Source organism: Jaculus jaculus, chromosome 8 (assembly GCF_020740685.1).
Source record: "Jaculus jaculus isolate mJacJac1 chromosome 8, mJacJac1.mat.Y.cur, whole genome shotgun sequence".
In the NCBI taxonomy this organism is placed as follows: domain Eukaryota; kingdom Metazoa; phylum Chordata; class Mammalia; order Rodentia; family Dipodidae; genus Jaculus; species Jaculus jaculus.
This window is the reverse complement of record NC_059109.1, coordinates 134,490,543-134,562,631: the sequence shown is the minus strand read 5'-3', so window position 1 is coordinate 134,562,631 and position 72,089 is coordinate 134,490,543. Positions and strand designations below refer to the sequence as shown.

The following is a 72,089-nucleotide window of genomic DNA, read 5'->3' as shown; positions in this document are numbered from 1 at the left end:
GTTGCTCTAGGTGGGGCTCTTGGAAGTGGGACATGATGCCCTGTTCCAGATGCACTAGAGCAACATGCGGCGGAGATGTTGACTCTTAGCTGAGCTTTCACTGGGCGCTATGGTTCCTGCCTCTGGCTCTGCTGAACTGGTAAGAACCAACCTGGACAAGGAAAGAAGCCAGAACTCCACTGAGCAAGGACATAAAAATACAGCTTTCCATGGAAATCAGTATGGATGGTCCTCAAAATACTAAAAAGAGAACTCTCACATGATCCAGCTATGCAACTTTTGGGAATATGCCCAGAAGACCCCAGGTCAGTGAACAACAGAGATACCCACACGTCCTTGTCCTCTGCAGAACTGTTCACAACAGTCACATGATGGCATTAGCCTAGATGCTCACCAGCAGGTGAGTGGACAAAGACAGTGTGTTACACACATACAAGGGAGCTGTGTTCAGCCATACAAGAAAATGATACTGTGTCATTTATAGGAAAGTAGTTGGAACTGGAGATATCATGTTAAGTGAAGTAAGCCAGACGAAAAAAGACAAATCTTGGGCTGGAGAAATGGTCCAGTGGGTAAGGTGCTTGCCTCCAAAGCTTAAGGACCCTGGTTTGATTCCCCATATGCACATACAAGGTGGTATATGCACCTGGAGTTTGTTTACAGTGGCTAGGGGCCCGGGCACACCAATAGTCTCTCTATCAGTCTCTCTCTCGTAAATAAATAGATAGGGCTGAACAAGTGGCTTAGTGATTAAGTGCTTGCCCGTGGAGCCTAAGGACCCTTGTTTAAGGCTCAATTCCCCAGTACCCATGTAAGCCAGATGCACATGGTGGCACATACATCTGGAGTTTGTTTGCAGTGGCTGGAGCTGATTGAGCATATATTATGGAGTAATATCAGAACTCTCCTACAGCTCCCAGGAGAGGCAGCAATTAAAATTTGTTACATAGGGCTGGGGAGATGGCTCAGTGAGTAAAGTGCTTGCCATACAAGCATGAGGATCTGAGTTCAGATCCCCCAAATCCATGTAAAAGCCAAATGTGGTGGCATGCCCCTGTAATCCCAGGGCTGGGGAGGTGGAGACAGGGGTATCCCTGGGGTTCACTGAAAAGCTAGTCTAGCTAAATCATTGAGTTCCAGGTTTAGTGAAAGACCATGTCAGAAAATTTAAAGTACAGAGTGACTGAGGAAGACATTTGACACTGACCTGTGACCTCCCCATGCAGGCACCCACATGTGCACCTGCACCTGCATGCAGATGAACCCATATACATATGAATGCATATACACACAAGTACACAAGCACACATGCACAATTAGCTAATAGCTTAATTGCAATTGTGAGAAATTTACCAAAGGAAACGTTCCGGAGGTTATGAATGGATATGAGAGAGAATCCTGCCTTACATTAAATTATTAACTTCAGTGTCTTTGAAGAAGGGGATTGGAGTTGAACTTGTTTACATCGGCCATTAAGAAATGAGCACACAGGGCTGGAGAGATGGCTTGGTGGTAAAGGTGTTTGCCTACAAAGTCGAAGGATCCTGGTTTGGTTTCCCAGGACCCACGTTAGCCAGATGCACAAGGGGGCACAAGCATCTGGAGTTCATTTGCAATGGCTGGAGGCCCTGGCACGCCCATTCTCTCTCTCTCTGCCTCTTTTTCTCTCTGTCACTCTCAAATAAAAAAAAAAGGAAAACAACAACAACAACGAGAATAGAGTTTTATTCACTGGAATACTTATAGCACCCCAATGCCAAGAGAAGGCTCACATGAAACAAGAAATTCAACAAACGTGTGTTCAGTAAATGAAGGTGCTTCTCTGCCTGTACAACTCTCTCTGGGCGACAGAGGTTGAGTGTCTGCATCCAGGCGTCTGAGGCCCCATCTATGTGGGAACGTTTCAATGCCACAAGCCACTAAGCAGTCTGTGTATCACTTGCTTCAGCTCAACTATTAGTCCTTCAGAGAAAGGTCCAAAGCATCTCGTATATGGTCACACACAAACTCGAATGGCTGTCCTTACTTTTCTTCCTCTCTGTACCTGCTAAAATCTACTTTGTCCCCAACAGAGTCAGCTCCAACACTCTCTCCTCCATGAAGGATAAGATCAGGGGCTGTTTGTCAAACCATGACCCTTGGTCTCAAACCGGTGTAAATAAAACTTCATTGGCACACAGTCATGTCTGTTCATTTCTTGTCTGTGACTAATTTCAGGAGGCAAGAGCAGGATGAGTAGATTTGTGTCACAATGCCTTGATTGTGACAGACACTGCATGGGCAGAAATGCTAGAAATATTAACTATTTGACTATTTTCAGAAAAAAAAAACAATGCAAACATGGGTGGAATAGTGGTTAGTGTCTGGAGCGTGGACCCAGGGTGGATGAGTTATTGCAGTCTCAGCTTCTTTTTCCTTACCTGGAAGATGGAGAGACTAACAGTACTTACTTAATAGGGCTAAGATGATTGAAATCCAAGGTGCGACTAAACCACATGGTGCCAGGCTTGGTATGCAGTGGGTAATGAGACAGTTTCAGTTAATGTTACAATTATTATTATTGTTTTTTGGAGATATGGTTTACACTAGCCCAGGCTGACCTGGAATTCACTGTGTAGTCTCAGGCTGGGCTTGAACTCATGGTGATCCTCCCATCTCTGCCTGGCATGTGCCACCACGCCGAGCCAATATTACAATTTTTAATGCTAATACTGATTTGTTAGAAGGTCCTAATGCTGGATCTCCAAATTTTAGAGGAGTTGTTGTATTGGTTTCTTATCTGACAGTTTATTTTTCTTCTGGTGGAAAAAAAAAATTACATGATTTAGGAAAGTACGTCAAGCATAGCCCTCTTGAATCGATTTTTTTTCAAGGAGTGCTACATATATTACCTGCCTCCTCACCTGTGTGTGTTTTTCCTTCTCTGTTTTTCTTGAAACACAAGATTAAAAAAAAAAAGAGGAAAAGGAAAAATGTCTTGTTTGTGCTCTCAAGAAAGGCTATATCAAATTCCTAGTGTGTTAACTAAAGAACCTGAAAGTCTCCCAAAGAACGGTGCAGAGAGGCGGGGGCGGACGGGTGTCGTCCTGCTGTGGGGCCATGCTGGCTTGGGCTAAATAGCCTTCCTGTCTAGGTCTTGCTCCTGATCAAACATAGCTTTATGAAGAGATCTGTTTTGACAAATCTTATTTAGAAGCAAAAAGAAAACCCCAAACCTCAAATAGCATTTGAGATGAGCAAGATGATTGTTGTCAGTGTTCAGCCTGCTTCTCTGTGGCCAGGAGTCCAGTCCCCGAAGCCTCCACTCCACAGTGCCTTCTCCTTGGCCATTCTACCTCAGCTCCTGAGCACCAGAACTCTGCTCGCTGGAGCGGCGATAATAGGAGCTGCTTCACTGTTTAACGAGGATGAGAGATTTTGGATATGTAGTAGCTGGCGTGGCATCAGTCTGTGGAATGTATAACAACATTATTTCTCATTGTTATGGGAGCTGACAAAATTATTTCTGACTCCTCTTTGTGTACCAGCACATGGATTATGTACAGGTGACCTTGTTCCAGAAATGAGCTAGGGAAGTTGAACGGAACACTCAGGTTTCATTCCTCCACAGTCGCCAGCAGCTGGAGATGGACGCCCCAAAGTTTCCACTGAAGGAACCTCAAAACACCTGAGATCCTGAGAGTGGAGGTCAAGGACGGTGATCTCCTGATATGTGGCATTCTTTCTTGTTGCTGTGAACAAATACCTGACCAGAAGCAACTTACGGGAGGAAAGAGTTTCACTCGGCGTACAGTTTTGATGGGAAGTTTCATGGTGGGGAAGACATAGTGGCAGGAATGGGGAGTCAGTTCATCACGTGATCACAGGGTCAGGCTGGAAGCAGCGAGGGATCAATGCTGCTCAACTTTATTTATTTATTTTGAGGTAGTGTCTTGCTCTAGAATAGGGCTGACCTGGAATTCACAATGTAATCTCAGGGTAGCCTTGAGCGCATAGCAATCCTCCTACCTCTTCCTGAATGCTGGGATTAAAGGCACCATGCCTGGTTTAGCAGTCAACGTTTTATCCGGCCCAGGTCCCCTGACCGTGGAGCGGCGCTGCCCATAGTTAAGAGTGGTGTGTGCGTGCGTGGAGGAGGGGTCTTCCCACCTCAGCTAACCCCATGAAGATAATCCTTCAGGCATGACCAGAAGCTAACCTCATCTGGATGATCTCTCAGAGGTGTTTCCCGGTTCTGTCAGGTTGATGATCAATATAAACCATGGCACACGAGAATCTTGGCAGGGTGTGTGTGTGAAACTACATTCTAATTCAGAATGGCAAACAGTCTTCTGAAAATATTAAGTCCCACATCCCAAAGACCAGACCATGACATTCATCTTACCTTGCTTCCACCTTCCAGCCACATCCTCTCTTTTCTCTTTTTAAAATTTTATTTTTGACAGCTTCGTACATGCATATAATAACGTATTTTGACCATTTTCAGCCCCACTATACTCTAATCCCACTTCCAGTCAGCCTCTTCTTCTCCCCAGCTCTCAGCCCCTTTCCCACTTGCTGTCTTCGTCTTCCCTTTTCTCCTGTCACTTCCTGTGTTCAGTCACATCAGGGCCAGAGCTGAGCCCGGAGGTGACTTTGGTCACTGTCTGCGCCCTGTGCTGGGGGTGCTCTTCCCACAATGCTGGAATGCACAGGGAAAGCCACTCCTCTCTCTTTTTGAGGTAGGGTCTCACTCTAGCCCAGGTTGACTGGAATTCACTACATAGTCTCAGGGTGGCTTTGAACTCACAGTGATCCTCCTACCTCTGCCTCCTGAGTGCTGGGATTAAAGGGAGAGTCACCATGCCAGGATAATTCCTCTTTTTTAAAAATGATTTTCTTGGGGCTGGAGAGATTGCTTAGTGGTTAAGGCATTTGTCTGAAAAACCAAAGGATCCTGGTTCGATTCTCCAGGACCCACATAAGTCAGATGCACAAGGGGTTGCATGCATCTGGAGTTCATTTGCAGTGGCGGGAGGCCTCTTTCTCTATATCAAGTAAATAAATAAATAAATAAAATATATTTTTTAAAAAAGATTTTCTTCCTTCCTTCCTTCCTTCCTTCCTTCCTTCCTTCCTTCCTTTCTTTCTTTCTTTCTTTCTTTCTTTCTTTCTTTCAGAGAGAGATAATGAGGCAGACACAGAGAATGAGAGAGAAAGGGCACGCCAGGGCCACTAGCCACTGTGAATGAACTCCAGATGCATGTGCCACCTTGTGCACTAGGTCTATGTGGGTACTGGGGAATTGAACCTGGGTCCTTAGGCTTTGTAGGCAAGTACCTTAACCTCTAAGCCACCTCTCAAGCCCATTTCTCTCTCTCTCTCTCTTTTTTTTATCATGTGTGGGGTGCTTGCATGTGTGTGTGTGTGTGTGTGTGTGTGTGTGAGAGAGAGAGAGAGAGAGAGAGGCACATGTGTGACGGGGTATATGCTCATGCGTGTGCATGTCGAGGCCCCTGTCACTCTCAATCTTGCTAATTGAGACAGGATCTCTCAGTGAACCCAGAGCTTACTGACTCTGCTAGTGTAGCCAGTCAGCTTGAGCTGAGATCTGCCCATCCTTTGTGTCCTGAGTGCTGGAGTTACAGGTGTGGAGCACGATGCCCGGCGTTTACATGGGTGCTGGGGCTCTGAACTCACGTCCTCATGCTTGTCCTACAAGCATTTTACTAACTGGGCCATCTCTCCAGCCCAGGAGTGCTTGGAAGAATGTCCATTCACTTTTGTTCTCCATGGAATATAAGCTACTGGGGGAGGTGGTCACTGGGGTCCAAGTTACTTTTGGTTTTCAGGAAGCATTTTTTGATCAAAGAAAGATGATTTCTTCACTGGTACTTGGTATTGGGTCCTGGTTGCTAAAGCCCAGTTGGTATTGTGGTAATCCATGTGATTGCTCATGGTCACTCTCAAAAAGACACTCATCCGACATTTATCATACCAATAACTGTGGGCTAACTCCACAATGCATGACCCATTTACATCAACAAGGAGGGTCCAATGGGAGGGGGTAGATCATAGATGAGCCTAAACAATGGTACCAAACTGCCTGTATTTGCTGAAAAGAAAACTAATAAATTAAATTAAAAAAAAGACACTCCTCCCTAACTCATCCCTTTGCTTATTTTTGTAAAATGTATGCATATATGAGTTCCTCCTTCATTCACATCTTCATGCTACTCAAATATGTACTGAGAGGGCTGGAGTTAGGGCTTATAAGTGTGAGGACCAGAGTTTGGACCACCAACACCCACATAAATTCCAGATAGGTGTGGCAGCCCATCTGTAATCCCAATGCCCAGGGTAAGCTGGCTAGCTAGACTATTTTAATTGGGAAGCTCTTGGTTAATGTGATTCCCTGTCTCAATAATTAAGGTGGAGAGCGATCATGGAAGATGCCCACCCTCTGGCCTCCACATGCATAGACCCATGCGCCCATAATCATGAACTCACAGACACACGTGCATGCCCATCACACACACACACACACAAGAACAAACATGTAGTGAACATGTTCACTTCAGCAGGGCCTGGCTTCAGATGCATTCAGAGCAGGGTTGGAGCTCAACAGTAAACTTTTTTACGGCTTGGTGCTCAGCTTGGTGAATGTTACCGTGAGTGTCCTGGATTGGGTCCCGAGTCAGTTCCTTAGAGTCCAGCTTCTGCCTCAGAGGATGGAACATTGATACTTATGCTGACCAGGTCTATGCAGATACCATCCCAAAAGGCAAGAATCAAATCAGAAATGGTTCTAGAGCAAGTGTATATTTACCCCGCAAACAATGAGCCTCAATCTTTACCTTATTTAAGGAAGGGCTTGCTGCCAATAAGCTATTGATTTAACACTTCCTTTTGGGAGGGGGGCTCTGTAGACATGGCAAAGCTGTTAAGGCACTTGACTGCAAGGCCTAATGACCTGGGCTTGATTCCCCAGCACCTACACAGAGCAAGACGTGTAGGGTGGTGCATGCATTTGGAGTCCGTTTGCAGTGGCTGGAGGCCTTGGCACACCCATTCTCTCTTCTATATCTCTATGCTTGCAAATAAATAAATAAATACATAAATAAAACAAATACATATTAAAAATCTCCTTTTTTATGGGACAACGCAAAGCCTAGAAGACACAGTTGAGACTCAGAGCTTTGGAGTCAGGCAGAAACAATCAAATCCTATCCCCACTACTTCCTTATGAGCCATTGCCAAAGAGCTTTAGAACCTTGAACATGGCTTAAATGCTACCTGAGCCTTTTTTAAAAAAAAATAATTTATGTATGAGAGAGAGAGAGAAGAGAGAGAGAGAGAGAGAGAGAGAGAGAGAATAGGTGTGCCAGGGCCTCCAGTCACTGGAAATAAATTCCAGGTGAATGCGCCCCCTTGTTTAAGCTTAAGTTTATTTACTTCCTTCTGTTTCTCAACTAGTTAATAATTTTACTGTAACAAATTGGAAGACAGTAATTTAAAAGTCCCCTAGGCATATCTTCTCTGTGCTAATCCTCCCTCAATTCCTTTATATTGTTCTTTCCTTTGACTCAGTTTTAAGCTCTGCACTTGGTAGGTGTTGGACCACAGCACTCCATTCAGCTGGAGAGCTCTGGAATGAGTGAGGTTGATAATTCTGGAGCCACTAAAGATAATTTGCAAGTCAGAAAATCCAATTACAGATAATTAGGAGTCAACTGAAGCTTCTCTAAAAAGTGGCTTGGTATTATTGCCTTATGGCCACGAGCAACCAAAATTAATTTGAAAGAACTTGCTACTAATTTTAATAATGATTTAGAAGTTTCTTTTTTAAAATATTTTTTATTGACAACTTCCATAATTGTAAACAATATCCCATGGTAGTTTCCTCCCTCCCCCCTTACTTTCCCCTTTGAAACTCCACTCTCTATCATATCCCCTCCCCCTCTCAATCAGTCTCTCTTTTATTTTGATGTCATGATCTTTTCCTCCTATTATGATGGTCTTGTGTAGGTAGTGTCAGGCACTGTGAGGTCATGGATATCCAGGCCATTTTGTGTCTGAAGGAGCATGTTTCTTTCCACCATGCAGTCAACATCGGTGTCCTCAGACCAGAAACTGCAGATGTCAGCCTGTGTCCTCGTAGCGATGGGTACCTTGTTTGGAACTGTGTTGGCATTTCTCTCTGGTCTTCATATGGCTTTTCAACTCTCTGTGTCTGCACAGGAGTTCATGGGATGCATGAGACATAGAAAACTTGAACTGTGACTCATGGCTCACCCTCATTTCTGTTTCTTTCCGCCCATGCAAAATTTGAAAATACAAATAGCTTTTTATTGCTGTGAAATTATATATTACATACATAGAAGACTTTGAAAATACACAAAAATTAGAAATTAACTTTAATTCATACCTCGGAGATGATCACAATTAGCTTCTCAGGGTTGGTCAGTTTGTCTTTTATTTGTGTACTTATTATCTCCTGCCATGTTTATAAACATAAACCAACCATGCATTCTTCCCTGTAATGAGACATTTATCATCTAACAACCTTTCCACCAGCAGTAAGCATAGGATGTTCTCATTATTCTGATTGGCTGCTGAGTGCATGTGACTGGATACTCCTATCATGAGTTCAAAATCATTGCACCCTTGTCTCTTGCTCTCAGCACTGCTGTGATGGTCACTTTCACCACAGCTTTGGCCAGCTCTGTGCAAACATCATTCAACCAGGCAATAATGGTTCTAGGGCTGGAGAGATGGCTTAACCGTTAGGGTGTTTGCCTGCAAAGCCAAAGGTTTCTGGTTCATGGGCAGATTCAGGTTAGGAGCCACAGATGAGTGAGAACATGTGACCATTATCTTTCTTTCTTTTTTTGTTTATTTTATTTATTTATTTATTTGAGAGTGACAGAGAAAGAGGCAGAATATATATATATATATATATATATATATACACATATACATATACATATACATATACATATACATACATACATACATACATACATACATACATACATATATATATATATATATATATATGTATATATATATATATATATATATATATATATATATATATATATATATATATAGAGAGAGAGAGAGAGAGAGAGAGAGAGAGAGAGAGGCAGGCCTCCAGCCACTGCAAATGAACTCCAGACAAGTTTGCCCCCTTGTGCATCTGGCTTATGTGGGTCCTGGGGAATCAAGCCTCAAACTGGGGTCCTTAGGCTTCACAGGCATTGCTTGACTGCTAAACCATCTCTCCAGCCTGACCATTATCTTTCTGTGATTGGGTGAATTCTCCAAGAATGATCTGTTTCAAGTTTGATGATTTTCCTTCAAATTTCAATGTGTCATTTTTCCGTACTTCTGTATAGAATTCCCTCCTGTATATATACCACATCTTAGGTATCCATTTGTCCCCAGGACCCATGTAAGCCAGATGCACAAGGGGGCACATGCATCTGGGGTTCCTTTGCAGTGGCTGGAGGCTCTGGCATGCCTATTCTCTCTTTGCCTCTTTCTCTCTCTCAAATAAATAAATAAAAATAAAGTTAAAGAAAAGAAATGGTTCTAGAACAAGTGGGTATGCACAGGCAAACAACAAGCCTCAATCTTTGCTTCATTTCATACATAAAAATTAAAGTGAAATATCAGAGACCCAGTAGCAGTATGCAATTTCCATGAATATAAGAAAACCTTTTTGTTTTGTACTATTGACATTGGGTTAGGAAATTGTGTTAGAAGGGACACAAAAATGAGGAACTATCCAAGAAATAATTAATAAATTGGACTTTGCCCAAATTAAAAACTTCTCATATCAAAAGACACTATCAGAATAAAAAAAAATGGTATGTCACAAAGTGGAAGAATGTTTCTGAAACATGTGTTTGATAAAGAACTTGCATTTGTACTATATCAAGGAATCTTATTGTTGCACCTGTCTGCTCATTGCTGGGAAAAACACCTGACCAGGAGCAGCTTATGGGAAGAAAGCATTTACTTCAGGCATACAGATTCCAGGGGAGCTCCATCATGGTGAAGAAAGCTGCTCACTTCATTTATCCTCAGCAGAGGAAAAGAGAATAGCGAGAGTTCAAGCTGTCGCAGAACACACCGTAGGGGTGGACTAGGGACCCACTCCCAGTATTACGCCTCCTTCAGCAGGTGTCATATTCAGATGTAGGTAATGAAATCTGGGATCGGCAGCTCTCTCGAGCTGGGACTTACTTTCTCCTTTTAATTCCTCTTTCAATTTACCCCTTATATAGCTTGATATGCACTGATGCTATTAAATGAATAATCTATAGTTAATACATATCTGGCTCTTATGCTGTTGGTTTTCCTCTTCAAGATTAAAATGTATACCTTAGAGCTTGAATATTTAAATACTAAGATAAAGAGACATTTCCAACCTCTTTTCCCCCAGGTCACACACTCAACCATTTTGACTAGAGAAAAGGCATTGTCTCAGGTCCCTAACATTTGGCACCTTAGGAGCTAGGTAACTTTAAAGAATGCATGTGGAGTGGTTCGCAGTGTTTACGTGAGTAATCACAAATGTCCACTTAGGGAAAGAGAGAAGTCCCTAGGGATATTCATTTGCTTCTGGACAAAAAACCAAAACCAAAACCAAAACTCAAAAAACCCTTTCCTGCGGGGCGTGGTGGTGCTCGCCTTTAATCCCAGCACTCGGGGAGGCAGAAGTAGGAGGATCGCCGAGAGCTCAAGGCCACCCTGAGACGACATAGTGAATTCCAGGTCACTTCGGGCTAGAGTGGGACCCTACCTCAAAACAAAAAAACCATCTTTCCTCACCAGCAGTGGTGCATTGTCTGGCACTCCAAGGCTCTCAAAGAGCCAGGAAGCCCACTTGTCCACCCCCTTTTTGAAGCTGCTGCTGGGCACAGTAGACATAGGAGTGAGGGAACGGTAGCTGCTGCCAAGCCGTGTCTGGAATGGCTAGGGGAGCGCCGTGCAATAACCTCACACCTCCCCGTGAACTGAGGGGCCATCTCCCCATGCTTACTGTGCACCAAGAGATTGGTGCATATCATGTGATTTACTCTTTACAATACTCCCATCATTGAGGACATAGTAACACCTCCACTTTTCAGAAACCGAGGCTCAGGAGATCAAACAACGTGCCCAGTGTTACATGGCTTACCTGGGAAGCGTTGACCCTGGGCCTGCTGGTTCTGTGTCTGGGTTCTGAGTTACGGGTTTCTCAGCCTCCCCATGAGCTGGCCCTGCAGAACCTGACACACTATCAGACAGGATTTATACCACCAGGGTTGGGGAAGAATTGGGCTTCCAGAGCCAACAATCAGAGTGGCAGTCAGGTAATTAACTTGTCTTCTGTGAAGGAGCTTTGGTCATGGGGAAGTCTTCAAGTGGGGCACGAAAAGGCACTTGGCAAATTGCAAAAGGAAATAACGCTTCAGAATGAAAAATTGATGCACATTTATCAAGAGCGGGGTAATGCAAGAGTGGGCGCCATCCTTTTGGGGCCATCGCTGACACCCATTCCAGAGAGTTATGGGGATGATGAAAATGTTTGCATTCCCCAGTGCTAGTCTTCCATGAAAGCAGATATGATTCCCCCCGTCCTTGCATTACCCAGGCCCCAGATGGGCCCCTTTTTTGTTGTATCTTAGTATTTGGTTTTGGTTACTGTTTTAATCATGCTGAAATGTGTCATGTCACTATTAATTAATGGGCAACGACAAGCTTCTGAAATGATTTCTTTGAGATCAATCTGAACTCAAGAGTCATGTTTCACAGTGGGATCATCAAAGAGGAGTTCGTGGCTTCACTCAGCTCCATCCTCTGAGAGTGGAGATGGATCGGGACGCAGCACTAGACTTTGTGGGCACAGGGGTTCTGAAACAAAGGGGGGGGGGATTCCTGGCTGGCGAACACAAGGAAAGCGCAGGCCTCCCTGTTTGCGTCATCCGAATGTCAGATATGCAGATGGAGGGATCTTCACTTCTTTCTCCATCTCCTCCTGGGCTCATGTGCTCCGACCCATTGTGAGGGAGCTAAGTTCAATCACTGGGAGGCCATCAGGTAGTAACAAGAGTGGAAGAAAAGCTCTATGTTTAGGTAAAAGCCAGCCTCCCTGTTAAGTCTCAACAGAGCTGGAAGACCATGCATGCACACTTTGGTTAAAGGAAGTCAAATTTTGGGTTTCATAACAAAAAACGAAATTAAACTCTTTTGCCATTAGTTAAACCAAACACCCAACAACCTATATATATATACATTTTAATCTAGGACCTTTGCTGAATTTAGCTTTCTTCTTAAATTATTTATTTATTTATTTATTTATTTATTTATTTATTTGAGAGCGACAGACACAGAGAGAAAGACAGACAGAGGGAGAGAGAGAGAATGGGCGCACCAGGGCTTCCAGCCTCTGCAAATGAACTCCAGACGCGTGCGCCCCCTTGTGCATCTGGCTAACGTGGGACCTGGGGAACCGAGCCTCGAACCGGGGTCCTTAGGCTTCACAGGCAAGCGCTTAACTGCTAAGCCATCTCTCCAGCCCAAATTTAGCTTTCTTCTTTACATCGCTGAATTCCTAAGTACTCACTGAATGTTGGCTACACAGCCCACTTGCCACTCTATGTTTTACAAAATTCCTACCCAGGATTTCAGAGGCTGACCGGAGGCTCCCCATTTGATTGCAGTAATTGCATCAAAATTTTCAATGATGGGGCTGGAGAGATGGCTTAGTGGTTAAGGCACATGCCTGCAAAGCCTATGGACCCAGGTTCCATTCTACAGGTCCCACCATAAGCCAGATGGACATGGTGGCTCATGTGTCAGGAGTTCGTTTGTAGTGGCTAGAGACCCTGGTGCGCCCACTCTCTGTCTCTCTCTCCTCCACCCATCTCTTGTCTCTAACAAAGAAATAATAACATAAAAAGCTCTAAAAACATTCTTTTTTCAATGATTTTTTTTTTTTTTTGAGGTAGGGTCTCACTCTATCCCAGGCTGACCTGGAATTCACTATGTCATCTCAGGGTAGCCTCAAACTCATGGCGATTCTCCTACCTCTCCCTCCCAAGTGCTGGGATTAAAAGTGTGTGTCACCATGCCCAGCTGTCATTATCTTTTGATCACAGTAGCTTTTGGCTGACTATTCCCAATGCCAAGAGCTAACACAGAAGGCCACGTCTAAGAACTCCATCATTCTGGCCAGGTGTGGTGGGCTAGAGTGAGACCCTACCTCAAAAAACCAAAAAAAAAAAAAAAAGATAATGATAAATTAAAGTCTACATACAGACGCATATCTTGGAAAATCCACTGATATATTTATACAAATTGGATGGAAGAGATTAAAATTTTACTTTTGCTTGTGCATGTGTGTGTGTAATGTGGGATTTGTGTCTGTGTGTGTACATGTGTCCTTGGGAGCACTCACCTGTGGTGGTCAGAGTAGATTGGGAGTCCTGCTCCTTTGCTTTTGAGCTGGAGTCTCTTACTGATGTCAGAGCTTACTTGTGTTTCTGTTTTTTGTGAGCCCAGTTGATTCCCTGGTTTCTACTCTCCTTTGTATGCCAGGGTTACAGGAACCTGTGGTGACAGCTGTTTACTTGGGATCTTGAGATTCACACTCAGCCCGCTCAGGCCCTCATGTTGATGCATGGAGTGCACATAACTGCTGAGCCATCTCTGCAGTACTAATTTCTAGTGTTTTTCAACCTTTTTCTTGTCCTTAAGAGGGAAATAAGTCTTGCTTGGAACACGCCCCCTCCCCACCCCGCCCATCTCTTTCTTTATTGAGCAGAATCTGAGTAATAGCAAAGAAAACAAATGTAGTGAGTGACATAAGAGAAGCCTAGGGAGGCAAAGATAGTGGTAGGGAAGTCTGGCAGCCAAGTCACTCAGAATGGTAGCTCTCCATGTGATGGCAGTGAGAGACATAAATGGATCCAGGCAGTTTACAAACTTGCCGTATATGAGTCACATCCAAAGTTTTATGAAGATTCATAAGGCTGGATGAAGGCTCAAATTTTTATTGGCTACATGGTTTTCTGTGCTGTTGCTATTTCCCCCCCTTTTTTTTCGAGGTAGGGTCTCACTCTAGTTCAGGCTGACCTGGAATTCACTATGTGGTCTTAGGGTGACCTCGAACTCATGGTGATCCTCCTACCTCTGCTTCCCGATTAAAGACGTGCGCCACCACACCTGGCTTGTTGTTATTTTTGATAGATAACAATGCCTGCTAAAACCACTTGAGTTTCTGGTTAGATCCGAGTATCCATCCATCTATCCATGCTGGTTTGACTATAAAATGTCTGCATGTGTTTGGATACTCGATCCCCATTTGGAGGTACTGTTTGGGAAGTTGTAGATCCTTTGGCAGATAGAGTTTTGCTGGAGGAAGTGAGTCTCTGCCCAGGGGTGGAGTGTCATAGTTCAGTCCCACTTGCCACACTCAGCTCTCCCTCTCTACTTCCTCCTTGCTGATACAAAGCTGAAACATCCATCTGTCTGCTCTTGCCATACTTTCTCCCTTTCATGAAACTTCCCTCAAAAGCCAAAAATAAACCATTTCCTTCCATATGCTACTCCTGGTCAGGTGTTTTGAGAAAGTTACTGCTATACTACCGACCCACCCACTCATGCAGTCATCCATCCATGCATCCATCCATCCATTTACCAGTCCATCAGTCCATCCACCCATCTATCTACCCACCCACCCATTTGCCCAGTCATTCCCCACCTGATCACCTGACCATCTAACAATCTGTCCATCCATCCATCCATCCATCATCCCTTGGCTTATTGAGTATTTTCTGCTTCTTTTATTTTTTGTTTGTTTTTCGGTGTACAGTCTCACTCTGGTCCAGGCTGACCTGGAATTAACTATGTAGCCTCAGGGTGGCCTACAACTCCCGGCGATCCTCCTACCTCTGCCTCCCAAGTTCTGGGATTAAAGGCGTGTGCCACCATGCCCGGCAATTTTCTGCATCTTTTATGTAAACTATTTAGATATCTTGGATCCGTAGACATGCCTTTTATAGTTATCAATTTTGTGATCTTGAGTGATAGCCTGTTTTTCTACTATCCCCTCTATATGCTCCTGACCTATTGCTAATTGGACTTCTGATATAGAGACAAAATCATTTCAGTTCCAATTCCCAAATCATAGAGTCACATGTGAAATTTGTGGCCATGAAAGTAGCATGCACCGGGAGAGTCTACTGTGGCCATATAACTCCTGCTTTAAGTTTCCTGTGCAGAGGGTCGGGTGTGACTGTGTAATCCACCCTCTGAGGCTCCGGTGCACAGCTCTTTGCAAAATCCAGTCTTAGTTGCCATCTATGGAGCCCAGGGAATGGTGGGAAAGCCAGTGACAAGTCTGGGCCTGGGTCAGACTGGATGAGCTCCAAGGTCACTTCCAATGTGAAAATGTCACAGCACTTTAGCATGTAAGGACTTTTACAGCTAAAATGACTTTTTGAAATTAATTGAAAGAACAGTGAGAGGTTTAGCATAGTAGCTCTGTCTGCCAGCTCAGCTTCTGACATCGGACATCTGCGATGCACTTGACCCTTTTGTAGAACCTGCTTTTGTATTTATAGATCTCATGATGATTCGTGTTTCTGCTGATATTTCATTCATAGAGCCAGGATGGCAGATGTTTGGTGGTGGGGGGAGTTGAACTTTTTTTCATCACTGTGGACAGCAAGGACATTTCTCTGTTGCACAAGCATTCCACATTCTTTTGGCTCAACTTGATGCCAGATGGCAACAACAGAAGAAAGGGTTGCGTCACCGTGGCGCTTTGAAGAAAGGGCTGCGTCACCGTGGCGCTTTCAAGGACAGAGCAGAAATATAGAAAACTGTTGACATGCACCACAGTCATTCTGAGGCCAACTTAAAGCAAAATTCAGGCTGTCAGTTGCATTTATCCTGTTTGTTAAGAATTAATATTATGGAGTTGGAGAGATTGCTTAGTGGTTAAGGTGCTTGAGTACGAAGCTTAATGACCCAGGTTTGACTCCCCAGAACCCACCAGGTCGGGCATGCATCTGGAATTTGTTTGCAGTGGCTAGAGGCCCTGCCATGCCCATTCCCTCTCTCTGTATCTTTCTGTCATAAATAAAAAATAAAAAAATAAAATATTTAAAAAAAATTAATGTCACATGTTAACTTACGTTGTTTAATGGTTTGTGGATAATCTGTCATATGCCACTTGAGTCACTGACTTCAGTTTTTTTTTTTTTTTAATGTTAGGATAATGCTGCTAATCTTATAGAAGGATGGAGCTGACCAAGTTACTGACCGAATGATCTTCAAAGCATTCAGCACTGTATTTGGTCCCTGGCGCAAGCTCACCTGCAAGGGTAGTGTGGTGGTTGAATCAGGTGTCCCCCACAAACTCATGTGTTTTGAGTGCTTGGTCCTTAGCTGATGGTAATTTGGGAGGTGGAGCCTTGCTAGAGGAGGTGTGTGGTTGTTGGTGGGTTTTGGGGTGTCATAGCCAGCTCCCTCTTGCCAGAGCTCAGCTCTCCTACTGCTGTTTCCATCTGCTGTGGCAGAGGTGGTGCCCAGCCTCTGCCCATGCCCTGCTTTCCCTGTCATCACGAGGCTTCCCCTTGAGACAGTAAGCCAAAGTAAATCCTTCCCTCCCACCAGCTGCTTTTGCCAGTCTTTTTTTCCAACAGTGAGAAGGTAACCACAACAGGTAGAGATGATATAATGGCCAACATTTTGTGCTGTGGCTTACATATGACTTGGGGTCAGGTTCTAACTTTGCTACTTACTAGCTGAATAACTTTCTGGAAGTCATGTCATCTCACCAAACCTTTATCTCTTTGTTGGGCAAAAGGATAATTGAGTTTTACAGGGTTGGGAGGCTGAATCAGAGGGTGAAGTGGCCAGTAGGGGAGGGCAGGTGTTCAGTAAATGACAGCTGTTTTTTTCAGAGCAAGCATCAAACCACCTGAGGACACCAGGGAGCCTAGAACGTGTCATGAAATGTTATGAGGGGTACCTCATGGGTAAGTCTGACTATAGGGATGTTAGCTGAGAGGTCGCCAGTGCCTAGTGCTGTGTGAAAGCAGATGGGAAGGTGATCAAGATCATTCCTCCCCTTGAGTAGTCTGTAGAGTTGTAAGAACTATGAATCTGACAATGGTCTACTTTAACTATATATATATATATATATATATATATATATATATATATATATATATATATATATATATGTATACACACACACACACACACACACACACACACCCTTGAGTTTACAGGCTTAACAAGCCAGAGGTACTAACAGCTGCCATTTAGAGTCCTTTGTCCAGAGTGGAAATTTGCAGGCGGTGAAGTGACTTGGTGCATGCCAGCGTCTGTAGATAAAAGCCTCCAGATGTCGATAAAAACCTCCTGTGTTCAGAAAGCAGAAGCAGAACCAAGACCAACCATACATAAAATAAGCTAAGGAAACTTAGGGTGGGGGTAAATTAAAACCCCAGGAAGATTGTACCACCCCAGTGTGAGAACTATGAAAGACATTCTGCTTTTTAGGTAAGACAGGAAACTCTTCTCTAGAAAACATCATTTAGTGGAAAAGCCCCTCCTGAGTCAACAGCCCTTGAAGCCAAAGCTTAGCCATTTGCATATGATTATGAGACCGAAACTCTGACTAAACAGAGTAATGCTCATGATCCCGCCTTAGGATAAAGATCCAGTGGATGACCCAGTGTCCATGCCAGCTTGTCTGGACTTTTTCTGGTTATGTACCCTCTGCAGAAGTGACACTGCCTTGCCAATGCACTCTGGATGCTGTAGTCATTTTAACACTCCAGAATTATGTCTGACAGATAGATCCAAACAACAGATCTGAGCGGACAGAGCCAGGAGATGGCTCAACAGGCAAGAGAACTTGCCACACAAGCATGAGGACCTGAGCATGCATGTCGAGCTGGGTGTGGGCATGCATACCTGTAACCCTAGTCCTGTAGGGAGGGGAGACAAGAGGAGCCCAGGAGCTCACTGGTCAGCCAGTCTGGCCAAAAACAGCAGCTCCAGATTCAGTGAGCGACTTTGCCTCAAGGAAACAATAGAAGAGAGATACAGGAGCACACCTGAAATTCTCCCCTGGACTCCATATACATGTGCATGTGGAGTGTGCATGTGCATACACGTGTGCATACACCACACACATACCACACTGTCCATCCACACACCACACACACACACACACACACACACACACACACACACACACACAACTAAGCTGACAAATGGGCCTTGTCACTTGTACATCTTGAGTGTGCAATCAGGGTTATTCCTCATGGTGAAGAGGGTCCATGTCCGTCTTGCCCTTCCTCCCCTAGTTCTCAGCTCTCCAGAGGCACTGGCCTTCTTTTAGATCCTTTCCTGGGGAAATCACAGGCTCATTTTGGCCAGTTGAGGTCTTTGTTCTCATGGGAGTGGCTTTGGTGTCATGGTTACAAAACGCCTGGCAGGAACAATGTAAGAGAGGAAAGGTCTATTTGTCCCCTGGTTTCTGAGGATGGACTCATCCTGGAGGGGAAGCCATGGCTTCGGGAGTGGCTCTGTCGTTGGCAACAGGAGCGTGTGGGGAAGCCCCCACATGGTGGCAGGGCAGGGGAGGCCTTGGCCAGAACCAGGAGTGGATGTTACCTTCAATGGCCTTTCCCTAGTGACCTACTTCTACCAGACAGACCCCATAGCCTAGACTCCACAAAATCCCCAAATAGTGTCACAAGCTGGGGACACGAGGGCTTGACACATGAGATTGTGGATGACATTCAGCATAACAGTTGCGCTTTTTGTTATATTCTTAGTAAACTGGTTGTCAATACTTTAAATGCATTGAGCATATTTTAACATAAAAATCTCAAATTCTAACATCATTTGAATTGGGTTTGTTGCATCAATTTCTCTGCTTTCTGGAACATTCAACCATGCTCCAGTTCCCACCTGGCACTAATTCCAAGTGTCACCTGTCTGATATTCCAGCTTCTCTATCAGCAATGGCTCATGCCATCCTCACCGCAGAACACCTCACCCTGTCCTCTTTGCCTGGTTAACCACCCCTGTTCTTCTCATCCCAGCTCAAATCACACACCTTCCTGGAAGCCTCAGTTGAATGGCTTGGTCCCACAATTTCCCTTGGCACATTGTCCTTCCACAGTGCACCCACAAGAAGGGCTGGAGGAAGAAGTCCCCTTGCGATTGCCTTCTCATTGCTGAGACAGACGCCTGACCAAAAGCAGCTGTGGGAGGAATGGGTTTGTTTTTGGCTTACGGTCTTGAGGGGAAGCTCCATGATGGAGGGCAAAGTATATGAGCAGAGGCTGGACATCACGTCTGCCACAGCAGGTGGAGACAGTAGCCAGAGAATGAGCCAAACCTACACTGGAAAGCTGCAAGCTAATCCACCGGCATCACACCTCCCCCAGCAAGGCCCCACCTCCCAAACTGTCACCAGCTGGGGATCGAGCATTGTGAACCCCTGAGTTTGGGGGGGGGGCATCTGACTTAAACCACAAGTACCATACTGTTTTAATATTTCCAGAAACAGCAAATAGAGGCTGGAGAGATGGTCAAAGTGCTCACAGAGCGAGCCTGACCACCGGAGTCCCAGAACCCGCGTGAAGACACAGGCACACAAGCAGCACAGCGCATCTATCTGTAATCCCAGTGTGCCTGTGACGGTGGGAGGCAGAGGCAGGAGGAGCCCAAGGCAGGTGAGTCAGCTAGCCTGGCATTTGGTCTCAAACAAAGTGGGAGGCAAAGACAGATACCCCGAGGTTGTCCCCTAACCACCACATGTGCACACTCACACATATGCCACACACACACACACACACACACACACACACACACACACACACCATACTGACCCCTTAGAGACGCACACTCCTTTAGTGTCTGTACCAAGAGGACCCTCTGTATCTGGGCTCTGTCCTGACTGTCTACAGCTTATTTCCAACATAAACACAGCATATTTAGTCTACTTGCTTAATCATTTGACTCATACCCTTCTCCCCCACTGGGCTGAAAGCTGCAGCTCACCATTGCACCTTCTGAGCCCAGCACATGACCAGGCTCACTGGAAGCGCTTCATGAGACTTACTAAAGGATGAAAAGTTAACTGTTTGGGTTATACTCACCACTCGAGAAAATGCTACACGCAACTGGCAAAGTTGATTTAGAAACAGAGAGCTTTTGAATATTTATGCTCTTCCTGAGAAGATGGGAGGTATGAAGGCCAATTCCTGCTTTCTCCTCCGGAGGAAATTAGAAATTAGGAGGAGGATTTGCACCCTTGGATCAATAGACAGCAGAATTTCAGCTGCATAACCTTAAAACCCAAGCAATTAACTGTGTTTGAAAAGGTCAGGAATAGTTATGTGTGGCTCCTCTGACAAGCCGAGCTGTCCAACACAACTCCGTTGAAATTAGGAGTATCGTTGGCAGTGTCAATCAGAACCTTGCTTTTGATGCCATCCTGCTGGGGAGGTGTACGCTCCCAGGCTGCTGGGGGGCGGGGCGGGCGGGGTTTTCTCTGCCAGTCCGAGTGTAGCGCGGCAAGCTCCGTGTGGTGGTGTAAGCCTGTGATTCCAGCGCTTGGGGTGTGGAGCTGGGTGGGTCAAGGTCAACCTGGGGTCCGCGATGCCCCGTATCAAGCAAAAACAAAAGCAGAAGTGAGTAAATGTAGCATGGAATTCTGGCCACTGCTACCTGAGAGTGTGAGTATGACTGTACGAGTAGCTAATAGTTTCTAGAGGCTTCTTTGTACATGAGTGTTAGACGTTGTGCTACCTGTTGGACCCATGTCATTAATATTCCTATTGCAGGCAGAGGAAACTGAGGTGCGGGGGTGAGGGGTGTCTAACCACACAGCTAACATTTTTGCAGTTTGAGAAGTCCTTGTAATAGACAGTGGTTCCAGGGGGAAAGCTGGTCCATTTCACACCTTCTGATCATGGCAGCCCCTCACATCCTGGTGTCCCTCTCACTGACTTACTGGATGTCATGTGACATTTTCATTTCTGAGACTGAATGCGCTTCAGGTCTGCCGAAGCTGCTTATGGGGAGGGAGACTGGGAGAGGAGGTGGCGCAGACCGAAGCCAGCACTCAGACTTGCAGGCTTAATTTCCTACACATGCATGGCTTTGAGGTGAGGTCACCCCTGTGTAGCCAGTCTGGGCTAAAAAGACATTTGAAAGGAGCCTGGGAGAGCTGGGCAGGGGGAGGTGGGGGAGGAATGGTGCAAGCCTCCATGAGTGTCCATTGCCATTCTAACAAAAACGCCATGGGCGGGGCGGAGGGACTAAACAACAGGCATTTACTGCTCAGAGTTCTAGAAGGCGGGACCTCCAAGGTCAAGGCCATGATAGCCACTGGCTGGTGAGGGCTTGCTGCTCCAGTCCGCAGACAGTGGTCTTCTCCCTGTGTACCCATGTGATCAAAGGAAGTAAGGGGTCACCATGGAGCCTTTTCTAAAGCACACCTGTCCCGTTCATGCTGGCCCACCCTCACTGACCCCACTGCCTCTCAAAGGTTCTGCTTCTGGCTTGGCGGAGACACCATTCCTTCCTGTTGGAACTATATTCCAGCACAATCCTAACTGTTCTCCTACCTTTGTCCCAACCCCGGCCTGGACAACAGTCCTTCAACGTCAGTTAGGTAGCAATGGTCCTCTGTTTAAGCCGAGTGCCTCACCATCTCCTTCAGAGTCAGAGCGAGTTCTCACTCCGGGTCTTCCTGCTGTTTCACTGATCACCTCCTCACTTCCTCCCCCACTGGTCACCTACACTGGCTTCCTCCTTCATCCTCAGAGACCTTTGCTTCCTGGATCCTGCTCTTGAGCACATTCCTCCTTTGGGATAGACAAGTGGGCTTTGCGATGGTTAAACTCATTTTGTTTTAAAATATATTATTTATTTGCAAAGAGAGAGAGAGAAAGAGAGAGAGACAATAGGCATGCGGGGCCTCTAGCCACTGCAAATTAACTCCATATGCATGTGCCACATTGTGCATATGACTTATGTGGGTACTGGGGGAATTGAACCTGGGTCATTAGGTTTTAAAGGCAAGCACTTTAACCACTGAGCAATCTCTAATGCCCCTGTGATGGTTGAATTCTATTTTCAACTTGGTGGGATTAGGAGTTAAGTGAGAGACTTGCCTGGTGGGTGAGTTTGTGAGGGCATAATAAGCCAGAAAGGATTAGCTTCTCCCAGAATGGACAGCTCTTCCACTGGTGGACATTTATAATAGTTACCTTCTTGTTGCTGGGACAAAACACCTGACCATAAGTAGCTTATAGAAGCAACGTTTTTTATGTTTTTAAATATTTTATTTATTTATTTATTTGAGAGAGGGAAGGAGGGGGAGAGGGAGAGAGAGAGAGAGAGAGAGAGAGAGAGAGAGAGAGAGAGACAGAGAAAGAGAGAGAGAATGGGCACAGCAGGGCGTCTAGCCACTGTAAACAAACTCCAGATGCATGCGCCACCTTGTGCAACTGGCTTACATGGGTCCTGGAGAATCAAAACCAGGTCCTTTGGCTTTGCAGGCAAGCGCCTTAATAACTAAGTCATCTCTCCATCCCAGGTTTTTTTTTTTTAACTTTTTTTTTTTTTTTTTGATTTTTCAAGATAGGGTCTCTAGTCCAGGCTGATCTGGAATTCACTATGGAGTCCCAGGGTAGCCTCTAACTCACAGCAATCCTCCTACCTCTGCCTCCCGAGTGCCAGGATTAAAGGCGTGCGCCACCACACCAGGCTCCAGGTTTTTTTTTGTTGTTGTTAAAGATTTATTTTTATTTATTTAGTTATTAGAGACAGAGAGGGAGAGAGAGATAGAGAGAGAATGGGTGTGCCAGGGCCTCTAGCCACTACAAACAAACTCCAGATGCATGCGCCTCCATTTGCATCTGGCTTATGAGAGACCTGGAGAATCGAACCTGGCTCCTGAGGCTTCTCAGGCATGCACCTTAACCACTAAGCCATCTCTCCAGCCCCAGGTTTTTTTTTTTTTTGCTTGTAGTTCAGAGAGGAAGTTTCATCATGGCGGGGGTGGGAGGGGGATGGCAGAAGCAGGCAGCTAGATGTCATACCTCCTCATCAGCAGGCAGGAAGGAGACAGTGAGCGAGCAAACGCTGACGAGTGGGACTGGATTATAAATCCAGAGTCCACTGCAGTGACTCCACCAGCAAGGCTCCACCCCGCAGCAGCTGCACCAGCTGGGGCTCAGGAGGAGGCTTAACCACGAGCACATGAGGCTGCGGGGATGCTTGTTACTCAAACCACCACTACTGTGCATAAGGAAGCTCCGGGGAAGCGTAGCGCCTTCTGTGCTGCTTGCTGGACAGTGCATGTTCCCGGTTGCTGCTGTCCTCCATGGACACTGGAGCCCAGCTTCACCAGCCTTCAAATGGGGACTGAAGATCAGCGTCTCTCCAGGAATCCTCCAGGATTTTGATACCAGACTGCGATTGCTGAGGCACCCAGCCTCATTGACTAAGTAGCTACCAGGTTCTCAGACTCTGTAGCCTGCAGACGGCCATCACGGGCTGTCCAGCCTGTAGCTAGTCTAATAAGCCCCCGCTGCAATACATACTCATTCTATTGGCTCTGTTCCCCTGGAGCACCCTGACTAATACGACTTATGTCCTCATTCATGTAGCTCCCCCACTTAAAAATATTTTATTGGAGAGGAAGAGGAAGAGGCAGAGAGAAAGAGAGAATAGGTGTGCCAGGGCCTCCCGCCACTGCAAACGAACTCCAGACGTATGTGCACCCCCTTGTGCATCTGGCTTACATGGATCCTGGGGCATCGAACTGGGGTCCTTAGGCTTGTAGGCAAATGTCTTAACCAGTAAGCCATTTCCCCAGCCCTGGCTCCCCGCTTTTCTGAGGTAGGATCTCCCTTTACACCATAGTGACCTGAAACTATGAAACTCACTCTGTAGTCCCAGGCAGGTTTCAGACTCACAGTGATCTCCTACTTCTGCCTCCTGAGTGCTGTGATTAAAGCTGTGCCCCACAACGCCCAGTTATGTTTTCTTTTTCTTTGGAAATGATACTCTATCGAAGTCTCCCAGCACAGAATGATCCTTCTGTGCCATCACCTCCGGTCCGTTTTCTCATGGTATCTAAGGACATCGACTTCAGCATGTCTTTGCCTATTGTCTGTCTTTTCAACTACAATATCAACTCCATGGAGTAGAGAATTGCCTGTCTCATTCTGTATTGTAACTGTAGGATCTGGTCCAGTGTAAGGATAGGCGGGAGGGGAGGGGTGATGAACCTGTGCATGTAAAGATGGGGGCAGGTGTGCAATGAACCTATGTGTGTAAAGATGGGGGGCAGTTGTGCAATGAACCTGTGTGTGTAAAGATGGGGGCAGGCGTGCAATGAACCTGTGTGTGTAAAGATGGGGGGCAGGTGTGTGATGAACCTGTGAATGAGTCATGGTCCCTGATCGCTCCACTGGACCATGGACTGGCCATCTTCTGCTCAAGTCAGTTGCATGGTCACCCTCACAGACTACTGCTGTGAGCTCTGCCAGATCTAACCATCTGCAAGAAGCACCATGAGACAGAAACTCAGACAAGCCACACCCATGTACTGTAAGATGACCCTGACTCCCAGGGACAAGCTGGTGCTGACCTGCTGGCCGCCAGTGCCTGGAGGACACACGGAGAGCAGTTTTCACTTCCAAGTCTTTAGAAAGATGAGTCCCAGCTAGTCCAGTTTCCCCTCTCCAGGGTCCTTGGAGGAGGGTGTCCATGCATCGTTGTTCCCACTGTGCAGATGCCCTGGCCCAGCAGCATTGAGAATGCTATCCTGTCACCAGGATGTACTTGTCCTATGCAAGACAAGGCTGCAGGCGCTTGCACCAGTGATCGCGTGGCCCACCCTAGCACTTCCCCAAAGAAAGCATCTGCGTCCCGAGGGGCAGGTGGGACGGCTTGAGGTGATGTCTGAAGAGCTGCATTGTGGTCCTCATTTCTCTTCTTCTGCCTCCGGTGTGTAAGCTATGAATTCTGCCTGTTCTCACTCAGGGCCAGGTGTCAGCAACACAGAGGACCCACTGTAGCCCCGTGACAGCCGAGGGTGATGGTGAGACGGGAGCGAGAAGACGGCAGGTGCGACGCTGGGAGGTCTTAACGTAAAATGAGGCTGAATAACAGTCAGGGGGGCTCCCTTGGGATGTTTCTGTTACAGGAGAAAAAAAATGCTTGGTGCTAGAACAATTGTTCACTTGGCTTTTTTTTTTTTAATTTTTTTTATTTTTCAAGGTAGGATTTCACTCTAGCTCAGGATGAACTGGAATTCACTAGGTAGTCTCAGGATGGCCTCGAACTCACTGCAATCCTCCTACCTCTGCCTCCCGAGTGCTGGGATTAAAGGCGTGCGCCACCACGCCCAGCTTTGCCTTTTTTTTTTTTTTTTTTTTTTGTGTCAAGGAGACAGTAGGCTGCAGGCCAAAATCATCCCACAGGTGACGGCCAGACTGGCAACAAGGCCCGTTTTCATTGTGCACACTCTAGTCACTGCCAGGGTAGGGACTTTGGGGATGTGTGTTCAATGATCCTGCAAGAGAATCACGTCACACTGGCTTTCTGCTGCTGGTTGTGATATAAAATGTCAATCAAAATACATTTACTTCTGTAGGATATTGAGTTGACTTCGGATAAATTAAGTAAGTGTTGGAACATCAGGATGTGAGCGATGGAAATAATGAGGAAGGTGGAACATGAAGGGGGACCACTGGGGAAGCCTCATCCCAGCCTGACTGCAGAAGTGGTGGGGCACCCCCAGGCTCCGGTACATGCTTGGCTGGCTGGTGTCATCCACTGGCTCTGGCTCCTTGTCCTATTTTCAGCCCACAGTTGCTTTTCAGTGACTTTGAATCATGTCCACCAGTCACTTATGCCAATGATTCAGACCCTATAACCTGTTCACGTCCTTGGGAAACCATGGTGACCCAATTATTCAGGTCTAAGTAGACCTCCTGTCAGTATTCAGGGACTCATTAAATTGTACTTGGAACGGCACTAAGCATGGCGTACAACGCTGCCCTTTCTAAGAACTGAAATCTGCAGTCAAAACATTTTTTTCTGGTAATGTCACCAGGCACACTCCTATTCTTCCTCTCTTCCCTGTGAATTTTGCATATTCAGAAACTAGTTGGGGGCAGTATGTGACATCGGGGGTCAGAGCAAACCCCATGATCAGCTCCACCCTCTGGATCCCACATGGAGGTGATGGACATTAACTGTGCTTGAGCGAGCCACGCAGGTCTTTGGACCCCACACAATTGCTGAAGACTTTGGTGAGCGGTGCTTACACAGGAATGAGGGGAGTGACATCTCTGTGGGTGCCCTGTGCAGTTCATTGAGCTGATGGCGACTGTGACCCCCATGGTGATTGTTGACAATACAAAGTGGCATTTGGAGTCTGGATGGTTTAGTAAAGCAAGTCATGTTGCTGTTGTAATGTCTCTATGTAAGTATACCATGTTTTGATATGTTTCTTCACTCATGTCAATGTGGTATAATTTTGTTTATTTATTTTATTTATGTGTGTGTGTGAGAGAATATTGGCACGCTGGGGCCTCTAGCCACTGCAATCAAACTCCAGGTGCATGTGCCACCACCTTGTGCACATATGCGACCTTGCATGCATGCATCACCTTGTGCATCTGGCTTATGTGGGTTCTGGGGACCTGAACCTGGGTCCTTAGGCTTTGCAGGTGCCTTAACTGCTAAGCCATCTCTTCAACCCAGTGTGATATAATTTTGTGAGCAAAAGCTCAATCACTTTCTGCTCTATACATAGCAAAGCCAGCTGTGGACACACCTCCATTCTCTGGGCTTATGTTACTTGGGAGGGATTTCTTTTTCTTTTTTTTTTTTTTTTACAAAAATAATTTTAAGATTTCTCAACTTAATATCCAGCTTCACCTCTTTCTAGCTGAAGGGTTCAATCTATGTGCACACTGGCCAGGAAAGATTAGATTGAGCAATCACAGGGAGTGAACTGCAAGGAAAGCAGAAAGACTTGAAGTTTTGGACAGAGCCACTTCCTCGGAGCTAGGGGTGGGGGAGGTGTGCAGCCTGCGTTCCAGAGGCAGAGCTGTGACCACAGCCACTCTGCGGCTTCCTCCTTGCTCCTCCCTTGGACTTGTCCTGGCTGGATGCTATCCATTGGCTAAACCCCATCAGAAGCACAGGGAAAGGGGTCTACTGGATGGAACCACAGAGTTCACCTTCAAGAGGCAAAGCAGAGATTGGTGGAGCTTGTACCTTTTGGGTGACGGGCGATGACCCCCACACACCCTTCCTCCTCCTGAGCGCACAGAGTTTCATCCTCTGGTACATTTTGACAAATGACCCCAGTGCTCAGAGGCTGGTGACAGTGGTGCTTGTTGTCATACAGTTCCTTTGGCACTGAGCCCAGGCCTGGAGTAGCCGAGCGCTTGGGTTCACAGCCTCTTCCCGGCTGCCCCTGGGGTTGTGTGGATGGCGATCATCTCCGTGCTGCTCTCGGCCCCTAGCTCTTCCCTGTCTGTGCGCCAGGGGCAGCCCGCGGCTCCCTGCGGACCTAGTTTGAAGACAGGTAGTTTCCTCAAGGGTCCACCTGCCAGGCTGGTGAGATGTTCAGTCAGTGGAGCGGTTGCTTTGCAAGCACGAGATCCCGACTCTGATCCCCAGGCCTCATGGAAAGCGGCTGGCTATGGAGCAGCGCACTGGGAATCCCCGTGCTGGGCGGTGCGGGCAGCAGGGCCGGGCTCACTGGCCAGCGAGTCTAGCTTACTTTGCAGTTCCAGACCAGTGATGGACTCTGCTTCAAAAAGACGTGGACAGCACCTGAAGGGATGATGCCCAACATTGTCCTTTGGCCTCTACATGTGTGTGCACATGCATGCACACATGCATGAGCACATGCACACGTGGTTCATATGCCAAAGACTTGGCCTCTAGAATGGCAGAATTAGGAGATATTAGGAACTTTTTGGTGTGGGATCTTTTGGGAGATCCCTAAAGGGGAGTGTACGTTCTCTCTCCCTCTCTTCCTTTTCCCTCCCTCCCTGCTTCATGGATATGCTCCTCCACACACTCCTGCTATGGTATGCTCTTTTTGCTAGACATCTAAAGCAATGAGACCCCCTGAGTTTGGACTGAAACTCCCAGCACGGTGAGATAAATCAACCTTCCATTTTTCTTTTTCTTTTTTTTTTTTTTTGAGGTAGCGTCTCACTCTAGTCCAGGCTGACCTGGAATTCACTCTGTATTCTCAGGTGGCGTCAAACTCATGGTGATCCTCCTACCTCTGCCTCCTGAGTGCTGGGATTAAAGGCATGTGCCACCACACCCAGCTACCTTACTTTTTTCTTTATAAAGGGGTTAATTAGTTTATATATTTCTTAGTTCTTCATTCTAGCCATTAAAACATGACTAATACAATTGTGTGAGTTTATCTTGTACCCAGGTCACCTCTTCAAAATGCACAAGCCAAAAAAGGAAGAGTCTGCTAAGCAAGACAGAGCTATGTCCTCTTACAGCCTAGTCATAGAAAAGGCATACCTTGCATGCAAGAGGGAGGGAAGCACACAAGGGCACGAGTACCAAGAAGTGGGGATAATAAAGTCCAGTTTAGCTGTGGTCTATCACGGTGACCTCATCTGAAAATTGAGACTATCATATCCTAATGCAACACACCACAGCCCATTTTTCTTGCAGGTATATGTAATTCACTAGACATGGAATCAATGCATAAGACTGAAAATCATATTCATGGAAGTAGAATGATGTGGGTCATTCTTTGTGTGAAAATACATTGCAAAAACATAATTTTCAGGGGATGTGGAGATGGCTCAGCAGTTAAAGGCACTTGCCTTTAAAGCCTGCCAACCCAGATTTGGTTCCCCAGCATTCACATAAAGCCAGATACAAAAAGTGGGGCATTCATTTGCAGTCTAAGAGAACCTGGTGTGCTCAGTCTCTCTTCCTCTATCCCCCCCCTTATATACACACATATACATACTTGTAATAAATAATGAATAAATAAACAAGCCCACCATTTTCAGTAGTTACCAATAACCTCCATTTTGCCATCAATGGACATCTTTTGAACTTTATTTTATTTGATTTCTCTACAGATTGCTCTGCAGTCTCTCTCTCTCTCAATCTCTCACTCTGTGTGTGTGTGTGTGTGTGTGTGTGTGTGTGTGTGTGTGTGTGTATAGTTCAAGGTTGCCACTGGGTGTCTTCTTTGATTGTGTCCCACTTTATTTTATTGAGGCAGGGCCTCTCACTTGGGCCTATTGCTTGTCAGTCTAGCCAGTCTGGCCAGCCAGCTTGTCCTGGGTATGACAGGCACCCATCCGCCGCCCATCTGGCATTTATGAGTGCTGGGTATCTGAACCCCAGTCCTCGTGCTTGAAGCAAGCACCTTATCCACTGAGCCATTTCCCCAGCCCCTTGCTACTCATTAACATTTATTTTTTAAATGGTATAAAACATTTTATTTAAAGATTTGAATATAAGAAATTGCACAAATACAGATTACATTACAGTGACTAAGGCAGCACTCTATATAACTAAAGCCAAAACAAAACAAATTTATAAATGTATTGGCACTGACTACACATTATGCTTGATATCCAATCCAGGTTCCATATGCATAAAATGATCTGACCATATGCTTATGCAAAATAAATTATTTCCTAGGACACCATTTGTCAATTACTCTTCACTGTCCACTCATGGCCTTATTCCTTGGTGAGTATTTTGAGAACACTTTATATAAAAAGACATGACACTTAAGGACTGAAAAAAAGATCACAATTAAAAACACTTGTAATACAATTCTGAATAACATGCACACAGTAAATTTTATTAGTTTAAAAAGATTTAAAAACAAAAGACCACCATTAATAATAATCATAGAAAAATGGTTGTCATTTGTAATGGTAGAAAATGGATAGGTTTTGCTGGTTGTGGAGGTAGGAAAGATATCTAACTGAAGTTCATGTACAACTTGTTTATAAATGTGGGTGAGATTATAGCTCACTGTTTAAGCAACTGAAAGATTCACTCTCCAGTAAGAAATAGACATCAAGGCAAAAAAGAAAGAAAACCACTGACAACATAAGAACACTGTACACCTTCAACCCCGCCGTGAGTAGTCTACATTCTAAAATGCCCAAGAGGAGACGGCACCACTTCAAAGCAAGGTCGTAAGATCCTTCGGTCATAAAATGCCACAATTCTGTGAGCTTATGATGTGAATACTGCTTCTTGTTTTCAAAAGTCCCAGGTACCCCTCAAACAAACATGCAAATATGTGGAAACACTTGCTTTCTGATGGGTTGTACTGCGCTATTTGGCTATTATCACTGGAGGTTTTCATTGCTGTCAGACTTAGACATGTGAAGAGAATACAGGACATTGATTGGAAAAACTGCATTTCTAATGAAATGCAGCATCCCCAAAAAGGATACTTTATTAAATGCCTACATGCTTACATCATTACAAATTATTGTTTTAAATTTTTTTAAAAATTTATTTGAGAGTGACAGACACAGAGAGAAAGGCAGATAGAGGGAGAGAGATAGAATGGGTGCGCCAGGGCTTCCAGCCTCTGCAAACGAACTCCAGACGCGTGCGCTCCCTTGTGCATCTGGCTAATGTGGGACCTGGGGAACTGAGCCTCCAACCGGGGTCCTTAGGCTTCACAGGCAAGTGCTTAACTGCTAAGCCATCTCTCCAGCCCACATCATTACAAATTTAACTTCCCTAAAACTAAATTTTACTAATATTGGATAATGGTAATCTTTAGATGATCGTTTTAAAACTTTTTATGAAAATATTTAAACACCGGGCGTGGTGGTGCATGCTTTTAATCCCAGCACTCGGAAGGCAGAGGTAGGAGGATCGCCATGAGTTCAAGGCCACCCTGAGACTACATAGTGAATTCCATGTCAGCCTGAGCTAGTGTGAAATCCTGCCTCAGAAAAATCAAACCAAACCAAACCAAACAAAAACAAAAACAGAGCAACAACAACAAAAACCAGGAAAAAATATTTCACAACAGAATGATGCTCTATCTGGTACCTCTTTAAATAATAAATTGCTAATAAATACTACTATTAATAAAAAATAACCTTTAGAACTCTGCCCCTGAAGATTTTTCTACTATGTTACCTATGAGATACAAACCTAATAAGGGACTCATTAACATTTCTTTTTTTCCTTTTCTTTTCTTTCTTTTTTTTTGAGGTAGGGTCTCACTCTAGCTCAGGCTGACCTGGAATTCACTATGTAATCTCAAGGTGGTCTCGAACCCTCTGTGATCCTCCTACCTCTGCCTCCTGAGTGCTGGGATTAAAGGTGTGCACCACCACTCCTGCCTGGCTCATTAACATTTCTTGACACTTTCTCCTTTCCTGACACCTGAGAGAGCATGCTCCTGCTTTTCTGGCTGTTGTTTTCCTGTCTTCTCCTTTGTCCTTTCATAGACTCTTCTTGTCTGTCATCTCATTATACCCTTAGGCTGGGGTTACCCATTCTTGCCTTGTGCTGCTTCTCTATGAAATCATGTGTGCATAGCTTCAGTATTTACAGTTTATGAGTGTTTGCCCATATTCTTCTAGTTCCTTGGCCATAAATATGCCCAGCTGCTGTCTTAAGATCTCCTTTTAGATCTTTCAAAGGCCTTTCAATCTCAGCTTGTTCCAAATTTACCTTGAACATTTCTCCAGAAAGTGGTTCTTCTTGGTACTCTTATTCTCAGGGATTATTGTCATTTTTCATTTTGTTATGTGAGGGAGACACCTGGGAGGTCATCTTTCATCATTCCTTCTTGCCTTCCACTCCCGATCTTCATTGATGTTCCTCTGTCCTCAAGGCCTGTTGATTTCACTTCTCAAGTGACTCTCAAATGTGTTCACATTTCCTCATCAACTCTTTCTTTTTTCTGAAATAATTTTGTGTTTGCAACGAAGCTGTTTCCCCACAGTGCATGGCAGCGTGTCGGAGGACACACTGACACCCATGTACGCTAGTACCTTCCCGACCGATCACATCCAGAGCTAGTCTGTTTTCCCACAGATGTTCTCGGCCTGATCCAGGATTCGATTCAGAATCACACATCGAATTTTATCACCACCTTTCCTTTGTCTACTTACTCAGTCTTCATTGTTGAAGCCCTTGAGAATTTTCAAAAATACTAAGGCTGTTGGCCAGCTACTTTAGAGAATATTCCTCAGTTTGAGTGTTTTTCTTTTAGCTTTTTCAAGACAGGTCTTTCTAAGCAGCACAAATCATCATCAAATTCTTGATTTTCCTGCCTCATGCTCTTGAGCTCTGGGATTATGGCATAGTGGGCTTAATTTGGGTTTGTTTGAAGCTTTATTATTATTTTTTAATTAGTTTTGTATTCAGCAAACATAGGCAGTTTGGTACCATTATTAGGCTCATCTGTGGCCTACCCCCTCCCCATTGGCCCCTCCTTGTTGAGGTATATGGGTCGTGCATTGTGGAGTTAGCCCACATTTAGCTATTGGTACGATAAATGTCTCTGCATATCATGACCCAACATGTGGCTCTGCCATTCTTTCTGCCCCCTCTTCCGCAAAATTTCCCTGAGCCATGTTGGGTTCATTTTTGGTCTGTGTTTGAAGCTTTTTTTAACGATTAGAACTAGGTGATATGTGTGACGCATTATTTTTTCTCAATGATCTACACTAGCACAGCAGTGGTCCTGTGCCCCAGTGTCAGCATGTCACAGCAGGCGGGGCGTGGCATGCAGTCAGCGTCTCACCACTGGGGATGTTAACTTTGATCACCGGGTGACAGTGGTGTCTGCAGATGTCTCTATTGCAGAGTCACTACTTTTTCCTCTCTGTCCTGTGAGGAGATCTTTTGACATTTTTTTTCCAATATCTTAATTCTATGCTTTGCATTTCCTGATGAGATTTCTGTCAGACCACAATCTTTACTTTGGTGTTTGCCAGAGGGGCTTTGTCTGTTTCCACCATTCCCTCTTTAGTTACTAACTTCAGTTCTCTTGCAGAGAAATCTGCCTCCTCTCCCTCATTTGTTCATTCAATCCTTCATTTATATCAGTATGGATTTGTGAATATTTATTCTATGGGCTATAATCCTTTACTACCACTGTTTGTTTTGTTACTGAAGTTGTCCTGGATTTGGGCTCTGGCAGCTCCTTCAAATGGTCCCATGGTCCTTTTGAAATCCTCACATCATATTGTGAGCGCATTACCTTTGTTCTGCTGCCAAAACACACTTGCAGGCTCATCTTCCCAACACTAGCTCTGAAATCTGCTGTGGGCTGAATTGTGTCTCCCCTAAGCAGACCATTCAAGTTAAAGCGCCTGGCATCTATGAATGTGGTCTTATGTGGAAAGATGGTCTCTGCAGATGTAATCCAGTTAAAGTGGGGTTGCATGGACTTGGATGATCCCTAATCCAGTCACAAAATGCCTTTAAAAGACGCAGGGGATTTGTAGACATAGTCAGAGAATGGCATGTGACGACAGAATAGCAGAAGGCCATGTGGTGATGGACGCAGAGACTGGAGGGATGTGGCCACATATCAAGGTTGGCTGGCAGCCCCCAAATGCTGATGGGATTGTGGATGATTCTAGAGAAAATATTGGCTTGACTAAGACTTAGGCTTCTGATATCCCACAGCTGTGACAATTTACATTTCTGTTGTACTAAGACAGCCAGGTTGTTGTGGTTTGTTAGAGCAGTATGAGAACACGCAGTCAAAACCAGTTATTATTATTTTTTCTGAGAGGGAGAGTGAGAAATAGCATGGCAGAGCCTCAGCCACTGAAATTGAACTCCAGATGCTTGCATTTCTTAGTACACATCTGCGACCTTGTGCTTGCCTCACCTTTGTATGTCTGCCTTATGTGGGATCTGGAGAGAGATGGAACACGGGTCCTTAGGCTTCACAGGCAAATGCCTTAACCATTAAGTCATTCCTCCAGCACTAGTTAGATTGTAAGAGCCATAGGTTGAGACATCATGCCCAGAGACATTACCACTCCTCCCAAATAACTGACTATTGCTCCCATAAGGCACAAACTACAACCCCATGGGTTGTATACCTGCAACTCCGCTGAGGAGCATCCCCAATAGAATGGGGCCAGGGATGAGGGAAAAGAGGGTACCAACACATGATATATCCATATGAAACATCTTGTCAATAACAATAATAATAATAAAACATTTTTAGTGTTGAAGGGGTCCTTAGCAGTTAATGTACTTGCCTACTAAGCCTAAGAACTCATGTTGAAATCTCCAGATGCACAGCGATGCAAGTGAGCAATGTTGCACATGTGCCTGGAGTCTGCTCATAGCAGGTTGAAGGTCCTGGCACACTTATTCTCTCCCTCTCTCTTTATTCCCTTCTTTCTTTCTCTGTCTGCCTTTTTCTCACTCTTTCTCTCAAAAAATAATGAATTTATTTGAAAGGAGAGAGAGAGAGAGAGAGAGAGAGAGAGAGAGAGAGAGAGAGAGAGAGAAAGAAAAATAAGAAGAAGAAGAGTAGGAGGAGGAGGAGGAGGAGGAGGACACCCACTGCCTCAGCCACTGCAAATGAACTCCAGATGTATGTGCCACTTTGTGCATCCAGCTTTATGTGAGTACTGAAGAATCAAACCAGGGTTGTTAGACTTTTCAGGCAAGTATCTTAACCCCTAAGCCACCTCTCCATCCCTAAAAGAAGTTCTTTAGGAGAAGGTCCTGGATCTTTCCTTTAGAGGATGATCTTTTGATGCAAAACTACGAAGGTAAGCATTTTTGCTTCATCTTGGCAGAACTGCAGTATTTGCTGCATCCTTGCTTGCTCATGTGGGTGCTGATGCTGGTGCTGATGCTGGTGCTGGTGCTGATGCTGGTGCTGATGCTGGTGCTGGTGCTGATGCTGGTGCTGGTGCTGATGCTGATGCTGATGCTGATGCTGGTGCTGGCGCCGATGCTGGTGCTGATGCTGATGCTGATGCTGATGCTGGTGCTGGTGCTGATGCTGATGCTGATGCTGATGCTGATGCTGATGCTGGTGCTGGTGCTGGTGCTGGTGCTGGTGCTGATGCTGGTGCTGGTGCTGATGCTGGTGCTGGTGCTGATGCTGATGCTGATGCTGGTGCTGGTGCTGGTGCTGATGCTGATGCTGATGCTGGTGCTGGTGCTGATGCTGATGCTGATGCTGGTGCTGATGCTGATGCTGGTGCTGGTGCTGGTGCTGGTGCTGGTGCTGATGCTGGTGCTGGTGCTGGTGCTGGTGCTGGTGCTGATGCTGATGCTGGTGCTGGTGCTGGTGCTGGTGCTGGTGCTGGTGCTGGTCTCAGCACTCTTTTCATCCCACTTTGTGTCCTTGTCCATGATGGCATATGGCCCCTTTCCCGTACCCAAGTTTATCTTCAGTAGTCCCACAGTCCAAGCCACCATCTTTCCCAGTCTTTATAGCTTTATCAGCTTTATAGCTAACATCCCCCATTGTTTTTCCTATTCTATTCTTCATCATTTGTCAAAATGATCTTGTTCCAAATAATCTTTTCATTCTAGAAGAGTTTAGGTTTGTAGGAACATTGCAAAGATAGTACAAAAAAATTCCCACACACCACATACCCAGTTTTTTGTATTAGCATTTTGCATGAAAATATTACATTACTCTTACTTAAGAAGCTAGTATTGATACTATTATCATTAGTATTTATGGTTATATAAGATTTATTCTTCTTAGATACACACACACACACACACACACACACACACACATTTCAACTAGAATGCTTTCCTCCTACTTAGAAATCCAGTTTATGGCTGAAATGCTATTTATTTTTTTTGATACCGTTATTATTAAAGGCAGCCTGTGCTTTATTTCTTAGATTTTTTTTCTGGTGTCTCTTCTTTTCTGTTCTTATGTTCCCCTCTAGAATATGTTACATTTAGTAACCGTATCACTTTTTTTTTTTTTTTTTTTTAGCTCCTCTTGGCTGGGACAGTTTCTCTGGTTCTCCCTTGTTTTGATGACCTTGACCTTTTTGAGAATTATGTCAGGCATTTTGGAAAACACCCCTTAGTGGGAAATTGTGAGATGATTTCCCAGGTATGGACGGGGGTTAAAGGTTTCTCCGAGATCACAGAGGCAGCGGGTTGTTCCCATTACGTGGCATCAAAGGACGCTCGCTTGACATGATTGATGACTGCTGGGCTGCCCTTGGTCACTGGCTGAAGTAGAGTTTGTTTGATTTTCCAGCCAAGTTACACCTTTCAGTCTCCACATGCTGCACTCGTTGGGAGGCAGTCACCATGAGCCCCACTTGGAAATGGGGTGATGATCCACTTCACTGAGGGTCAGGTATCTACAGGTGTGCTTGGAACTTTTATGCCCAGCAGACATGTCTTCTCCCCCAGGTTTATTTACCTAAGAACTCTTCTGTTTATTTTCTGCCTTGTGGAATGGTCTTTTGCTTTTGTGTTTTTTTGGACTAGGACTCAGTTCATAGCCCAAGCCGGCCGGGAACTTTGCAATCCTCCGGCCTTGGCCTCCTAAGCACACACAATGGAGGAGTGGTCTTTGAGAGGTGTTTCATCTGGCTCCCGTGTCTGTTTTGTGTGCGCGCACATGCATATGCACATGCGTGAGGACAGGTGCCCGTGTGCCGCAGCATGTGTGTGGAGGCCAGGCTCCCGTTCATTGCTGTGATCACTGCAGGCGTCCGGGAGTGCTCGGGTCTCTGCCTCCCATGCACATGTCAGTGTGTTGTGATAACAGGAAGCAGCCACAGCTTCCGGCTTTCTGCGTGGGGCCTGGGGGCTGTGCTCAGGCACTCGGGCTCGAATAGCCAGTGCTGTATCCACTTTATCTCCCCAGCCCTCTTGTGTCTATTCGACAGAATCTACCAGTATGTATGAGTGTGCGTGCGTGCGTGTGTACGCTCATAAAGCATCCTTCTACTGTCTAGCACTGCAGAATTCCCCTCTAATCATCTCTATCCACATTCTACATCCTAACCTACTATATTTAACCTCAAACTGAGTTCTTTCAAAATGTAACCTGGGTGTGGTGCACACCTGTAATCCTAGTTCTCCAGAGATTGAGGCAGGAGGATCTGAAATTCAAAGTCATCCTCAGCCTGGGCTATATGAGAGCCTGTTTCAAAAAAATAAAAACACCAAACCAAAACAAAAAGCAAAATGGACTGTTTCTTTGGCATTGCTCAGTCTTTACTTTGGCATTTGGTGTTCTTTATAGCCTGGCTTGCTGCCCACCTTCTCAGATTCTACTTGTTTCCCCTGGGGAAATGTGGAGTGAGCTACCTATCAATTATCTGTCTGTCTATCTATCTATCTATCTATCTATCTATCTATCTATCTATCTGTTATCTATTTATTTATCTATTATCTATTGACCTTTTGTGGTTGAATATCACATAAATATGTATTTAAGTGCAGGGCAATGGACATGTTAACTATTTGATTGTAGCAATCATTTCACAGTGTAGGCCTATGTTTTGAGGAAGGGTCTAATGTGCTTCATGAAGAGTACATTTCATCTCCCTAACAGAGCCTTCCTTGAGGGACCTTACTTGGATATCCACTAGGAGAAACTGATACAGTTTCTGGGGATAATGCCCATGAACTTGTGAACTCTCACTGAGGTGGTCACCCTTATGCTGGCTCATAGTCAACTTTCAGCAATCCATCCACATCACTATTCAGGTTCCTTCTTGTCCTAGCTGGAGTGGCTTCTGCTACAGCAAGCATCACTGGGCTGTATTCATATCCTTTTTGTGCTCCACGTTTCAGAAGAGCAGTTTTCCTGGCAACTTTATTTCTTGATGACTCCATGAAAAGTCATTGATTTTCAGCTAGCCACTTTTTTTTCTATAAAGACTTGGCATAATGGCTAGTAGCCTTTATCATAAGTGCTGAAACTACAAGATACCAGAAACACATAAACAAACAGCCCAATTTAGTTTCCCCTCATGGCGATTAATTCTAGGTGTCCAGTTTGCTTGGGTCAGAAGATGCCCAGACAACAGCAAAACATTGTCTTGCCATGTCTGTGAGGATGTTTCCAGAAAAGATTGGCCTTCGAGTCAAAGGACTGATATGGAAGAGCTACTCTGACCCAATGCAGACATGTACCATCCAGTAGGTTGAGAACTCAGACAGAACACAAGAGCAGAAAAAACTCGAGTTTGCTCTCTGTTTTCTGGAGCTGAACAATCCTCTTCTATACATGGACTTCTAAATTTCATTTCTCGGGATACTAGACTTTAGAACTTGCTCCTGCAGCAGGCCCAGGCCCTCAGGTCTTCAGCCATGGACCAAGAGTTACAACTCTGGCTTCCCTGGCTCTGAGACCTCTGAATTGGAATCAGACATGCTGCTGGCTTTCCTGGTTCTCTATCTTGTAACCTGCCTATTGTGGGACTTCCTAAATAGTCTTCCTCATAGTCTATCTATCTGCTAATCCTATCACCTATCTATCATTATCATTTATGTATCTATCAATCTATATATTTATCATCTAATCCATCCTCTATCATTTATTGATCTATCCTATCATCTATCTATGTATCATTTATTCAACAATTTAATATTGAATGATCTCTACTCTCACTTATCTATTTATCATCTATCCTCTCATCTAATATTGATATATCCTGTCATCTGCTTATCTTTCTCACATCTATCTATCATCTACTGATTAATCCTAACATCTATCAATCATTAATATCTATAGATATCCTAATATCTATCAACCATATTTATTTATCTATCCTATTATCTATCTATCTATCTATCTATCATCTATCTATCTATCTATCTATCTATCTATCTATCTATCTATCATCTATCTATCACCTATCTACTATCTACTATTTATTAATCATCTATCTGTATATCTCCATTATCCTAGTGTTTCTGTTCCTCTGGAGAAACAGAGTCTCCAACAGCCTGAAAGAACCTCATTGCTTTCAGGAATTCCTAGATGCTTCTGGAAGCTTGGGAAATGCTAACTTGATTGAGAGCAACTTGTATCCTACAGCATCCTGTTTTTCTCTGAGCCTGGGCTGTACCAGTTCATTTTGGGGTGTCGGTGTTAGGGAAGCAAGAGTGGGAGCTGCCACTAACCCAAGATTCCCTTAGGAACAAGGGACCCAAGGAAAAATACCAGCTAGAAATGTGGCAGAGTAAGTTGATTTGCATCAAAATCAGACATTCCTAAATTTTTCCAGTCTTTCAGCTGCAGAGTGAGTATGAATTTCTACTCTCTAAACTCGGAGCTAGTTTATTGCCAAATGGGTTCACTTGGACCCATCCAGAAGAACACTGTGTGGAGAAAGAAGAGAGTTCTTTGTGCTAACATCTGTGCGGTGGCGAATGATTCATCAGCTACATGCTGGCCTCCTCCACACTCCCGGAAATCATTCATGAAGTTCTCTGAACAATACCTTAAAGGCCCTGTGCTCCTACTGCCCCGGGTTCATGGGGCGCTTGCATACAGATCTCCCCCCTGAACTCGCAGGCAGCTGGGCCCGACCCCTCCCGTCTTTCTCTGTCATACTCACACCGGTATCTTAGGTTGTAAGCAAAGCCAGCCACCCAGACCGAACTTCTCTCAAAGCACCAATTGGGAAGCATCACCTTGAAGCTTCTTCTGAATGAGGAGCCACTTACCAGCTCCATGGAAACACAAAGGGGTGCGTAGGTCAGGCTAAGAAACCTCTGCTCAATGAAATGTTGCTAAACGCTATGTTGACCCTGAGTGTTGGATGATGGGAAACTGTTTCAATTACTCTGAGAGAGGCTGTTAGGACCAGGGGGAATATCTGCATTCACAGCTGGCTTAATTCCTAGGCAGGAGATGGTTTGCCCGAGAGCCTAGGATTGGTAATGACTGCTACCTGGCAAGGCATTTGGGTAATTGGGCTTTGGTGCTCGTCTGGTGTTACTTTAATGTATATCGATGGCCATGTGGCCTTGAAGACCCAGCTTTACTTTCATTGGCGCATCTACGTGGGATGTGTGTGGGACCCTGTGGAGCGCAGGTGGGATGGAGTGTTCTCTTTGAAAGGCCAATGTGGAGAAAGTTGGAATTTTTTTTTTTTTTGGCAGTTTCTTCCTTCCCTTTTTTATCTGTGAGATTTAGGAAGAGAAACAAACCTATGGATGCAATCAGAAAAAATAAACTCAATGGCATTTGATTGTTTTTGTTTGTGTATTTATGTGTGGTGTGTGTGTGTGTGGTGTGTGTGTGTGTATGTGTGTGTACACACATTCACACAGGCCATGGCACAAGTGTGGAGGTCAGAGAACAACTTTTGGGTGTTGGTCCTTGCCTTCCCCTTTGTTTGAGGCAGGGTCTGTCACTCATTGCTCTACTCACAGCTAGGTGGCCTGGTAGCTTTTGGCAGATGCCCCTGTTCTCACCCTCCACCCGTGGTAATCTGCTCTTAGATACATAGAAAGTTCTTTATCACTGAGCAATCCTCCAAGTCAGTAAATGGTAATTAAAAAATTGTTTATTTTTATTTATTTATATGAGACCAACAGTCAGACACAGAGAGAAAGAGGCAGAGAGAGAGAGAGAGAATGGGCACACCAGGGTCTCTAGCCACAGCAAACGAACTCCAGATAATGTGCCCTCTTGTGCATCTGGCTGAAGTGGTTCCTGGGGAATCGGGCCTCAAACCTGGGTCCTTAGGCTTCACAAGCAAGTGCTTAACCACTAAGCCATCTCTCCAGCCTTGTAAATTGTAGTTTTTTGAGGAAGTGAAATGTCTGACTACAGAATGCAGCCAGACCCCTGCCCTCACCCCAAAGAAACAGGCAGGAGGTGGTATAAAACTGGGTGCCCTGTTAGTCCACCTTGGGCCCCCCAGAGCTCTCTGTGTTCTCTCATTCTCTCCCCTCTCCTGACTACTGTTCATGGTCACTCCACTTATCTGTCACAGAACACTTCCTATGTTAGCAAGTTGACACCACGTGATTTTGAGCCACCTTCTTGCTGGTTGTGTCCAGATACCAAGTCCAGGTCCTGAGAGAATCTGACTTGAAGATGAGCACTGGCCTGAGAAGAAGATGTTGGGGGAGGCCTCCTCACAGGAAGTAGATGGGCAATGTTCTAGGGGAGCAAAGAGAGCTAATGGGATACGGTAGGGGTGAGAAAGGGGAGGGGAGAGGGAACATGAGAGCATATATGCTTGTGTATATGTGTGTGTGTGTGTGTGTGTGTGTGTGTGTAATCCTGTATAATGAACGTATACAATGAATAAAAGGAACATCTTAATCTTTTGTGTTTGTGTGCATGCATAGACGTGAGCACGAATATGTATGTGTGTGCATGTGGATGGCAGAGAACAGCCTTGGTGTGGTTACTCAGGGGCTGTCTGTCTTTCTGTTTTGGAGACAGGGTTTTTCACTGGCCTCACGTTCACTAGATGGGCTGTGCTTGCTGGCCATTGCATCAAAGGTGTCCTCCTGTCTTTGTCTCCCAGAACATGTGCCAGCTCATGAAATTGAACTCTGGTTTAATGAGGATGCCAGCAAGGCAAGAATTTTTTATTTTATTTTTATTTATTTATTTGAGAGAGAGAAAGAGGGAGAGAAAGAGAGAGGGAAGTAGGGAGGGAGGGAGGGGAGAGGGAGAGAGAGAGAGAGAGAGAGAGAGAGAGAGAGAGAGAGAGAAAGAATGGGTGCATCAGGGCCTCCAGTTGCTGCAAACAAACTCCAGATGCATGTACCACTTTTTGCATCTGGCTTATGTGGGTCCTGGGGAACTGAACAAGGGTTCTTTGGCTTTGCAGGCAAGGGCCCTAACCACTAACCAATCTCTCCAGCCCCAAGACAAGCATTTTTTTAGCCACCCTTCCCTTTTCTCCCCAAATTAAAAAAAATTGTGAGGAAACAAGTTTATTTTGGATGAAAATTAGCGATTTTGAAGTTGCAGGTATTATTAAAGAATAGAGTTATCCTTTCTTCACTGAGATGCATTGTTTAATGGAAATCTCTTTACTATGTAATTTTGTCAACAGGAAATACTCTCAGAATAAGATGAGAATAACTGAGTGAAATTTTAGTTGTGAAGAGAACGGTTCCTAAAATAATTCAGCACAGTTATGTAAACTTATATGGGCTTTTCTGAAATTCTTTGAAAAAAATTAAACTAAAAAAAGATGGACAAGTTGGAAATAATAATCATTTCAGGAAAGTCAATGCTATGGAAATGGCCAGAGATTCTGAGCATCCTATGGCTTCTCACAAGGCTTTGGAGATGCAGAGGAAAGACAAAGTGAACCACAGGTAGGAGGGCATTCAGGAACAAAGTGAAAATTCAACTTCTGATCCAGCTTTTCCCATTTCTTTCTAGTTTTACCCAGTTTTTTACCATCACTGCATCTTAGTGCCCCAGCACCATTCAGATGAGCCCTTCTCACCCTCAGCCCCCCGTCTGGAATAGCAGACCTGCGCTCCTGGCTCTACCAGGGGGAGATGGTTGGTAGTGGGCTGACCTGTTCTTTGAATACATCACGATTCCAGCAAATGGGGAAGGGCAACATGTCCTTTTCCCTGGGAAGATGAGACTAATGGAATCCCGGAAAACAGTGGCTGGCTGGCAGAGAGCCCGAGTCTTTAGCTGTGACGTGTGTGCAGGGGTTTGGGATGTGCTGTCTCTGAGCTCCGGGGCTTTCCCCTGCCACTGGCCCCCTACTCTGGCCAGCACCTCTTGGGCTCTTTGCTCCCTCGAGTGCAGTTGTACAAACCAGACTTGTTGAGCCCATGTCCATGTAACCGAATGCAACGGATTCACATGTTGGTGAGCCAAAGTAAGCATGAGAGCAGAGTCAGGCTCACCGCTGAGGAGAACGCGGGAGTCATTTCCAAAGCTACGCCCTTCTTAGACAGAAGCACGGCGTTTTCCTCCTATAGGGGCAGGTTCGTCTCTGAACATGCTCATAGGGATTAAGGCGATGGACAGGAGCACTTCTGGGCACGCTCAGCTTGACTCATGGTGTTTTAGCTGAAAGTGAGGAGAGGCAACTTTGAAGGTGTGTGAAAACAGCAATCTCCGCGAGGGCGGCTGCCTTGTTTAGTGGCCAACACGCGTGGCCTTCCTCCGAGTGTCCAGGAGCATCTCTTCTCTTGCAGCATGTCAAAGCCCCACACAGGCTTGTTCCCAGCACAGATGTGGCTCACCGCGACAGACTTGGATCCAGGTGTGGGCAACGCTCAATGTGGGATGGAGAAGAAACATCGTTCTTCATTCCTAGAGTAATATTGCCAATCCTTATCCAGATGTTGGTAATGTCACTGGGTATGGTGGCACATGCCTTTTACACCAGCACTTGGCAGGTTGAGGTGGGTGTAGTGTGAGTTTGAGGCTGGCATGTGTTTACATTGTGAGTCCTAGGCCAACCTGAGTTGCCTGAAGAGATTCTATCTCAAAAAGTATTGGGCTCCAATGCTGAAAATAAGGTGCCGATGTTAATTCATTATGTATTTATTGAATATATGTAACAGGAATCCCACTGGGGAGTACTGGCAGAGAAAGCAATCTCTGTGTGAGTGTATGTGCAGTATGTGTGATGTGTTTGTGTGTAGAATATGCATGTTGTGTGTCCCATCTCTGGTTTATTTTTATTTTTATTTTTGGCTATTCTGGCTGGCTACAAGCTCCACCACCAGTCCTCTTGTCCTTGCCTCCTCAGCACTGGGGTTGCAGGCAGGCATGGCCATGCCCCGCGTTTTACAGAGCTTAGGAGGATTGAACCCAGGTCCCTGTGCTTGTGCAGTGAGCTCCCTTACCCACTGAGCCATTGCCACACCAATCTTACTTATTGATCTTCAAGAGTGTCATGGTGAGTGTGGCAGCCTATCCCTACAATCCCAACACTCAGAAAACTGAGGCAGGAGGATCAAAATTTTGAGGTCAGCCTGGGCTACATAGATACTGTCTCAAAACAAATTAACAAACAGACATTTCTTTCCTTTTCTTTTAAACAACAACAACAACAAAATGGAACTAGGGCTGGAGAGATGGGTTAGCAGTTAAAGCGTTATTTTGCCTGCAAAGCCTAAGGACCCATGTTTGACTCCCCAGGTACCATGTAAGCCAGACTCACAAGGTGATATATGTGCAAGGTTGTGCATGGGCACAAACTGGAGCACACATCTGGAGTTCAACTGCAGTAGCTGGAGGCCCTGGCATGCCAATTTACTCTCTCTCCTTTTCTCTTTATCTTATCAAAAATGAAACTATAGGGTGACCCTCTCCAATTCAGATGAAAATATTATTTCCCAGGTTTAGATCATGTAATTCTGTCCACTTCTATGGTTATCCACATTCTCAATCTTCAGGCTTCAAGAAATATGAAGAAAGAACTTGACATTGATTGGATTTTTGCATTTTTCAGTTGTAAGAACTACTCAGTCCATTTTTCATAAACAACTTGATTAAAACAAGGGCAGGAGGTGACTAGTATCATGGCTCAGAGAACATCGCAGAAGAAGGAGGGGAAAGAATGTACGAGCTGCACAGAGGGAAGGTGTGTTCTGAGACCCTTGCTTCCCACAAGAACTGACTCGTGCTTTCATTCCTGACCCCACAGTGAGAACAGATCACCCCACTGAGGAAGGGCCACCGTAGAATAGGGTGAGGAGCGGAGACATGAGAGTACCTGATGGGAATGTGCCCAGTTTGTAATATGTTCATTTGTTAAAGCTCTTAATAAGAATTATGCTCTTGCTTGCTTTGGTCTCACTTTAATCCTTTGCTCTTTAATTTGTTATAATTAGCTAACTTATTGTTAGGTGTGCCTTTCCCATCAGTTACACTATCCCAAGGAGGGGATTGCTGCACAATACACACAGAGGGAATATTTTGCTAGCAGCCTGTCTCTATTTGACATATGCAGCAAACCCTGCTTAAAATGATCTCTATTTCATGGCTGCTAGTGCCCCACAGTCAACTAAAAACACACAAATCACAAGTGCAGAAGAAAAAGCAATCTGCCAACATAACATGGACCCAGGAAATATTCTTGTGAACATGTCAGATTTCAGTTGTCAGTGGACAAAATATTCTGGAAAAGCCTTTAGGACCATTAGCACTTAAAAATATTTTATTTATGTATTTATCAGAGAGAGAGAGAGAGAGAGAGAGAGAGAGAGAGAAAGTGAGAGAAAGGGGAGGCATGACTTACGTGGGTTCTGGGAAATCAAACCTGAGACCTTTGGCTTTGCAGACAAATGCCTTAACTGCTGAGTAATCTCTCCAGTCCCAGAACTGTTAGCACTTTGCATGTATTTATGAACTGGCATAAGAACACTCACTTTCATCAATATCCCCCCCGCCAAAAAAAAAAAACTTAATGAAATTTCTGCTTTGCATAAATTGATGTTTCTTTTTGGTCAATTCATGGGCATACACATACACACAAATTTTAAGGAAGGAAGTGTGGTCTGTCTCAAAGGTGATATATCTTATGAGAAGGAAAAGCATTTACATGTTGGCTCTGGGAGGTGGAACGTCTATTTCCTTTTCTTGTGTGTCTGCTTTGTTTTGTGGCATTTCCATACATATATATCTGCACTCTGATCACATGTACTCCACACTTCCCTTCCCTGCCCCTTCATCTTGCTGTGCTCCTCATCACCCACCAGTGGTTACGCCACAGGAGAGAATGACTCCCCTTCCCCAGTAATCTTTAACTGCCACTAGCTCATTAGGGAGGACAGTGGCCTCACAAGACCCTCCCATATTCATAAGAGAATGTTGACTGGGTCTCATCACATGCATTAGATCCTATTTCCTTTATTTTTTTCCCTTATGTGCTCCTCTCTCCAAAGAAATGCCTAACTTTAGTTTTTAATATTTTAGAATTACATATATAGGCAATAATTTAGAACAAGTTAGTTCTTCTGTTTGTTTGCTGCCTGTTTTGGGACAGGATCTCCCTCTGTGGCCTCTTGGAACTCACGGGGTGGGCCAGGCTGGTTTCAAACAGACAGTGAACTTCCTGTCTCAGCTTCTGGAGTGCTGAGATTTCAGGTGTGTGCCTCTGGTTCTGATTGAGCTAGGCAAGACGCTTCCCTTGCACATGCCTCTCTTTACACGTAAATGGTTTTAGTATAATTTTAGGCTTGAAGAACAATGTTCTCTGGGTTACCTGGGGAGGACTTGTAGGAAGATGCAGGCTCCCTGTTGGATAGAGACAGGGTGGCTCTACTGTGATGACAGTCCCCAAATCTGAGACTTAGCTGGACATAAGAGTTTTTTTTTTAGTCTCTCTCAAGCATCCAACCCATGGCAGGCTACAGGGAATCACTCAGAAGTCCAAGCTGATACCTCATTTTGTAGTGGTAGCCATGCCTTCTGGAACTGGTGGCATCTCTTGTTGCCATGGAGAGGAAGAAAAGTGCTGGTGAACCGAGCTTGGGACTTTTACAGCCTCGGACCATGATGGCACATGTGGTTATCTGCTCACATTTTGTTTGCCATACTCAGTTATGTGGCTAAATTGCAGGTGGGCTGAGAACTGTAGGGAAGACAATGAGAAGAAAATCCATCAAATAAGGGCTTGCCTTTGGACTCAGATCTGAGTTGCAAATGATCAACTATAGCTTACTGAAAACTTTTCTGTGACTCATCCCATTATTATAGGGCCTTTGTGTTGTCATTGTAGCAATTTGCTTTATTGTTGTTGGGGACAAACCCCCCATCAGAAGGATCTTATGGGAGAAAAGGGCTTATTTCAGGATTACAGTTTGGAAGAAAAGTTTCACCCCGCTGGAGGAACATGGCAGCGCAGGAACCCGGCTCCCATCTTCATACATCAGCAGCAGGGAGAGGGCAGCAAGAATGAGCTAGCTGAGGGACCCTGGGCAGGGATGAACTAGTATACTTGAGGTCCAGATCTCCTCTAGTAAGGTTGCACGTGCTAAAGGCTTCATGTGAACTGTTGGGGACTGATTATGAGTCTGTGGGAGACATTTTGCATTCAAGCCACCACAGTCATTTTCAGGGCACCCAAGCAGTGTAAAAGGAGACAGACACAGACCCTGGATCTCAGACTTTGTAGTCCCTAACTTCTCTTCAACAGCGAAAAAATTACAACTAGAAAAGGCTCCAGGTCTTTCTCTTAGTCAGACTTAGAAATGGAACAGCCCTGCTTCCTGGAGAGGAGCAGTGCGGGGGAGGGCTTTCTCCTCCTACGGGCAGAAGCTAGCTCCTCAGAAGCTGGTCTCACTTGTACTCTGGCTTTCCTCACTGTGTGAACTTTTCTCTGCTGTCACTCATGGAGCAGCTTCAGGGACCTCAGCTTCGTGTGTACACAGGTTCAGGTCCAGTGGGAAAGGGTTAGTCTCCATCCTCCATTCTCATCATGCTGGCTTAGGTCATGTGCTCACACCTGATGCTTGACTATGCAATGTGGTGTGCTAATTGGCTCAGGCCAGGATTGTGTGCTCTGCTCTTTGGTCCACTGAGGGAGATGACACTCAGTGAGCTTGAAGCACACACGTGCCAGATGCTGCTTAGGGTGGGACACAAGTACTATCTCTGAGGTTCACACACTGTCCAGATCTTTTTGTAAAATCCATCCCCTTTGTTCTAGGAAGAATCCTACACACCCAGTATGATGGTTAATTCCTACTGTCAACTTGGCAGGAACTAGAGTCACCTAGGAGACAGATCTCTGGGCTTGTTTATAAAGGTTTTAGATTAGTTTAATTGAGGTGGGAAGACCCACCTTAATGGTGATTGGCACCATTCCAGCTGATTAAAAAGGAGAAAGTGAGCTGAGCTCCAGCATTCATCTCTCTGCTTCCTGAGCGCAGTTTCAATGTGAGCAGCTCCTTCATGCTCCTGCCACCATGGCTTCATGGTGGATGCTATCCCTTTGACATTTAGGCTTAAATGAACTTTCCTTCTCAAGTTGCTTATTGTCACAGCAATGAGAAAATACTTATGACACCTAGAAGCCTGCCCCATGGCTTGTCTGCTCCTTCATTCATTTGAAGCATCTGGCATACATATTGCACGTGAATTGCCACGTGTGTGTGTGTGTGTGTGTGTGTGTGTGTGTGTGTATAACTTATTTATTTGAGATTGAGAAAGAGGGAGGGAGGGGGAGAGAGAGATAGAGAGAGGAAGAGAATAGGCGCACCAGGGCCTCCAGCCACTGCAAACAAATTCCAGATGCATGCGCTCCCTTGTGCATCTGGCTTTTGTGGGTCCTGGAGAGTCGAACCAGAATTCTTTGGCTTTTCAGGAAAATGCCTTAACCACTAAGCCATCTCTCTAGCCCATGAATTGCCATTTTTGATGAGTCAGGGACCCTGCCAGTTTATAAGAAGTTGGAGGTCATTAGACTCAGCTCTGCCTTCAGACAGTTTAATATCTACTTCTGGGGATCTAGGAGATGATGCTATGGTGTACTGGAAACTGGTTGTCATGGGAACTGTCTATCATGCTGTTGAAGTCCAAGTAAACTCATAATGAGCTGAGTGGTTTTTCAAGGCTGAGATTAAATACGAGGGGAAGTGCTCCCTTTTGCTGCCTCTGGGCTTTTCCTCGGAAGATGTGCCAAAGTGATCTGTATTACTGCAAGATCAAAGAAGTGTGAATTCATCAGATCCTCTGCGTCCATGCTCCATCTCCTGCAACACTGGCCCTTCCTACAGTTGCTTTGTGACAAGTGACGGCCAGCCTGACAGACCACTTGATGATTGCCTGACTATGCTCATCTGGGTCTAGGTTGAGCCTGTGAACATAGCATGATTTGTTAGCTTAATACACTGAATATAAATATGTTTAAATGAAAAACATCAATGTTCATAATGGTATTGTCCTGTATTTTGTTCATTATGCTCATCTTGAGTGAAATTTGTGAAATTAGCTATGGTATAGGGTTCCAGAATAATTCTAATCCAGCTTCTTTCCTCTTCTAGGCACACGAGGGGAATTAACCTCATATGGCCTTGCTGTTTTGTAGGACTATGCGACTGGTCCTCACCAGAGCAATGTAAGAGTAAATGGCAACTCTTTCACGTCCGATCCGACCAGACACATTTCCATGTAAGTCGAAATCTGTACACCTTATTCTTTTAAGTGCTTTACTCGTCTCTTTATTGAAGCGTATGCAAGATAATGGTTCTTTGAAATCTAACGAAAAACAAGGCTGTTTTAATTATGTTTACATTGATTTTTCTTATTTACCTGTACTTGTGTATAAATGGAAGATTTCCTTTTATTTACTTATTTATTTTTTTGCATTGATGCAAGGTCCAAGAATAGGCCTGATAGTTTTTTGTTTTTTTTCGTTGTTGTATTAGTTGATGCTTTCTGAATGGTTCCTTCTTCTCTCTTTTTTTTTTAAAAACATATTTTATTTAGTTATTTGAGAGAGAGAGAGAGAGAATGGGCATACCAGGGCCTCCAGCCACTGCAAATGAACTCCAGGTGCATGCGACCCCTTGTGCATCTGGCTTACCTGGGTCCTGGAGAATCAAACTGGGGTACTTAGGCTTCACAGGCAAATGCCTTAACTACTAAGCCATCTCTCCAGCCCCTTCTTTTCTCTTTTTGCCAGTGAATCCAGAAACATGTAGGCTTTATTCCTTAAGTGAAGTGGGCATTGAGTGAAACATTCCTTGCTTAATCACCTCTTAAGTCTCTTGTCATAGTCCTGATAAAAATTTATACCCATCACCCTGAATGTTTAGTCACATTAGCTGTGAGGAGAGTGAGTTGTGGAGAGAGAAGAATGAGAGGATGTAAAATGTTGGCTCTTTTTCAGAATTCAAAACACTTTCCCATTCTAGACACATGGTTCTTATTTGAGAGCAGTGAGTCAAAAATGACAGAACTTTTGTTGGCAGGTAGGGTTTGGAGGATGGAAGAGAGCAGAATGGTTTTAATTTTATAAAAGTATTCTGTTTATTATAAAATAGCAGGCTATGACCTTTCAAAAAAAACTATACTATATTATATTAAGTTCTACAATATGTCAGGCACATTCCTGGTTCTGAGATCAAGTGACGATCAGAGCCAAAAAGCTGCTTCTCTGGAGGTCATGAGACATATGATCACCATCCGACAAATGAAGATAGAACGTCAGCATTGCAAGGCGTGAAGTGGGCAGTGGTGAGTGGTAGAGAGGGATCTGAGTGAGGCCCTGCTCAGAGGGCGTGAACGAGGGGTTAGGCGAGGTGAGGGAGTGGCCGGCTGAGCAAGTCTCTTGGGGCAGAGCATGAGGTAGACCAAAGGCACATACTGTTAGCTTTCCTCATGCAAAGTCCTGTCTCCACAGACTTCATCCTTGGGGATGTCTTCCCATTATGGGGAGGGGCAGCGTTGCATTTGCCCAGTGAACAATCCCTATAATTGGAGTCCTGCTAATGTAACATAGCCAGTGTCTACATATGGCTTAGGGACTGCCATATGAGATGTTAAAGATATGGCAACCCTTGTATCATTGTGAAACATTCTGTTGAAAAATGCTGTCCTGTGGGAATTTTTGAATGGCTAGATGCATTGTTGCCAGTTAGAGCGATGGTGACCATGATGGCGATGATGGTGGTGACAGATGCTGCTGGTGGTGGTGGTGGGCGTGCATTCCTCCGTGCACTCAGGTATTTCATTAAAGCTTGTAACTTGGGTCTCCAGCCTCCTGGCTGGAGGAGGTGTCACTGGGAGCAGATCCTGGGGTCCAGCCCTGAGGTATGTTTGGGGGTGGATCTGAATTCCAGCCCACAGGTGTAAGAGAGCAGCCTGAGCTCTGGCGGGCCCCTGCTGCTTGCTGCCCAGCTATGCTCATTATTTTTTGGTGTTAGCTGGCTGGTGGTGGTTTCTCCCTGTTTGAATGCATGGAAACAGCTTCTTCTATAGAAGCTAGAACTTCCCCCTGGATCTGCAAGCGTGACACAAATCCCTTCCTCCCATAGACTGTGTCTGGTTTGGATGTTCATCCCAGCAATGTGGAAACTGACCACGACACAGGTGATGATGATGGTGATGATGATGATAATGATGGTGATGATGATGATAGTAGTGATATTACCAATCATTAACTGGGCATGTAGTGGATACAGGGACACTTTATATACATTATTCCATACCAATTTCATCTTAACTCCATTTAAGCAAGAAGATTCTCTCTATAACTTCTGTATTTATCAGAGAATCCTCAGACAGTTGAATAGTCACTCAAAGTAGTGATGCTATTTGAGGATAGACCTGAGCTTGGGATACAGTTTTGGCTGAGATGAACAATCACTTCAGTTCTGTGGCAAAAGACTTCTAGGTTCAATGAAACCGTTTCTTGCAGGGCTGAAGAAAACCCCAGAAAGAACACCCTGGGTGTTTCTTGCTGAGGACGTGACTCTGTTCTGTGATGGAGCTAGAAGTACTAAGTTGACCTGTTTCCACCACTTTGATATTCTCTGTATCCAAAGGTCTTCTTATAAACATTGCAGCTGGTGTCCCTTTTTGGTCGTGTTCCTAAATGGTATTTGGTGGGAACTTCACACATCTGTTTAAATGTTAGATGTTAGGAAGACTAAGTTTCTTAAAAGTAAGTGGCAGAGGCTTTTCTAAGAAATTCTGAAACTTTTAACAGATAGCTTGTTGGTGACTCCTGCAGAAAACATCCCCACACCCTGACAGTTCAGGTAGCTGGGACTCATTTTCAGTCCACAGGCTTCTGATGGCATGACGCAGTCATCACGCAGCCCAAGACTTAACTTAAAGTGTGATGACATCATGACCCATAGTCAAGAAATATTATGGCTGAACAGACCCAGAGGAAGGAAGGTGGGGAAAGAGGAGGAAGAAAATGCTAGAACAGGAGGTGTGGTGACCAGAAAGGACACTCACCCGTTGATGCGTTCCCATTATTTGTTAGGCCCCAGAGAAGTTTGTTTACCTGCAATGGACTCTCATCTTTACAATAATCACCTGAGGAAGCTTTTTATTTTTTTTTTGAGGTAAGATCTCACTGTAGCCCAGGCTGACCTGGAACTTACTATGGAGTCTCAGGGTGGCCTTGAACTCACAACGATCCTCCTACCTCTGCCTCCTGAGTGCTGGGATTAAAGGCGTGTGTCACCACGCCAGGCTCTGAGGTAGCTTTTAACATTTCAGTTTATAGTAGAAAAAAAAACCCCAATATATTTAGCCAGTGTAGTGTCCAGTATCCCTGATTGTATTAATAGGCATAACAGCCATAATAGAACTACAGCAAAACTACCTGTGTGAGTTGAATATCGAGTAATGGAAGGTGCTAGAAGTGAGTGGCCAAAGCACAGACTTCAGCTGATGGGATAAAAATAAATGGTCCTACTCAGAAATTAAATTAGAACAGGAGAAAATTGAGATATGGTCCTCCATTTCTAACCAAGATGAAAGATTAACACTTTCCACCTGAAACAGTTAAAAAGAGACAAAATATGTAAACCAAAGGTTTCCTATCTTTGCATGTGTGTGTGTGTGTGTGTGTGTGTGTACTTGTGTAGTGTGTGTGTACTTGTGTGTGTATGTACTTGTGTAGTAGGTAGGGGAGCTGTGTTGGTCAGATTTCTGTCACTACAGCAAAGCCTCTAATACAATGCATTTCTAAAGAGACAGTATTCATTTTATGTCATAATTTGGGAGTTTTAGCATGTGATTGATTGGCCCTGTCGTTTTGGGCCCATTGCAAGATAGCATGTCATGACAGAGAAAGCCTGGACAGGAGCACTCATGTCATGGCCAGGAGATAAATGAGCGCCAAGAAGTGGCCAGGCCCCACACCTCCTTGGAGAGGGCTTGCTCCCGATGACTACAGCACCCCGTGAGGTCCTGCCTCTTCAATGTGCAGACATCTTCTAGTAACACTCTCCTCATGACCAAGCCTTTAGCACATGGACTCTGGGGGATATTTAAGATACAAACAATGGGGCAGGCTCTGAAAGGAAACCACGGAGGTCTTCAGATGACCACCCACAGATTCAGCTGAAAACCGATTGTTACATAAAGTAATAAAACTGCCAAGGCCAGAGAAAGAACTACCACAATAAACGAAAGACAGCAGTGTCCAGCACTTGATAGGGCCAGGGTCATTGCAGACTCTCGCCAGTAACCCTGGAAGCCCTCAAGATCCAGTGGACACTGGGAAGAGTACTGTCAACTCCTCTGGTCTCATCTAGCAAATGTAAGTAGTCAGTTCTAAAAAGATCAAAGTGCTTGTATATAGTTATCAGTGCTCCGGGACAAAGATCAAAAAATACCTGAAAATATGAAGAATATAGAACATTTTAGAGTGCAAAGTTTAGAAAATTTTCACCTAGTAAACTATGACCAGGCAAGCAAAGAAGCAGGGAGCTATGGCCCAGAAGGAAATGGAATCAATCAGGGCTCACCTCGAAATGATGTATGTCAGAATTAGCAGAAAAAGCATGTTATACAGTTATGATAAGTGTAATGTATATATTTCAAAAATGTCAAATAGAGGCATCAACTATAAAAAGGGCCAAATATGACTTCTATAAATGTCTGTTAGGTGAAATATGTGAACCTGGACACAGAAATTATTCCTATTGAGAGGAGAAATAAAGTTGCAAGGAATGAACTGTACGGTAACTTAGTGCGGCCCAATATGCTGTGTCATATTCAGTAATGAGAGTCCCCAAAAGTGGCAAAAGTGGGTTGAAAACTACTAGTGGTAATGCTGGCTGGAAATGGATCAAAACTATAGGTAAGATAACCCACAAATATTAACAAACATGAGGAAAATTGTACCAAGACCTATCACGCTTGAATTTCTGGAAACCAGTGTCTAAAAACAAACTCTCAAAGTATCCTGAGAAAACTGAACATCACATCTAAAGGAACAAATGAAAACGATGACCGCAGATATCTGAGGTGATGAAACAGGTGGAGGATGGGACAGAAGTCGTATTAAAGTCCTGAAGAGGGAGACGGTCAATCTAGGATTCCAGACCTCGAGAAAAATATCTATCAGAAAAAGAATAAGGGCAAAATAAAGACTTTTACAGACCTACAAAAGCTGAATTTGTTCCCAGCAGTGTACAAGAAATCCTAAAGGAAATTCTTGAGTCAGAAGGAGAATAATAGCAGATGGAAATATGGACGTATCCAAAAAGAATAGGCACCGAAAGGAAGCCACACGAATGAATATGTAAGATTTTTCTTACTATTTAAATGTGTTAAATTTAAATGATCTTTGAAAAGAGAGTGGAGTATTTAAATAAAGATAGTAACAATGCAATGCAGATTCTATAATACGTGCATAATTAAATGTAAAACAACAACACCATGGCTATGGTGTTGGGGGAGAAATGGAATGAGACCTTTGTAAAACTCTTAAATGACACATAGCGTGGTGTACTGTTTCCAAAGTGTGGATGGTGAGAAGGCTGCATGTTGTAAGTTCTAAAGCAAACACTAAAATAACAAAACAAAGAATCATAGCGAATAAAGCAAGAAAGGGCACAAAATAAATGGCATGAAATATTGAATTACTCCAAAATAACTCCAAAAAAGTGGGAAAAGAAACAAAGGGCAGATGGGACTACTAGAAAGCAAACAGCATAATAGTACTTGAGTCTAATGCTGTCAGTAATCACATTAAGTGCTACTGGTTTAAGTATCCCAATCAGAATACAGGGATTACCAGACCACAGGACAAACCCATACCTGACACATTCTGCATAGAGAATGCATTCTAAACAACAACAACAAAAATACAAACAAGGATGGAGAGAGACATACTGTCCTCATTATCCAAGGCTCCTTTGTTTGCTAGTGAATCTACTCAGCACCATGAGATTTTAACATTGCAGGCAATACCGTTGGTCCTTTTGTGGCCATTTGAGTCCTCTGAAGCTTACAGTACCACGAGGAGTCCAATTTGGAAATACCTTGTGGGTTTGTTTCAGAGATGACTACCAATTTGGAAATACCTTGTGGGTTTGTTTCAGAGATGACTACCTGTGGGGAGGAAGGGGGAAGCATACACAGTACCTTGAGCCAGTAGTGGAATTTGAACTTTAGCACTAACACCTGTTAGTGGGGCACCCTCAGGCAGGTGTCTCTTAGTTTCCAAAATAGAACAGATAAAAGTTATCAGATCATTGTTTTATATGGAAATTATAATTTATATGAAACATGTATGTATATATTGCTTTCAGAAACAACAACTCAATATCAGTTAATTCAGTGTTCACAGTGACATATGACATAGTGAATCTATACTATGTTGGTCCAGAGAGAGTTGGAATAGCTACACTCATGTTGGGAAACCAGATCTCAGCCCCCAAAATATTTCTAAGGATGACATGATATCATAGTGATAAAGGGGTTGGTTCTCAAAGAGGAGATCACAATTCTAAACATTTATGCATTAGTAAGAGAGCTTCAAAGATACATGAAGCAAAAGGTTAAATGTATCAAATAAACTTCTACTAAAATAATTATTAGGATAAGTAGACCACAAAGTTAGTGAGGAAGTAAATGGAAGAACAACACTAGTAAGCAACTTGACCTAAGTGAATTTAGTAAAACGTTCCATTGAGCCATGGTAGAAGACATAGTGAGCAATGTCTCAATAAGTTTGAAAAGATTTACATCATTCCAAGTGTGGGGTTCATTTAAGTAGAAGAAAGGGTTCTGGCAAAATTCCAAACCAAAAAAAAAAAAAAAAACTTTTAAACAACTGAGGGTCAGAGAAGATAATAAATATAAACTGGAAGTGATTTTGAACTGAATAAAAATGAAAACACAGCATGATAAATTTATGCTATGCCATTAAACAATACTTCAGGTGAAATTCGCAACACTAAATGACTATATTAGAAGCGAAGAAAGGTCTAAAAGGTTAAAAGAAAGATTAAATTGAACAGTTTTCACCTTGAAGAGACCAGACCAAGAAGAAATTAAACATCAAGCAAGCAGAAAAAGGAAATAATAGAGATTAGAATAAAAATCAACAAGGCAGAAAGTAGAAAAGAAATAGAAAAATCAGTGAAATGAGGGGCCCAATGAGATTGTGCAGTGGGCAAGAGTGCATGCTGTGCAGGTGTGGGGACCTGAACCCAGGCCTGAGGTGGGCATCGGATTCAGGAGGACTGCTGGGCCTTACTGGTCAGCCATTCTGATAGAAAGGTTGGCCAGCTCCCCGTTTATCAGTGAGAAATACTGCCTCAGAAAAACAAGGTGACAGAGGGAGACACCTGGTAAACTTTTGTGGCCTCCACGTGTCTATGTGTACATTTACACACATGTGCATGTGCCACACACATTATACACCACAATACTATACCCCCCACACAAATTAAAGAAAATAAAATAAAAAGAACATTTCTTTGAAAAGATTAAAATATGAAAAACACAGATGCATGTGCAGTGAGACTGATTAGGGTATAAATAGAAAAGACACAAATTAGCTATACAGGTATGTATGAGCAGTGACATTGTGATAGAGAATGTGGATTTCTTAAAAAGATTTTTAAAAAGTTTTTTTTTTAAAAATTTATGATAAAGAGAGAGAGAGAGAGAGAAAGAGAGAGAGAGAGAGAGAGAGAAAATGGGCACTCCAGCTACTACAAATGGACTCCAGATGCATGCGCCACTTTGTGCATCTGGCTTATGTGGGTCCTGGGAAATCAAACTGAGGTCCTCTGGCTTTGCAGAGAAGCACCTTAACCACTACAGCAATCTCTACAGCCAGAGAATGTGGATTTTAAAATTATAGTAAGGGGTATTATAAAAAATGTTGCGCAAATAACTCAATAACTTAGATGGGATGGTCAATTTTCATGGAAACATGAACTACCAAAGTTTACTTAGAAGAACACATATGACCTGTACATCTCTATGTGTATTAAAAAATGTGATTTCTAGTTAAAAATATTCCCTAAAAGAAAATGTCTGTCCCAGATGGCTTCATTGGTGAAATGTACTGATTACAGAGGTAATGATATCAATTTTACATAAAATCTTCCAGAAAATTGAAAAAGGATTACTATGCCCTAACTTATTTTCCAAGGCTAACATTATATCTGATGTAAAAAAAAGCTAACCAAGATATTATAAGAATATAAAATGATGAGCCAAAATTCTTCACACATGTATATGCAAAAATCCTAGCTGAGATGTTGCTGGAGATGGACCAGTTGCTGAGCATGTGTGAGGCTCTTGGTTCAATTCTGAGTATTGAAAGAATAAAAGTTCTAAACAAATCCTACTCAATAGAATCCAATTGACACACACACAAACACACAACACACACAAACACATGATCAATTGGGAGTAACTCTTAGAGTGGAAAGCTCTTAGCCTTTAAACTTAATGTAGGTTAGGGATATAGCTCAGTGATGGGGTTCTGGCCTCGCTTGTGAAAGACCCTGGGCTGAATCATCACTACCACAAACAAAAGAGCAACAACATAACAAATACCAAAGAAACAAAGAATCTTGATCAGTGTAATTCACCTTAAAGTAAAAAAGAATATATGATCATTTCAGTAAATACAGAGCAAGCCACCAAACCTAAAATCTAATGTTTTTCTTTTAAAACTGTTTAAAATATTTTTATCTATTTATTTGCAAATGCACTCGCATGTGCAAGAGACATACACAGAGAGAGAGATCGAGAGATCGAGAAAGAGAGAGAGAGAGAGAGAGAGAGAGAGAGAGAGAGAGAGGGAGAGAATGAGCACACTAGGGCCTCTAGGCACTGCAAGCAAACTCCAGATGTATGTGCCACTTTGTGCATCCAGCTTTACATGGGTACTGGAGAATCAAATTGAGACTCCTAGGTTGTTGGACTTTGCAGGCATGCCTTAACCACTAAGCCATCTCTCCAGCTTCCCTTCAGACCTTTTTCTTCACAGTTTTCATGCGGGTCCATTCCTTTGTCTTTTGTCCTCCCTCCCACATCCTCCTTCCACAGGATCCCCTTTTCTTTCCAACTAGTTCCCCTTCTCTTTTGGTATCTTTTCTATTTTATTTTTCCTCTCACCCACCACCCATGAAAAGTTGTTAATGGGCTCAATATTGTGCAGGCAACAAAAGCCACTATGAGGTTATAAATGCAATGGCCACTTCATGTCCAGAAGACAGGGCTCTGCAGCACTCTTCCTCACCCGGCGGCTCTCAGTCTTTCTGCTTCCTCTTCTTCAGCCTTCCCTGAGCCTTGGAAGCTGTGATAGGGATGTCTCATCTGGTACTGAGCATTCAATTGTTACTTCTCTCAGCAAACTGAGAACCAAAGGAACTTCCTTAGCCTGATTTAGAAGGTCTACAAAGTCCCCTGTAACTGATATCATATTTGGTGAAAGAATGAACATTTTTTCCTCAGATTAGAAACTATAAAAAGATGGCGCTCTCATCACACTTTTATTCAACATTCTTCTAGCACTTCTAGCCCATAGAATAATGCAAGAAAAATAAACAAAAAATATCTAGAATGGAAAAGAAGCAAAAGTCTTTGTAGGTAGCAGGATTGTTTATGTAGAATCTCACAAAATGTACAAAAAGACTCTTAGAATCAGTGAATCAGGTTATCACATTTTCAGATGAGTCCAATAGACAAAATCAGTTGGTTATATACAATTAGAAATTTCACTGGGGGCTGGAGAGATGGCTTAATGGTTAAGGCATTTGCCTGCAAAGCCTAAGGGCCTATGTTTGACTCCTCAGAGTTCACGTAAGCCAGGCACACAAGGTGATGCACATGCAAGGTTGCACATGCACTTGAGTTGGTGCACGTGTCTGGAGTTTGATTACAGTGGCTGGAGGCCCTGATGTGCCATTTTTCTCTCTCTCATAAAAAAAAAAAGAAAAAGGCCAGCTCATTGGGCTTACCTCAAAAGAAAAAGAAATTGCATTAAAAAGTGTGTCTTGCAGTGATATCATCAATATAAAATATGGAGCACAACAGACTCAAGTTCCCCCAGAATAACAAGTGCCTAGCATTGGATTAAATATGAGCACTGCTCTCACTGCTAGCCCGAGAACTTTCTCCAGGGAGATGGTGGTAGACACTGAGGTGACTCAAAAATCATCAGATACCTTAGTGGTTAAGGTACTTGCCTGCAAAGCCTAGGGATCTAGGTTCAATTCCCCAGAAACCATGTAAGCCAGATGTACCTTGCAGTGCATGAACCTGGAGATTGTTTGCAGTGGCTAGAGGCCTTGGCATGCCTACTTTCCTCTCCCTCTAATAAATAATAACTAAATAGGAACATATAAAAATATAAAAACTCATCAAAGCAGAAAAATTAAAGGCTGCTGAGAGCTCAACACCGACAGATTTCTGACATGTCCCCACAAGGCTCAGAGCACATTCTGGAGAGGAGGGCAGAAAGAATATATAGTGACAGAATGTGTTCTTGGAACACTGCCCCCACCCCCCAGACTGACTTGTGTATTTATGACCTCACAGTGACCACCAATATTCTCCACTGAAGAAGACCCTCAGGATATTGAGGGTGAGGAAGAAGAGATGGAAGATGATAACCTGGTGGGACGATGACCAATTTGTAAATGCTCATGTATTAAAGTTCCCAATTAAAAGATAATTAGTTAATTCAAAAATATAAAATATGTAGAGGATAAATTTGATAAAAAATATGACTGACTTATGAGTTGAAACTGTGTTAATAAAGACTTAAATATGAATATAACATTTCTTTTTTCTTTTGTTTTTTCAAGGTAGGGCCTCACTCTAGCCCAGGTTGACCTGGAATTCACTCTGTAGTCTCAGGGTGGCCTTGAACTCGTGATGATCCTTCTAACTCTGTCTCCCGAGTGCTGGGATTAAAGGCGTGCACCACCATGCCTGGCAAAAATTACATTTCCAAGAGAAATTACAGATGCTCTAAATATTCAGTGAGTCATGGTATTTCCCCAGGTTGGGAGACTGACTTCTGTTGAGATGTGAACTGTCCAAGATCTGCCTATACGCCCACTCCAGTCTCAGTCACAAGCAGCAAGGGTCTGAGAACAAACAACAGGATGATGCTGACACTTATGCTGAGAGCCTCACAGAAATGCTCACTCAGGACCCTGAAGAGCTGACTCCACTGTGAAAAAGACCAAAACTCACAGGCTAAGTGTATTTGATTCTGAGGTCATTTCAGGCTGGTAATAATCAACATAATGTGACAGTGACATCAATATGGACAAAGGTATCAATGGCACAATGTCCAGAAATGGACCCAAACATATATGAGCAACTGATGATCTTAATGTAAGCAAGTGAATTTTGGACACTACCTCTCCCCACATACAGAAATGAACTCCAAAAGGATCATAGACTTACGTGTAAAACCTACATCTATAGATTTTCTAGGGAAGAACAGGAAATATTCTTTAAGACCTGATTTGGGCAAAGATTTCTTAAATGCTAAAGAAGATCCCTGATCCATGAAATCAAATTCAGAAGTCGAACATTATGAAAGTGAAAAAGTTCATTTTGAAAGATTCTGTTAGGTTAACAAACATTTGATGGGAAAGGCGTGTTGGGGCTGCGTGAAAACACTGGAGAGTGTCAGTGGCTGTGCATTGTCCTGGAAGGATTTCACACTCTGTCGTGAGACCATTGTATCACACTGACTTTAAATACCCTTGGTCTTTCACATAGTTGTATTTCCTCCTAACCTCCTAAGCACTCAACGGGAGGTATTTCTTTGTACTTACATAACCCGGTATGGGGTTAGAACCACGCCTCCAAGAGTATTTATTCCATGGTGGGTGCTCTCTACCCACACTGAGCATTCTTGCGTGTTTCCTGTGCTTTTCTCCAGGGTGCTACAACCCTCCAAATGTCTTCTCAGTGGCTTCTTCTCCCAGGAAGCCTTTGGCCAATGGAACCCATGGCAGCTATCATAAATGGAGTTCAAAGTGGGTATGAAGATGTACCCTTGCAGGTATTGTTGCTACAGGAAAGATGGTGTCGAGCAGAAACAGAGAATGCAGCTGAGCGGATATGCTTTGCCTGTGTCAAGAGCAGTGTGCGAAATCAAGGATGGTTGGGAAACTACAGCTATAGAATTACTCTGAATAAAGGCAATAACAGAACAGGGGACATAAAGGTGAGAATCCATCAATCTAAACACATCAACCTTAGTAAAACTATTTTCTGGTTGTAATTGTAAAAAAAAAAAATGCCATTAAGAGGATACAACAGTAAGTGATAAAGTGGAAGGAAATATCTGAAGTTACTGATCTGGTAAAGAGCTTATGCTCAGGTGAAATGGAGAACCCTGGAAACTCATGGTGAGGCAGTTGAACAACCTAACCGCAGAATGTGCGTACTATGTGAGAGGCGACTCCACCACAGAGGATATATTTGGACAGCTCACCAGTGGAAAGGCATTCAGCATTGTCACTCAAGAAGAAAATGCACATGAAACCTTGTCACATCACCACTGCACACTTATTAGCATGGACAAAGGTTAATAAGAGATGGACTAACTAAAATTTATTTAAGATGTGGAGAAATTGAACTTTCCATGCACTTATTGGAAGGAGTGTAAGATGGCACAACCTTTTAAAAACAGTTTGGGAGATTTTTTTTAAGTGAAATACATGTGGACCGCGTGACTCAGCTACTTTTCATTTTCCAAAATGAAATGAAGTCTTGGGTTCATAGGAAGATTTGCTCATGAGTGTTTATAGTAGCTTTTTTTAAATAATAGTATCCAACTGGGAATCTCCCCAATGTCTGTCAACGGATAAATGGGCAAACACCAGTCTCTGCTCTACATAATGAAACATTACTCATCAGTGACAAGAAATGAACCAGTAACAGATGCCACAGCACAGATGCATTTCAAAATAGTTGTGCCAAGCGAGAGGAGACAGATCAAGAATGGGTGCAGGAGCTGGGCATGGCTGGGCAGGTCAAGTGCTCGCCTTGCAAGCTTGAGGACTTGAGTTTGAGCCTCAGAATTGAGGGCAGAAAAGCTGGCATGGTGGCACATGCTTGTAATCCAAGTGCCAGGGAAGTGGAGACAGGTGGATCTCTAGGGCTTACTGGCCAGCTAGCGTAGGCTAAGTGGAGCATCGCCGGCCGATGAGAGACCCTGACTTGAAGGAGAGGGCTCTGTTCCTGACGATGACGCCTGTGGTTATATTTTCTGGCTTCCACATGCTTGTGCCGGCTGTGTACCAGTACTCTTCCACACATGCACACACGCATGCACACACGCATGCAGACAGGCACACACATGCACTAATTGGGGGCTGGGGCTATGGCTTCATGCACAAGCATGAAGACCTGAGTCAGACCCCCAGGGCATGCCTGCTAAGCCTGAAGCCCCAGTGCTGAGGCAGGGGGAGGGGAGGGGGTGGGAAGGTTGCTGGGTTCACTTGTCAGCCAGTCTTATCAAAAGGGGTATATAATCAATAATTCCATTTTCGTGTGATTCTGTGAAATGCAAAGTGCTCTCTAATGACTGGGTGGTTGTACAAGGGAGGAGAGGGGAAGGACGTGGCTTGTGGCGGGAATTACAAAGGAAACACCTCGTGGTGGTGAAGCTTTTATAGGCGTGCAGGCATCAGAAGTTATCACTTGTACTGTGTTACATGGCAGTTGTAGCTCCTGAGACTCAGCAAAGGGTTGACTTCCTCTTCTGTGGGAGGCTATCAGTGACCTTCTCATTGCTGGGAACAAACAGCTGATCACAATCAGTGTTAGGGAGGAAGGGCTTAGCTCAGCTCACAGTTCCAGGTTAGAGCCCCTCAGGGTGGGGAGGCTGGGGTGGCAGGAACTTGAGGCAGAGCTGCTCACGTTCAGCCCACAGTGAGGAAGAAGAGGGACGAATGGTGCTGCTCAGCCAGCTCTCTCCTCTTACACACTCCAGGACCCAGCCCATGGATTGGTGCCGCCCACAGTTAAGGTGGTTCTGCCCTCCTCAATTAACTTCATCACAACAGTCCCTCACAGACACACCCAGAGGGCTAACCTAACCTACATGATCTCTCTCAGGTGATTCTAGGTCCTGTCAAGTTAATGTCCAATAAAAACTATCAAAGGGAGATGTAGCCAAGATCATCAGTATTTACAGGTGGCTCCCATGATGCTCAACACTACTGTTGTCTATGTGCTGACATACTTAATCCCTGTGCCCACCGAGATGTAAGTTCTATTATGGTTCCTGTCTTAACTAGGAGAAAGTGGATTCATCACAAGGTTCAGTAGCCTGTCTAAGGCTTGAGGGCCACTAGTGGTGTGACCAGTATTGATCCCTACCAGCCACATACCCACCTCCCCTACACCGAACCATAGTGTTAGAACTCGGACAGGCCTGAAGACATTGTATACTTGAGTGAACTTGGAATGAAAATGCCTCCTATTTCATCTCAGTATGAACCTAAGCTTCAGCTTTGGGTAAGAACTGAGCTGCAGGAAAAGTCCTATGTTTAAAGAAGAAATGGAAATTTATAGTCAGTATTCAATGGTGGTTAGGTTTTGCTTTATATTAAAACCAAGAGTGAGCTTACATTTATTACAGAAAAGAATATTGTGTAGATTCATTGGATTTACTGTGATATTTCAATACATCATGGATTTAGCATTCTTTAAAAATGGTATTTAATTTACTTTTTTGGGGTGTGTGTGTGTGTATGGTAGTGGTATGTATGTTCATGCATGTATGTATGTGGTGTGGAGGTGGTGTGGGTGTTCGTGTGTGTATGTGTGTGGTGTGTGTGTGTTCGTGTGTGGGGGGCATGTGATGTGTTGCTGAGGTTGACATGGGTGTCTTTTCTGATCACTTCCCATTTTACTGAGTCATGGTCTCTCAGTGTAACTAGCCAATTTGTTCAGTCTCCACCTCCTGAGTTCTGGGATTACAGGTGGGCTACAATGTTTGTCTGGCACTTAGGTAACTTACAGAGGTGCTATGGATCCGAACTCACACTGGCTCCATAGGCACTCCACCAACAGAGGCATCTCCTCAGTCCCTCCCCTCCCCTCCCCTTCACTTCCCTTTCCTTTTTCTTCCTTCCTTCCTCCCTTTTTCTTTCCCTCCCCTTCCTTCCTTCCTTCCTTCCTTCCTTCCTTCCTTCCTTCCTTCCTTCCTTCCTTCCTTCCTTCCTTTCCTCCCTCCCTCCGTCCGTCCGTCCGTCCCTCCCTCCCTCCCTCCCTCCCTCCCTCCCTCCCTCCCTCCCTGCCTGCCTGCTTTCTTTCTCTCTCTCTCTCTCTCTCTCTCTCTCTCTCTCTCTCTCTTTCTTTCTTTCTTTCTTTCTTTCTTTCTTTCTTTCTTTCTTTCTGCCTCTCTCTCTTTCCTTTTAAGACAGGATCTTACTCTAGCCCAGGCTGACCTGGAACTTGCTCTGTAGCCCAAGCTGGTCTTGAACTCATGGCACCCTTTTTACCTCAGTCTCCTAGGTACTGGGATTACTTCCAGTACCCCCACACTCCAAGGTCCTATGCTAATCAGCATAGCAGTTGTCACACAAATTACGGTTCTTGTTAATTTTTCTGATGTGAGACTTCCTAGAGAAACTACAGCAAAGCTAACCTTTTGTTCACTGACTGCACCTCCAGTCACTGTTGTAGACACTTTGCACGGGTTAGCTCACACCAGGTGTCCAGCCCTGAGACAGGTAGCTTTGTGTCTGTGCATAGTCTTCAAAGGAGACCTGGACTGCCTGGCACCTGTGCTGGCTTCCCGACAATGACTCTGAACTGGGTGTCCGTCTTCCTTCTCACAGCAGGCACACAGCACGCACAAAGTGACGGCTTACTGAGCTGAACTGAGTCATGGGTCACTGTCCGTGAGCTTGTACCAGATGTTGCTGTGTAGACAAACAGTGCCCTTAGCCTAACAGAACCCGGGTTATGGGAATGAAAAGATAAGAGAAACAAGGAAATGAAACATGGGTGGATGCTCATAGGAGATGGCTGCGGCTCAGAGAATGAAGGCTTTTCAGGCAGAGATATTTAATGCTTCTTTGCCTGCCCCCTCTGCTCTCCCTATAGCCAAGAATAATTCGTTCTTTATTTAAAGCCCACTCTGTGTGAGCTGGCTGTGGTAGAAAGTCTCTCATTACATTCTGGGTTTCTTTTTAATCATCTTCTGGGCAGATGAGTGAAATTCCTCACTGGAGCCAAAGGTCGGACCTTGTTTAATGATAAGAAGATTTTCAGGGTATATGAAGAATCCTCAGCTTGTAAGTACCAGCCTTATTTTCTATTCCTTGATAATTGAGATCCATCAATTAGATGCTATTTAAGAGTTTTATGCAAATTGAAAAAAATTTTCTAGGAAATGAGGTTTTCCCTGAGGAAAAAAGTCTCCAAATGTAAGTGAGATTGCTCTTCTTACAGAAATGATCCAGGCTTAGCTTCAAGATGACGTTTGTTGCATTATTCAGAGGTAGTTTACCCGAGTTTTGATCTTGGGTTTCCAGTGTTAAAGCTTACAGAGTCCTCAGTGGCATGAAGAGATAGGAAGCACAGTCCCTGAGCCATGAGATGGAGTTATTTTTTCTTTTGTTTTCTTTGGAGTGCGTATGTGTGTGTGTGCATGTGTGTGTCTGCATATTTTGTACGTGAATGTAGGCGTACACACAGGTCAATGTTAATTTCTTCCTCAGTTGCTTTCCCCCTTATGTTTTTGAAGAACGGTTCCCCCCAAATCTAGAGCTCACCAAATTTGGTAGACAAGCTAGTCAGTAAGCCCTAAGGATCCACTTGTCTCTGCCTCTCCAGGGCTGGGGTTAAAAGCATGCACCGCCACACTGGGCATTTTCACCCAGGTGCTGGGATCTGAAGTCAGGTCCTTATGCTGGCACAGCAAGCCCTTTGCCTGCTGGTCCTTCTCCCTGGCCCCAAAGATGTTTATTCTGCTCACATAAGACCTCTGTTAGGGAGCCTTCCCACATTCCTGCCCCTCCAGTCATCACCAGGTAGAAGCCTCAGCTTACCCCCACCACCCTGCAGCGCCCTTCAGCGCAGCTCCCTTGTAAGTGACCACTGTGACATGGAGGGAGGAATCCAGCACAGAGATAGAGCTACCCACCAGCTGAACCCTAAAACAAGTGGGAAAATGCGCAGAAATATTCGAGGAGCTGGATTGGAAATAAACTGGCTCTACCACCAGTTTCCCACAACACACTTCAATAGTTCCAGACATTGTGGCTTTCAAGCACAGTAGCAATTGAAATGACCAATTATGCAGGTGTTCTAATGCAATTAAGTCTCATTTATTTTTGCACATCTCTCACTCACTGAAGTTGAGATTCTCTGTATTCCAAAGACATTGGATTATTTTAGATGTTTATAATTTATATACACATCTCCTTGGAGAATATCATGCAACCCTAGATGTATAGAAGTGTTTAAAACATGCTTGTGTACTTTAGCTGGGGATTTTCTTTGTGATTATATGATTCATTTGATGTAGGGCTTATGTCTAAACCTAACTAATATTTCTGTGTTTCAGTTATTAAAGCAGAAAATTCAAGCCTGCTGGCAGCTAACAGCTAGCCAGGCAGTTGCATGATATTAGAATATCTCATAGCCATCAGTAGCTGCTTAAATGAGAAGCTGGGAAAGTAAAGCCAAAGGATTCAGGTTATCTTCCTTTTGCAGAAGGAGGCAAAGTTTCCTCCCAGAATGCACCATTCTGTCAGGGTCACTTCCTGTCTTGGTTTCCATGTAACAGCTATTTGAGGAAAAGGTCTGCTTTGGGGAGCTAGAAAATGATGTCCCGCTACAAGCAAGGAGGAGACAGCTTCTAGGACTTTCTATGGGACTCTTATAGTTTAGTGGCAACAGCAATTAATGTTGCTTTTGGGGGCATGTGGCTTGAAATCTGGATAGTGGTGACTTTGAATAATAGGATTCTTTTGAATCTGAATCACGTGAGGAGTCTTTGAACATTATCATATATATATTTACAATCTAGGTCTGATTTATTTACGCTATCTATTAGGCCACGAATTCATAGGGAACAGGCTCCAGCAGCTCCGGCTCTTTTCCGTTAGTCCTCACAGAGCGTGCTTCTCGCGGTGGAGTGGGCGCCCACTTCAACTGCACCCAGCTTCCCTTCTTTTTGGCCTCCTACTTCTTCTGGTCATTTTCCTTCACCCATTTCAGGAAGCTGCTTCAGCTCTTAGAGTGCTTAATATGCTCGATACACACATTAATTCTCTTGGCAAGAATCTCGCCCTTGACTTGCTTGTTCAAAACAATGCCAATAGCATGCTGAGTGACATTGTAGACTCCTCCAGTCTTCCCATGGTGACATTTATGAGGCGTTCCTTTTTGGGCAGTACCCTTTCCCTTGATGTCTACAATATTGCCCTTCTTGTAGATTCGCATACACATGGCCAATGGAACAGCTCCATGTTTTCTAAAAGCCCCAGAGAACATGTACCGGGTGCCTCTCCTCGTTCCCTTTGTGTTTGTCAGTTTTGAAAATTACTGGAAGATGACGGCTCCAGTTGAAAGTGTGTGTGTGTGTGTGTGTGTGTGTGTATAAACTTTTTAAAGATTGTTTTATTTATTTATTAGAGAAAGAGGGGGAGAGAGAGAGAGAAAAGAGAGAGTACAAGAAAATGAGTACATCAGGGTCTCTAGTCACTGCAAATGAGCTCCAGATGCATGCGCCACTTGTGCATCTGGCTTATGTAGGTACTAGGGAATCAAAACTGGGTCCTTAGGCTTCCCAAGCAAGCACCTTAACAGCTAAGCCATCTCTTCAGCTCACTATGTGTATTTTTTAAAGAGGCATTGCGTCTTTTCTCAGATGTGGTACACATTCAAGAATGAGAACCATTGATTGATCTAATGGGTCAAAATAAAAGATAGGCAGTTACTAGGACACTTGTAATTTATACGGGTTAGGGGAAAATCACATGATTGGTCTCTTAAGTTGGGCTAGGAAGGAAAATAATGAGCCCTAAATAACAGTTTGGGAGTGAAATCACACACACTCACACACACACTTGCACTCAAGAAGGCTGATCAGGGTCCTGGGGGCATTAACCCCCTTCAATGGTGGCTTTGGGAGCTGGGGCTGTGGTCACCTCCCTCTTTATGACACCCCCGGAAGTGGTGAAAATCTGCCCGCAGCCTCAGAAGGCTTCAGGTGGCCACTGAGTTGACACCTTCCTTCAGATTCTGGAGTCTCTCCACCAAATCACCCTCTTCTGTCCAATCCCCAGGGAAATGCCTCCTGTACCACCACAGTGTCCTGGAGCCTCTGTACCCTTTCCCAAAGTGTACCTGCTGCACCACCTGGCTTTAAGATCCTATCCTCTACACTGGCGCTGTGGATGCCTTTGTGAAGATTGTGAGGCACGAGGGCACCAGGATCATGTGGGGTGGCCTTTCACCCACCTTGGCGATGACCGTGTCAGCTGCTGCCGTCTACTTCACTTCCTACTCCCAACTCCAGGCTTGTCTTTGTGGTTGAGCTCTCACCTCTGGCCTGTGCACATCTGTGGTAGCTGGCACACTGGCCAGACTGGGCACTGTGACCAGCTCCCTGGAGCTTGTGCAGACCAAGTTTCAATTTTCACGTATGTTCATGCCCAGAGGCAGCCACCTGTGTCTGGTCTGTGGTGGCTCAGGGCGGTTGGCGTTCACCATGGCGGGTCTGGGATCCCACGACCCTTTGAGATGTGCCCTTCTCAGCTCTGTACTGGTTCAGCAATGAGCTGACAGAATGGGTGTGGGACAGATGACCAGATATCCATGTGTGTCAGCTTTGTGGCTTGTGGCATCTCAGGAATGGTGGCTGCCACCTTGACTCTACCCTTTGATGTGAAGATACAACGGCAGGTCGCCCTGACTCCACCTGGTTACAGTGGCTGAGAATCCTGGCTGAGTTGGGCACCAGGGGACTGTTTGCAAGTTTCCTCCCCAGGATCATCAAGGCTGCGCCCTTGTGTGCTGTCATGATTAGCACTTATGAGTCCGGAAGAGCTTCTTCCAGAGGCTCAACCAGGAACAGCCTCTTCACCACTGAAAGGGGTGAGGAGCCACCCAGCCAGCCCATGCACAGGCAGGGGCAGGAGACAACCGAGTGCCTCTGCCCCTGTACTGGGGAGGAACCACATGTCCTTCCCTCCCAGCCTGGTCACCCAGGCTATCACAGCTTGATTTCAGCTGTTCTCTTTCCCTCAATTGATATGTTTCCACACCCAAGTTCAAGATCAACTCTGACAGATGGCCTTTCTTTGTGTTTCCTTAAGAGCTCAGATGGAACCTCTGGGGCTCCTGACAGGTTTTCCAACATTGGCTCTGTGCAGCATGTTCATGGTTTGTGTTCACACATACATTTGGGTGCTTTGATTCATGTACAAACTAAAAAATTTATCATGTTTTGCTCATTAATCATGTCCCTTTGGATTTCACAACCATGTAGGGATCTGACCAAATTTGTATTTCAAAGTCACTAACCAAGACTGCCCCCACATTTACCTGCTAGCCCCTGTGGTCCAGAAAGAACCAGCACAGGAGCGAATCTATAATGTGGTCTTTCGTGGTATGACAAGCTGAAACTGGATCCAAACAATTTGTTGCAGGAAGACTGGGCCCAAATCCAGCTCTTTTATGAAGAGCATTTAGCCTCTTATTTTTCTTGGTAAAAATAATATGAAAGACAATCCAATTTCAGGATTAAAATAGTATCTGTGTTAAAAAAATTCATGGTTTCCATTCCCATTCAGGACCACCTATTCCTTTCTTTTCAGGGACTGTGTCAGTCACACCATGAGGGAGGATTCTCTGGATGTTGATGGACAGGCCAGCTTGAGCCTGGCACATCCTGGGACACTTCCCCTCCGAGAGGAGTGGAGGGAAAACCCTTTCAGCAGGTTATGACCACTGTCCTTTATCTCCTGCCACTATAGCAGATTTCCCATGGAATGTCTGTATGAGGAGACTGGAGAATATTCTCGTTCTTCTAGAATCATCTTTTGCATGTGTGCTTATGTGTTATGTGTACGTGTGTGTATGCAACCATGTGGAGGGCCAGAGGTTGACAACAGGGGGCGTCTTTTTCAATTGCTCTCCACATTATTTTGATATGGGGGTCTCTCACTGGATCCAGAGCTCACTGATTAGGTCTGACTAGCTAACTAGCAGGCCCCAGGGATTTCTTGTCTTTCCCTCTGCAGCACTGAGATTACAGGTGTGCATGGCCAAGCCTGGCATTTTATATGGGTGTTGGGGATCCAAAGTCAGGTCCTCACACTTAGGCAGTAAGTGCTTCCCTGACTGAGCCATCTCCCCAGCCCTACTTAGAGTCTTTTCCTTTAGAATTACAGAGCTCCACTATCTCTGTAAATAATAGAGCAATGTCTCAAGTAACAACAGTGGAGCTGGAGTCAGGACTCATCTTGAATCATTGTTACTCTCAGCATCAATTACTTTCTCATTGTTGGACAAAACACATGACCAGAAGCAGCTTAGGAAAGGAAGAATTTATTCTGGCTTACAGTTCCAGAGGATAGAGCAGTGATGACAGGGAAGGCATGGAGGAAGCAGGAAACTGGCATCACATTGTCATATTATCAGGGAAGAAGGGAAGGAGAGAGAGAGAGAAAGAGAGGAGAGAGCGAACATCAAGTGTGGCTGGGCTTTGCCAGCTCAAGGCTCATCCTAGGTGACACACTTCCACCAGAAAGGCTCTACCTCCTTTAAGAAAACCAATAAAAAGAGATCAGATCAGCCTTTCGTGGATGGAGGGTCTTCCTGGTTAACTGTAGACTGGGTTCTCAGTCTCCGTGTCGTGAATGTGGAGGTTAAAAGAACCTTCGCTGTGAGGGTGGGATATGCTTTCTTGTGTATTTATCATCACTCATGACTAACCTTTTATAAGCCAGCAGCATCTGGTGTAGTCTTGATAACCAAACATGTCTTCAACATCGACATTGTCTTCAGAAAGGCAATGCCACTCTTAGTTGAAATCCACAGATTTTGAGACTCTTCTAAAGATTACAGAGGATCCACCCAGTTCCCCTGTGCCAGTGAGAATGTGCATGTCAGGGCTTCCTGATTCTAGACCTTGTGAAAAGGGCTGGCATTATCATTAAATATCATATGAAGTTTTGTCTTTCTCTAGCCCAGGCTGACCTGGAATTCACTATGTAATCTCAGGGTATCCTCAAAACTCACAACAATTCTCCTACTTTTGCCTCCCAGGTGCTGGGATTAAAGGCATGTGCCACCACTCCCAGTCATATTAGGTTTTGGAAGAGGAAAACAAAAGTAGCTCTGTGAATGGTCTTTCCTCTTTGTCTTTGTGTTCATATGTGGGCACATGTGTGTGTGCCATGCATGTGCGTGTATGTATGTCTGTGTATGAGTGTATATGTGTATATGTGTTTATGTATGTATGTGTGTGTAGGCTAGAGGTCAACATTAGATGTCTTCCATAGTGGCTTGTCACCTTCTTTGTGGAGATAGGGTGTCCTGCTAAACCTAGAGCTCGCTGATTCAGCTAGACTAGCAATCCAGCAACCCTAGGGATCCCCTTGTCTCTGTCTCCCCAGTGCTGGGTTTACAGGTGCATGCTACCACTCAGCATTTTATGTGAGCACAGGGGATCTAAACTCAGGTCCTTATGCCTGTGCAGGAATTACTTAGTCCACTTAGTAATCTCCCCAGGCCTTTCTCCTTTCCTTTTCTACTCTGTTTAAATCATTCAAAATTCAGTATGATTTAGAGAGACAGAGGGCATTCCTAGATTTGGAACACCTTCAAATTAGGATGTTCTTGGGCCAGTTAAAGTGACAGAATATAGCTACATATTCAGGCTGCTTCCTAAGGCGAAAAGAACAATAACTAGATTAACCTGCACATAAACTCCTGTGAGTATAACATAAGGTTAGTTTCATTGACGGCTTACACTTTCTTGTTGACGTAACTTGTTAATTCTTCATCAACCCCCTCCTAGATGACTTTGCCAATGGCGCTGGGCCTCTCTTCCCATCTCCTTGAAGCACAGTTTTCTTCACCTTCCCTTCAGGATTTATGGCAGAGACTGTTAACTTACAGG

General features: G+C 44.4%; 1 pseudogene; it reads left to right on the top strand.

The window, feature by feature from the left end:
• The first annotated feature begins 27,534 nt into the window (after positions 1–27,534).
• On the top strand, positions 27,535–69,053 carry LOC101601645 (annotated as a pseudogene).
• Positions 69,054–72,089: the final 3,036 nt, after the last annotated feature.